Source organism: Natator depressus, chromosome 6 (genome assembly GCF_965152275.1).
Source record: "Natator depressus isolate rNatDep1 chromosome 6, rNatDep2.hap1, whole genome shotgun sequence".
Taxonomy (NCBI): Eukaryota; Metazoa; Chordata; order Testudines; family Cheloniidae; genus Natator; species Natator depressus.
The window spans coordinates 6,122,706-6,181,542 of NC_134239.1; the positions used below are offsets into that span (position 1 = coordinate 6,122,706).

The 58,837-nt window shown below is 46.0% G+C and overlaps 1 protein-coding gene across 1 annotated transcript; it reads left to right on the forward strand.

Moving 5' to 3' along the window:
• Nucleotides 1-28,765: 28,765 nt before the first annotated feature.
• LOC141989283 (interferon-induced very large GTPase 1-like) lies at nt 28,766-55,125 on the forward strand. The gene is given in 5 exon segments (XM_074955732.1): nt 28,766-29,048; nt 43,764-43,891; nt 46,621-46,855; nt 50,395-54,884; nt 54,886-55,125. Coding segments are annotated over 5 exon segments (5,376 nt in total).
• Nucleotides 55,126-58,837: the final 3,712 nt, after the last annotated feature.

The following is a 58,837-nucleotide window of genomic DNA, read 5'->3' on the forward strand; positions in this document are numbered from 1 at the left end:
GCTCCCGTGGCTCAGTCCTAGTGCCTTGGTGAGCCAATGGGCACAGGGTGTGTCATAAATATAAAGGAAAGGGTAAGCATCTTTCTGTATACAGTGCTATAAAATCCCTCCTGGCCAGAGGCAAAACCCTTTCACCTGTAAAGGGTTAAGAAGCTAAGATAACCTCGCTGGCACCTGACCCAAAATGACCAATGAGGGAACAAAATACTTTCAAATCTGGTGGGGTGCTGGGGGCTAATAAAGGGTTCTGTCTGTGTAATGCTTTTGCCGGGGACAAATCAGAAATGCAAGCCTTCCAACTCCTGTTAAGTTAGTAAGTAATCTAGCTAGCAAATGTGTTAGATTTTCTTTTGTTTAATGGCTGGTAAAATAAGCTGTGCTGGAGGGAATGTATATTCCTGTTTTTGTGTCTTTTTGTAACTTAAGGTTTTGCCTAGAGGGATTCTCTATGTTTTGAATCTGATTACCCTGTAAGGTATTTACCATCCTGATTTTACAGAGGTAATTCTTTTACCTTTCCTTTAATTAAAATTCTTCTTTTAAAAACCTAATTAATTTTTCATTCTTCTTAAGAACCAAGGGCTTGGGTCTCTGTTCACCTGTACCAATTGGTGAGGATTATTATTAAGCCTTTGCAGGAAAGGGGGTATAGAGCCTTGGGGGGGGGGGGGTATTTTGAGGGAAGATGTCTCCCAGTGGTCTCTTCCCCTGTTCTTTGTTTAAAATGCTTGGTGGTGGCAGCATACTGTTCAAGGATAAGGCAAAGTTTGTACCTTGGGGAAGTTTTTAACCTAAACTGGTAAAAACAAGCTTAGGGTGTCTTTCATGCAGGTCCCCACATCTGTACCCTAAAGTCCCCACATCTGTACCCTAAAGGGAAGGAACCTTGACATGGTGGCAGTGATCATTTTGAACCAGAAGCACAGCAGGATTTTAAAAGGTTTTGTAAAAGGTGATTGCAGCTGTAGATTCTGTCTCTCTGTCTGGGGGACAGAGCAGCAGGCATAACAAAAGGGGTTTTCTGTAGGCTGAGAACAGCTATCAAAGAAAAAAGGTATCAGGTTACAGCACAGCAAAATTTTACAAGTCAGGGTTTTTGGGTTTTTTGCTTTATTTCTAACTCTCAGGTGTAAAGTGAGTTAAAAACAGAGAGGTTAGGATGACAGAATGCCATGTTCAACAGAAGCTGCAATTAGCCAGATTTGAGGCTGAGGAAAAACAAAACGAACATAAAAGATGGGTCGAACTCAGACAGAGAAAATGGAGGCAAAAGAAAAAGAAATGGAGGCAAAGGAAAAAGAAATGGAGGAGAGGAAAAAAGAAAGGAAGCATGCAGAGGAGGAGAAGGAAAAAGAGAGGAAGCATATACTGGAGATGGAGAAGGCAAAGGCTCGGCAGAATATACCAAATAACCCTAACAATCCTTCCCCAACAATCCACAAATCCTTCCCCAACAATCCATGACACTATGTCCACAGTATAATGAATCCAGTGATATTGCTGATTATTTTCTCACCTTTGAGAGACTGTGCACACTCCATCAAATCCCTGAAGCTCACAAGATGACCAGATCGGCCGCAAAATTGCCTGGAAGAGCTCTGGATATATTCAATAAGATGCCGATTGAGGAGGCTTCGAACTATAATAAATCCAAGGGTTTGGTTTTAAAACAATTTCAAGTTACACCTGAAACTTACAGAGTAAAAGTGAAAGCCCTCAAGAGAGGACCTGGGCTAAATAATGTGGCTTATGTAAACCAGATAACAGATCTGTTTGAGAAATGGCTCAATGGACAGGATGTAACTAGCTTTGGAGGAATACGGGATTTGATAATACAGGAGCAATTCCTGAATATGTCCAAGGATGATAGAAAGCAGTGTTTATGGTGTTAGGATATAGATATTCAGGCCTGTCTGTAAAGGCATGTACTCTAAGAATTTAGGTGTATTCTTATCACTTGGCTAGTTCTAGAAGTATAAAAGAAAGAATCAAAATCACTGTCTGCTGGTGTAAGGGCCCTCTCTTACTGTGACAGTCTGAGGCCCTGTGCTTAGGCTAAGGCCTTTGGCTAAGCAGCAGAGGCAGCCATAAGCTAGGAAGCGACAGGTCACATCCTCACATTCCAAACTAGTTACATTGAAAGAAGGTGCTATTGGGCTGTTAGGAATACAATACTGTCCTGATAATGCCTATCACCTCCAGAGAAAGGGAAGTGCCTAGAAAATGTAAAAAGGAAACAGCATCCTGTCTGGCAAGAACTCACTTATCAATACTGGGATGTGAAATCCTCACTTCTGTATTGTTTTGTCATTATAGTTCCTACTTTGCTATTGTTTGTCTGTATAATCTCTGTCTGGTTCTGTGATTGTTCCTGTCTGCTGTATAATTAATTTTGCTGGGTATAAACTAATTAAGGTGGTGGGATATAATTGGTTACATAATCATGTTACAATATGTTAGGATTGGTTAGTTAAATTTCAGGAAAATGATTGGTTAAGGTATAGCTAAGCAGAACTGAAGTTTTACTATATAATCTGTAGTCAATGAGGAAATGAGGGGTCCTTGGTGAGAGGGGGTGGGTGTGTGTAAAGGGGGAAATGGGAACAGGGAATGGGAGTAAGGAAATTGGAATAATGTTTGGCTAAGGGCAGGAATGGGAACAGGGACACAGGTGTAAGGCTCTGTGGTGTCAGAGCTGGGAAGGAGGATACTAAGGAAGGAAACTGGAATCATGCTTGCTGGAAGTTCACCCCAATAAACATCGAATTGTTTGCACCTTCGGACTTCGGGTATTGTTGCTCTCTGTTCATGCGAGAAGGACCAGGGAAGTGAGTGGGTGAAGGAATAAGCCCCCTAACATATGGGATAAAAAAATGGACTCAGCAGGAAGTCTTGCTTTTTATGCTGATCAATACAAGCAGTCCCAGGCTGCCAGAGAGGCGGGGCAAACCGGAACAAAACGGGTGGAGGGAGGAGAGAGGAACAACCCTGGTCACAGTTGGAGCGGATACCAGAAGAGACACCCTCAGACCACACCCTACTACCGGGGGCAGCCCAAGGCCCCAACTACACCCCAAGGAACACTCCAGACACCTTGTCATCCCACCACACCGTTCTCCAGCAACCTACCTCGCACCAGTGACCAGTCAGCTGGGCAAAGTTTTAAATGTAACAAGCCGGGACATGTAAAGGCCAACTGCCCCAAGAACCCCTGGAAATTACAGTTCATTGCACTGAAATCACACCAGATGTCCTCAGGCCCAGATACCTCCCAGATACCCTCAGAGCGGAGGGAATCTGAGTGTGGGCAGGAAGAAGGTCACAAAATGGAGGGACATGGAGTGTTGGCTATCCATGCTTCCTTAGTGGACCCCAATTTAATCGACCCAGAGGTCCAAGTAATGATTCAACCCTTCAAGTCCAACTCTTTTGACTTGCCTACAGCCAAGTTGTCTGTTCGGTACAAGGGCTGGTCAAGAACATGGACTTTTGCAGTCTATGATAATTATCCCATCCCCATGCTGTTGAGGGAAGACTTGGCCAATCATGTGAAGCTAGCCAAGAAGGTGGGAATGGTCACCCGCAGCCAGGCTAAGCAAGCTGTCACACCTAGCTCTGTTCCGGAGACTTCTACCAGGACCCACTCAAAGATGTTGGAACCGGACCCCATACCAATGTCTGCAACAGCAGTAGTGAATCCAGTCACAGAGACCCAGACAGAGCCAATCCCAGAACTGGAACCGGCAAAAAAACCAGCACCAGAACCACTGCCAGCACTGAATCCAATACTTGCAACCCCAACACCAGAGGGCCCCACCGAACCTGCACTGGCAGCAGCAGATAACCCTACACAAGAGGCTCAGCCAGAGCCTAAACCCCAACATAGTGCACCAGCGAAGAGCGGTTCACAGTCAACTAAAACAGCCCCATCACCTGCATCGCTTCCAGAGGGACCAAGCCCAGGTCCACAATCCAATGAGGAACTGATGTCTCCAGCATCAAGAGAACAGTTCCAGACCGAACAGAAAGCAGATCAAAGCCTCCAGAGAGCTTGGACGGCGGCACGGAGCAACCCACCGCCTCTCAGCTCTTTGAATCAATACAGGTTTGTTGTAAAAAAAGGACTTTTATACAAGCAAACTCTTTCTGGTGGATACGAGGAAAACTGGCATCCTCAGAGACAGTTGGTAGTTCCAACTAAGTACCGGGTAAAGCTATTAAGCTTAGCCCACGATCATCCTAGTGGCCATGCTGAGGTGAACAGAACCAAAAACCATTTGGGAAAGTCGTTCCACTGGGAGGGAATGGGCAAGAATGTTTCTACCTATGTCCGGTCTTGTGAGGTGTGCCAAAGAGTGGGAAAACCCCAAGACCAGGTCAAAGCCCCTCTCCAGCCACTCCCCATCATTGAGCTTCCATTTCAGCAAGTAGCTGTAAATATTCTGGGTCCTTTTCCAAAAAAGACACCCAGAGGAAAGCAGTACATACTGACTTTCATGGATTTTGCCACCCGATGGCCAGAAGCAGTAGCTCTAAGCAACCCCAGGGCTAAAAGTGTGTGCCAGGCACTAGCAGACATTTTTGCCAGGGTAAGTTGGCCCTCCAACATCCTTACAGATGCAGGAACTAATTTCCTGGCAGGAACTATGGAATGCCTTTGGGAAGCTCATGGGGTGAACCACTTGGTTGCCACTCCTTACCACCATCAAACAAATGGCATGGTGGAGAAGTTTAATGAAACTTTGGGGGCCATAATACGTAAATTTGTAAATAAGCACTCCAATAATTGGGACCTAGTGTTGCAGCAGTTGCTCTTTGCCTACAAAGCTGTACCACATCCCAGTTTAGGGTTTTCACCATTTGAACTTGTATATGGCCACGAGGTTAAGGGGCCATTACAGTTGGTAAAGCAGCAATGGGAGGGGTTTATACCTTCTCCAGGAACTAACATTCTGAACTTTGTAACCAACCTACAAAACACCTGCCGAACCTCTTTAGCCCTTGCTAAAGAAAACCTACAGGATGCTCAAAAAGAGCAAAAAGCCTGGTGTGATACACATGCCAGAAAACGTTCCTTCAATGTAGGGGACTAGGTCATGGTCTTGAAGGCACTCTAGGCCCACATAATAAAAGCGTTGTGGGAAGGGGCATTAATGGTCCAAGAGCTCCTGGGAGCTGTTAATTATCTCATAGCATTCCCCACCTCCAACCGAAAGCCTAAGGTGTACCATATTAATTCTCTAAAGCCCTTTTATTCCAAAGAATTAAAGATTTGTCGGTTTACAGCCCAGGGAGGAGATAACGCTGAGTGGCCTAAAGGTGTCTACTACAAAGGAAAAAGTGATGGTAGTGTGGAAAAGGTAAACCTCTCCATGACCCTTGGGCATATACAGTGACAGCAAATCAAGGAGCTGTGCACTAGCTACACGCCGACGTTCTCAGCCACCTCAGGACTGACTGAATGGGCATACCACTCCATTGACACAGGTAATGCTCACCCAATTAGAGCCCAACATTACCGGGTGTCTCCTCAAGCTAAAACTGCTACAGAATGGCAGATCCAGGATATGCTACAAATGGGTGTAATCCGCCCCTCTGGCAGTGCATGGGCATCTCCAGTGGTTCTAGTTCCCAACCCAAATGGGGAAATATGTTTTTGCGTGGACTACCATAAGCTAAATGCGGTAACGCTCCCAAACAACTATCCAATGCCATGAACAGATAAACTATTGAAGAAACTGGGACGGGCCCAGTTCATCCCTATCTTGGACTTAACCAAGGGGTACTGGCAGGTACCGCTAAATAAATCCGCCAAGAAAAGGTCAGCCTTCATCACACATGTCGGGCTGTATGAATTTAATGTGCTCTCTTTCAGGCTGCAGAATGCACCTGCCACCTTCCAAAAACTTGTAGATGGTCTCCTAGAGGAATTGGAAAAATGTGCAGTCGCAGTCCTTGACAATGTGGCCATATTTTTGGAATCCTGGGCAAAACACCTGGAACATCTACAAAAAGTCTTCAAGCGCATAAGGGAGGCAAAACTAACTGTTAAGACTAAAAAGTGTCAAATAGGCCTAAACAGAGTAGCTCACCTTGCACATCAGGTGGGTCAAGAACCTATCAACCCCCTACAAGCCAAAGTGAATGCTATCCAAAAGTGGCCTGTCCCAAAGTAAAAAAAAAAAAAAAAAAAAAAAACGGGTCCAATCCTTCTTAGGCTTGGCCAGATATTACAGGCGATTTGTACCGCAATACAGCCAAATCGCCAATTTCAAGTTACACCTAAAATTTACAAAGTAAAATTTCAAACCCTTAAAAAAAGGCCTGAACTAATGTGGCTTATGTAAACCAAATAACAAATCTGTTTCATAAATGGCTCAACAAACGGGCTGTTACTACCTTTGAAGGAAATGTATATTCCTGTTTTTGTGTCTTTTTGTAACTTAAGGTTTTGCCTAAAGAAATTCTCTGTTTTAAATCCAATTACCCTGTAAGGTATTTACCATCCTAATTTTACAAAGGTGATTCTTTTACCTTTTCTTTAATTAAAATTCTTCTTTTAAAAACCTAATTAATTTTTCATTGTTCTTAAAATCCAAGGCTTTGGGTCTGTGTTCACCTGTACCAATTGGTAAAAATTATTATGAAGCCTTCCCCAGGAAAAGGGGTGTAGGGCTTGGGGAAATATTTTGGGGGCAAATATCTCCAAGTGGTCTCTTTCCCCGTTCTTTGTTTAAAACGCTTCGTGGTGGCAGCAGACTGTTCAAGGACAAGGCAAAGTTTATACCTTGGGAAAGTCTTTTTTTTAACCTAAGCTGGTAAAAATAAGCTTGGGGTCTTTCATGCAGGTCCCTACCTCTGTACCGTAAAGTTCAGAGTAGGGAAGAAACCTTGACAGGGTGTTACTAGTCCCCCACTACCCCTGTCCTCCCCCCTGTCCCGTGGGTCTCCCCTTACCTGCAGAGAGGGAGCCTTCAGCCTCAGGGCTCTCAGACCCCACGGAGGGGCTGCTGGCCCCTCGGGAGAAGGAGGAGCTGCTGGTCCCCGTGCCAGAGTCGCCCAGCTCCTGCTCTGGGCTGGCTGGGGGCTCCTCAGTGGCCAGGCTGGTGGATGGCTCCGGTTGGGCACTGGGGCACGGCTCCTGGCTCCTCTGCTTCCTGTAAAGGAAGCTGCAGAGCCACCTTCCCAGGCTCCCACCCTCTCCTGGGTCCCTCCTACATAGCATCAGCCTGGGCCACCTCCATTTGGGACCAGAAGGGGCCTCAGGGCATGCTAAGGGAGCTGGTGTCTTCCTCCTCCTCCAGAAAGCCAGGGAGCTCCTCCTCCTCGCCTGGCCACTAGCCTCTTCCCCGCCCGCGGGGACAGAGGGGCCGCTCTCCTCCTGGGAAAGCCGGCCGCTGCTCCCTACTGGCTCCGGAGCCACCAGCCCGGCCTTCCTCCTCAGCATCCGCCTCAGTTGCTGCATCCTGGGAATCAGTGGGGAGCAGCCATGAGTCTGGGTTCAAGGCAGCCTCTCATTAATGTGCCTGCCTGTTCCTCCGTCCACCTCCCCTCTGCTGAGGCAATTTCTCCTCACCACACACCCCAGCCCAGAGCACGGGGGCTGCCGTCCACACCCACTTGCAGCAGGTCACAGCACAGGCCACTCCCAACCTTCCCCCTCACCCCTGGGGCCCTGTGACACCAGGGGAGTCTCGTCCTTTCAGAGCAGTGAGGCTCTCTGTTAGTTTGGACAAGAAGCTCCCTCCATCCCAGAAGGCCCCGCTCCCTCCCAGGCCAGGGAAAGAGCAGCACCCGGACAGTCAGCAGCGATATTTTTTTTTTCACAAGGTGCCAATGCTGGGAGGGAGGAGTCACCCTCAGTTCCCACTGATTTCACTGATTGAGGTTGTGGGTGTTCAGCACCTGGCAGGTTCTGCCCTCCCCGAAGACTCTCGACATGGGAAACAATCTCCTGCAAGGGAAGGGCTGGGAGCCCTCTTGCTGGCCCATTCCCACCACACTGGGGATGGCTCTGGAGAACTCCACTCACTTGCTCTAGATGGGAAAGCGCTGGGTGGCAGATACTCACTGAGGCCTAGTCTCTTGCCCTCCTCCTTGATCTCCTGCACCCAGGTGGACTGGAAAGGGTGCTGCCCAATGCCCTGCCAGCAGAGCAGGGAGTAGAAGCCTGGAGATCGAAAGTGGCTGTGAAAACAAGATGATGTTTTATTGCCAGGGGATGGATAAACTCAGCCTAGCAACCGGGGGTTCATAACACTGACCTATGGCCAGCAGCACACCTCCCATCTCCAGGTCTCCTCGTACCTCACGCACATTCCTGAAGATTGACAACACAAGGGCTGTAGGGGAGTGTCCCCAGCCCCAGTGAGGGAAACAGAGGCCTGGGCAGGAGAAGCCACTGCCTCAGGGTCACCGAGGGAGTCAGGGATAGAGCCGGGGATGGAGCCTTTGTCCAGGCTCCCGCACTAACCACTAGAGGAACACTCCCTTCCAGAGCTGGGAAGTGCCAGCGGGACTCGATTCCCAGTCTCCCTGGCTCTGAGTGTGACCTGTTGTCGTGACTGAGGCAGGGGGTTGGGAGTCTGGACTCCTGGCTTTCATTGGTGATTTTCTTCTATTCCCACTCTCCCTGGCCCTGAGTGTGACCTATGGAGGTGGTGGACTCTTCATCCTTAGAGATTTGTAAGGCCCAGCTTGACAAAAAAAAACATCTATTTTAAATTAAGGGCAAAATTTATGACAATCTCTTAAATCATTTAAATAGAAGAGGAAAAAATAACATGAAGTGGAACATGTTCACTGCCTAGTTTTTGAGAGTCACACCACTGACGTGATAGCGAAAGCCCTAGAAGCAAAGTTGGCTGAAATGCTCACCCAGCTTTGGACAGCAATAGCTTCCTTGGAAGGTGCAGAAAATATTGTCTTCTTCTCAGTTTATTCACAGTATTCTTGTCAGCAAGTTAAAGAAGTATGGGCTGGATGAATGTACTATAAGGTGGGTAGAAAGTTGGCTAGATTGTCGGGCTCAACGGGTAGTGATCAATGGCTCCATGTCTAGTTGGCAGCCGGTGTCAAGTGGAGTGCCCCAGGGGTCGGTCCTGGGGCCGGTTTTGTTCAATATCTTCATAAATGATCTGGAGGATGGTGTGGATTGCACTCTTAGCAAATTTGCGGATGATACTAAACTGGGAGGAGTGGTAGATAGGATACAGAGGGACCTGGACAAATTGGAGGATTGGACCAAAAGAAACCTGATGAGGTTCAATAAGGATAAATGCAGGGTCCTGCACTTAGGACGGAAGAACCCAATGCACAGCTACAGACTCGGGACCGAATGGCTAGGCAGCAGTTCTGCGGAAAAGGACCTAGGGGTTACAGTGGACGAGAAGCTGGATATGAGTCAGCAGTGTGCCCTTGTTGCCAAGAAGGCCAATGGCTTTTTGGGATGTATAAGTAGGGGCATAGCGAGCAGATCGAGGGACGTGATCGTTCCCCTCTAGTCGACATTGGTGAGGCCTCATCTGGAGTACTGTGTCCAGTTTTGGGCCCCACACTACAAGAAGGATGTGGATAAATTGGAGAGAGTCCAGCAAAGGGCAACAAAAATGATTAGGGGTCTGGAACACATGACTTATGAGGAGAGGCTGAGGGAACTGGGATTGTTTAGTCTGCAGAAGAGAAGAATGAGGGGGGATTTGATAGCTGCTTTCAACTACCTGAGAGGTGGTTCCAAAGAGGATGGTTCTAGACTATTCTCAGTGGTAGAAGATGACAGGACAAGGAGTAATGGTCTCAAGTTGCAGTGGGGGAGCTTTAGGTTGGATATTAGGAAAAACTTTTTCACTAGGAGGGTGGTGAAACACTGGAATGCGTTACCTAGGGAGGTGGTAGAATCTCCTTCCTTAGAAGTTTTTAAGGTCAGGCTTGACAAAGCCCTGGCTGGGATGATTTAATTGGGGATTGGTCCTGCTTTGAGCAGGGGGTTGGACTAGATGACCTCCTGAGGTCCCTTCCAACCCTGATATTCTATGATTCAAAGAGTTCAGTTCAATGACTCATTCGTTGAAATTCAAGAAAGCCATTGGAAGTTCACAAAACAGGCAAACTTCTTTTCCTCCCTCAATCTATGGATAAAAATTAGGTGTGAGTGGATGGATATACTAGTTCATAAATCTAGAAACACGTGGAAACCAGAACGTATCATTTTAGTTCACTAACCACATTTCAAATTTCCTTTGTTTAAGAAATCAGTTTTAAATGCAAAACATTTTCATTCAACATTTTTTCTTATGCTTCTCTTTCTAGCTCCAGCATGACCTTGGTGTGTGACCAAAGAGAGGTCACTTCTTTTCTCTTTCCCTCTGTATCATGGAGATGGAGAAAATTCTCTAAGTCCTAGCAGGCAAGAGATTTGAGCACGTCAGGCGTGTTAGAGCCCTTGTGCTCTAAAGGACAATGGGTGATTGTTGTTTGGGGCAAGAACCCCAACGGATTTGATACTTGTCCCCCATCCAAAGACAATAACACATCTCTGTATTTTCAATCATGAGTTAGACATTCTCAGCACTCCTCTGTCTCCTGCAGCCCTCAGGTGTGCCTTGGATTATGGAGGCTTGGTTGCTAAGAGGACTGGAAGTTTTTTACTGGCTTCCTGGGTGTCCCTAGCCAGTGAGGGTCTCAGTCTGGCCTCCGAGGCCCACACCCCCCAGACACTGAAGATCAGGATGGACTGATTTCACTTCACGTTTTTTGTCTTTGTATTTTTGAATTATTTTCCTAATGAAAGATTGATTCTCATGAAATTCGTAGAGCTGGCAGACGGCAGAACAAGGAGCAATGATCTCAAGTTGCAGTGTGGAAGGCTTGGATATTAGGAAAAGCTTTTTCACTGGGAGGGTGGGGATGCTTTTGAATCTGCTAGGATAGAGCCCCCCATCTTCTACTTAGAGCCTATATTTTTTCTTACCTTCTACACAGATGACGATTTCTTTCCACACAATCAACACAGTAATGAAACCAATCCCAGAGAATCTCCTCCACGCCAACCGTCTCTTGGTCCTCACTGAGAGACCGTGAGATGGAGGCTTGCTGCAGCAAGGCTACAGGGGTCTCTGAGGTTCCCCCTGCCCCGCATCCCTGTCCTGCCGGGCTGTTGTCAAGGGAGCTCTGTGGGGTCACACCCGCCTCATCATCTTTGCCCAATAGGCTGAGTTCCTGCCAAAGGCCTTTGTGAAGTCACTGCCACACTCACCTTTCCCTTGCAGGCCTGATGTCTGCCCCTGGCCAGCCCGGCTGGATGTTTGAGCTGCACCCTGGATCACCCCACTTGCTCATTATTCATTCTGGGGAACAAGCAGGCCACCCAGTAAAACAGCAGAGTCTATGCCTCATCCCACACTGAGTTTTTCATAGAGGCATCGGTTGTGAAACTATTTGATCTCCTAATCCGGCCTCTATTTCACTGGCTATGACATTTCACACGCTTACCACCATATTCACCCAATTGCTTGTAATTCACAAAAAGGTGCCATGGCATCTTCCAGAATGATAACCAGTTGTGATGTGAGGATACCAGGAAACAGAGAATCCACCCCTTCCCCAGGCCCTACGCTACCAGCATTCCCAGCTATCTTCGAGACACCACCGATATCCTGGGGAAACTACAATCCATCGGTGATCTTCCAGAAAAGGCCATCCTGGCCACTATGGATGTAGAAGCCCTCCACACCAACATTCCACACAAAGATGGACTACAAGCCATCAGGAACAGTATCACCGAGAATGTCATGGCAAACCTGGTGGCTGAACTTTGTGACTTTGTCCTCACCCATAACTATTTCACATTTGGGACAATGTATACCTTCAAATCAGTGGCACTGCCATGGGTATCCGCATGGCCCGACAGTATGCCAACGTTTTTATGGCTGACTTAGAACAACGCTTCCTCAGCTCTCGTCCCCTAATGCCCCTACTCTACTTGCGCTACATTGATGACATCTTCATCATCTGGACCCATGGAAAAGAAGCCCTTGAGGAATTCCACCATGATTTCAACAATTTCCATCCCACCATCAACCTCAGCCTGGACCAGTCACCACAAGAGATCTACTTCCTGGACACTACGGTGCTAATAAGGGATGGTCACATAAACACCATCCTATACCGGAAACCTACTGACCGCTATGCTTACCTACATGCCTCCAGCTTTCATCCAGACCACACCACACGATCCATTGTCTACAGCCAAGCTCTGCGATACAACCGCATTTGCTCCAACCCCTCAGACAGAGACAAACACCTACAAGATCTCTATCAAGCATTCTTACAACTACAATACCCACCTGCTGAAGTGAAGAAACAGATTGACAGAGCCAGAAGAGTACCCAGAAGTTACCTACTACAGGACAGGCCCAACAAAGAAAATAAGAGAACTCCACTAGCCATCACCTTCAGCCCCCAACTAAAACCTCTCCAACGCATCATCAAGGATCTACAACCTATCCTGAAGGATGACCCATCACTCTCACAGATGTTGGGAGACAGGCCAGTCCTTGCTTACAGACAACCCCCCAACCTGAAGCAAATACTCACCAGCAACCACACACCACACCACAGAACCACCAACCCAGGAACCTATCCTTGCAACAAAGCCCGTTGCCAACTGTGTCCCCATATCTATTCAGGGGACACCAACATAGGGCCCAATCACATCAGCCACACTATCAGAGGCTCGTTCACCTGCACATCTACCAATGTGATATGTGCCATCATGTGCCAGCAATGCCCCTCTGCCATGTACATTGGCCAAACTGGACAGTCTCTATGTAAAAGAATAAATGTACACAAATCAGACGTCAAGAATTATAACATTTAAAAACTGGTTGGAGAACACTTCATACTCTTTGGTCACTCGATTACAGACCTAAAAGTGGCAAGTCTTCAACAAAAAAAACTTCAAAAACAGACTCCAATGAGCGACTGCTGAATTGGAATTAATTTGCAAACTGGATACAATTAATTTAGGCTTGAATATAGACTGGGAGTGGATGGGTCATTACACAAAGTAAAACTGTTTCCCCATGTTTATCCCCCTCCCCACCACCCGCTGTTCCTCAGATGGTCTTGTCAACTGCTGGAAATGGCCCACCTTGATTATCACTACAAAAGGTTTTTTCTCCCCCTGCTCTCCTGCTGGTAATAGCTCACCTTACCTGATCACTCTCCTTACAGTGCGTATGGTAACACCCATTGTTTCATGTTCTCTGTGCATATAAATCTCCCCAATGTATTTTCCACTGAATGCATCCAATGAAGTGAGCTGTAGCTCACGAAAGCTTATGCTCAAATAAATGTGTTAGTCTCTAAGGTGCCACAAGTCCTCCTTTTCTGTTTGTTCCAGTGGTTAGTCTCCCTCACTGTCAAAAATGTGTGCCTTACTTCTCATTTGAATTTCTCTGGCTTCAACTGACAGCTGTTGGTTCTTGTTGTGCCTTTCTTGGCGAGATCGAATTAGCCCTGCCCCCTGAAATCCAATCTCCCTGTCCTGCTGGGATCCCTCCAGCCAGGAGAACCCAGTAGGGGCCTCCTAGCTGTTTGTCTGCTGGGCTGGGGATATCAGATGCACCAGAGGCATGCAGAAGTGAGTGCACTGCATCAGCCCGGCGTTGGGCTCAGGGGTTTGGCCTTGGCAACTTCTGCTCCAGCCACGTCTCTGGGTGTCTGGGCTCAGGCCTTCTGACCCCCGGGGCTGCAGCCAAGCCTGGGGTGCTGAGCTCAGGACTTTCATGCCCCTCCCCACTGCTCTCGGCACTCTGGGTGTCTGCCCAGCATCTGCAGCTGGGGCTCAGGGCTTCCCTTGCAGTTCCTTCTGGGGCTCAGGGGTCCATTTTTCTGGACGCCCCCAAATTGGTCCTTGCCTTAATTTGCCAGGGGACAAGTAGGTAGGAGCCCCAAGCTGAGGTGCTCTCAGCAGCAGGGACCCATCCGCACATCTTAGAACCTCCTCTAACTTCAGAAAGATTCTTGGCTGCTGCCCTCAGAGCCCAGGTCTGAAGGCAGCACAGAAGTGAGTGTGGCAATGCTGTGACCCCCCTACAACAACCTCTGAACTCCCCCACTATCCCATTTTGGTTGGGACTCCCAGCAAACGAAATATCATTGAGATGGACATGTTCCAACAAGACAATTCAATTAAGAGTAGGATACCAGGGGAGGAAAAATCACTTTTGTCGTGGTAATGAGGGTGGCCCATTTCAAACAGTTGACCAGAAGGTGTCAGTAAGAGTAGGGGGAAATTAGTATGGGGGAAGTTAGGACTTTTGGCTGCAGAATTTTATTTCATTTTTTTATGAGATTGTGTCTTTTAGGTTTTCTGGCACACAAGCAGAGAAGTTAGAGAAAAACATAAATGATTCTTGCTGGAAGTTTGCAATGTCTCGCTAATTTGTTTCTTAAAACCAGAACAATAACACATAATAACCCAAAAATCAGAGGGAGAGAATGTAAGCTTCTGCCTATAACAGAGAGGCACAATTCACTGCGTACCTGCTGACTGACTGCTGCTACGCCCCCACTGAGCTGCTTAGCATGCAAGTAGGTCCAGGAACCGGGCCCAAAATTTAAAGTCGCAGTATTCAATTTTAACACAACCACAAATACACCAGAGCATCCAAATTTTCTGTTTTACAAGGTCTCTCCTTGTTTTGGAACACTGGTTTCTAAACATGCCATCGGGAATTTGAATCAAATTTCAGCTACTAATTAGCATGTGTGTGGAACAATCACTAGTGTGCATTCGGTGTTATGTTGTAGGTTTCTTTAGGAAATTTGGGGAAACGGGAGCACTGGGAAAGCCTATTCCCCCCCCCCCCCACGCACACACACACTGCACATTTGCTGCCCACTGGGGCTGCCTGAGCAGTAGCATTGTGACATCAGAGATAACCCACCACTCAGCACTCCCTGCCTCCAGCTCCCTGTCACACTTGGGGAGAATGACTAGCCCCCTGGCTGCCATGGCCACAGCTACCTTTGACAACTGATTGCCCCTTCTTACCAGAACATCGTCACAGAAAGGACGTTTGTAATGAAACAGGACCAGATTGAGAGAAGCCGGTAGCCTCCTGCTGGGCTCATTTGGGTTTGTACTGTGGTACGGTACAGTGTTTCTTTTCAAAGAGCAATTGTTTGCTACTTTCCTTAGTAAAGGCTCAGTGAAAATAAGAAGCGAAATTCCTGCTCTTTTACTTGGATTTTGTTTATCTGCTTCTTACACATTGAGGATTAGAGCTTAGAACTTTCACTGATCCTGAACTTGCATAAAATGAGTTTTATTTTAATACAGTTTAATTTAATTACTTTCTCTACTCTGATCAACACAGCACTGAGTGGTGAAAAGGGACCTTCACAAAGATAAGAATGGCAATAAAATATAGACTGAAAACAACAGATGAGTAAGAGCTTCCTTGTTTAAACAGCACATATATAATTGATGTTCTTTCTATTAACAAACGAAGGAAATTAAGAAACCAAAAAGCCTTCATTTAACGCTTCTTAGGTTAGCTTTCATCAATAAATTAAACCATCAAATAATTAGGAAATACAAAGTCAAGGTTTTAAAAAGGATTAAAAGGTTACAAAGTTTAGCATTCTCAGGTTAGCAAATGTCCAAATAAGTGTTGCCCTGGCACCCTTAATTCAGTCCTTTTGTGCCTTTGCCCGATGATGCAGACGTTAATTACATGATCCCATGTTATTTTTTTCCCTCGCGACCCCTACCTTATTCAGTGCACAGAATTCTCTGCTCTGGGGCTGTGTATTGAAGGAGTCTGTTGTCGGCAGGATCCCTGCCTCCTTTCTTGCAGAGTTAATGTTGCATGGGCAATACTCATTCTGGTATTTCCTAACTTGAGAGTACTTGACTTCATAGCCTTTGTCCTAATTTTTATGGCTTACTTTACTGAGGAGACCAACCTTTATGACAAAGGTGGGTTTTCTTTTGTTTTTTGTTTGTTTTTTGGTGATGTATCCATTATTTATCTGTTCAGTACCAATTGTGTGTGCTTTACAAGACAGAAAAAGTAAGGACACTCCCTAATACAAAGACCTTATGATCTAAGGAAGACGGACACATACAAAGAAAGCAGGATATGTAAGGACTACTAATTTCTTTCTTTCTTTCGACGAATAGTCATTTATTATTTATTATTATTATTATTATTATTTATTATTTATTATTAATAAAGAAAGGGTGGTGCATTGGGGAACTTGCATGGTGAGGATGTTCCATGAGGGGAAGCAATCTGAAAACACACAAGAAGTGGAATGGGAAAGAGAAACACATGGTATTGGTGCTAGCTGTGCTGGTAAAGCAGAGGGTGGGAGGTGATGTAGAAAAGGACTAGACTGTTGATGATGGCCTGTCCCTGTAAATAGCCCTGTACTGGGGTGGCTTGTCATTTTAAGGACTTGAGGCCTGAGTTCAGCCAACCCTAGCTGCTAAGAAGGCCCATCTGAACAGGGATCAGCTGATTCTCTTATTGATCAGCAGGAAGCACAAGAGAAAGTGTCTGAGAGAGTTGCAGGAGCTGCAGAGAAAGGAAGGAGTAGCAAGGATGGCTAGAGACAGAGAGTTTGGCAATAACCTTGGAGGAAAGACCCCAAGAGCAGAGACTAAGCCCAGCAGCAAAATTGCCTTATGCTGTTCTTCTCCTTTTGGTTTGTTGTCTCTTGGAAAATAAATAAAACCCGCCTGGAAGGGCCTGCGAGACTGATCTGTTGTGAGTGCAGCTGTAGAGCCCAGAGGAGGGAGAGATGGATGGCAGGGTGCTGCAGATAGACTCGGGCCACAAGGGGATGCTTGGGAGGAGGTCATGAGCAGGGGAGGAGTGGGGTTTGGGAGGAGACTGCTCTACAACAGGGCCAAACGGGAACACTGAATTTGTGCACCCACCAGCTTTCCTAGTGTTTCAAGTTCTGGACTCCAACCTGGTCGGAAGGCGGCTGTTCAGAACCATCCATAAGTCACGTTTAATTGGGCTGCAAAGTTTCACAGGCACAAGGTCATGCTCCCAGAGTTCAAATGAATTGGAAAACCAGCATCATACATTGCAAGTAGCACCCTGGGCTGGCAAACAGGATGGAACATGGCAGGTACCATTGCTGGAGCAGGGATGCTGCACGCCGGGGACCAAGTCATGCTCTCCGCCACACTGTTACAGCCCCTTGGCAATCAGTGATGAGAATGATGTTAAACCTACTCAGGACCATTACACCAGCACAGTGTTGCCACAAAAGAATGCAGGCTGGCCATACCTTGACGTTCCCCTGGATTGCTCCAACCTGCCTCGTGTGACAGGCGCTGGGTCAGGGAGGCAGGGGATGGGTTTCTACATCAGCCACAGAGCCCATATCCCCGCAGTGGCAAAAACTTTTGCACAACTTTTCAAGATAATGCATCTGCATGTGATTATCCCGTGTCCCCAAGAGAAATACGGTCATTTTTAATGAGTCTGTCCGTGCTTGTCTTGATGATCAGAGCTCCAAAGTGCTACAGGGATCCTCTCCCAAAATGATGATTTCAAAGTATAGGATGGAAGTATGTTTATGTTTGCCATAGCAAGAAAGACAGCCTCTCTCAGAAGGTAGGAGTGAACATTATTACTATTACAATAGAACCATCTCCCTTTGTTAGTTACATCAGGAAATAGCTCTTTTCAGGTCACCTTGCCCAAGGCAGAAATTTGCACAAGTCAACTTGTTGATTCTTTGAATCTGAAATGCAGCCATATTTTTCTTTCAGGATAAAATTATAGTCTTGAAGGGGCACTGCTCTCTGGTGAGGACATCAGAAGATGTGGGAACAGAAAGGAGATTGTTCTTAGTCTTTCACATGACTTCTCTCTCGTAGTCCATACCTTGGGTGACTTTCTGAGTGGATTAGTGCAACGTTCTCTACCATGAGTAACTCAGCCCAAGCACAGATACTGCCCAATGCAGCTGTCCACTAAATTGAAGGGGATATTACACTGAGGATGAAATCCTGGGCCATTGAAACCAATGGGAATTTTGCCATAGACTTCAATGAGGCGAAGATTAAATATGTGGGGAGTGATGATTGAGCATTCTCACTGGGGAGTCTTCTAAACCTACAGGTCATTTCCCTGAGTACACACGTCAAAACTCTGAGTGCAGTGCAGCTCTGTCTCTGACTGCAGTGTGGAGGTTTGATTGTGATGAGCACGGCATGTTGGAATACATGTTCATTAACACTTTGTCTCTGCTCAGCACAGGAGTGATGTTCTACAGTGTCTACAGCGGCTGAGTCCAATGAAAATAAACCATTTCCGTGAATCATATGGGCTTTCTGTGACATGATCAGCTCAGATGCTTTACGGAACATTATGTAGAATGTCTGGCCTCTGGTTCAGAGTCTTTCTTTAGAAGGAATTTGGTCTGCAGGGGCATTTGGATTCACTTGTCTTTTTATGAAACACTGAATAAACACACAGAAATTGTCAGATTGGATGGGACTTGAGCTCCATCTAGTGCAGTGTCTTGTCTCTGATAGTGGCTAGTATCAGAGGTTTCAAAAGAAGGTTTAATAACCTTCAATAGGCAGATGTGGAATAATCAGCCCTTCCCCCCATCTCGCCCTGATCTCTAATAATTAGAGATTTGTTTAAGCTCTGAAGCATGATGTTTAGTATCCCTTAAGCATCTGCATCCATACACTTTGCCACATAAAGCTGTCAAATCCCTCCAGTTTCTCTGTATTTCCACTTAACAGCGCTGCTACAATCTACAGATATTTCCCAACTTCTCAGCTCACCCACAATACAAGCTCAAACCAGCAAGGTACTGGGCACGCTCCCCCCAGTCCAAAGAAACATATAAGCACATGCTTAACTTTAAGCAATTTTAAGAATGTAAGAAGCCCCATTGAAATCAACATGCTTAAAATTCTGGGTGCTCCACTACAGGAGGAAAGATGGAGATAGATTGGAGACAATCCACAGGAGAGCCATAAAAATGATGAAAGGTTTAGAAGCGGAAGGGGATGGACTAGATGCCTTCTTCAGGCCCTACATTTCTATGATTTTATGAAAAGATAATGCTGCTGCTTAAATGTTCTGCTGGACTGAGGCAAGATCCATGCAGGATCAAGCCCTTAATGACCTATCGTTCTTTGCTTGGATACATTTGATGAAAGAAGTCAAGTCCTTCTTCCTTGGTACCTTCTGTAGAACTGCACATTAACCAAGCTGACTTTGAAGTTCAATAATCATTTTATTTGTAATATTTGTCTGAATGCCGACTGACTGGCATGCTATTTGGCCAAAACCAAAGAGTGGGTAAAGAAATAAATGACGTGTGTATGTACGGTATCTGTATGAATATGTACACACACACCTTCTTGATCTTTCGCCACAGAAAACAGAACCCACATACATATCTGCTGATCACACTAGACGTTCTCTACCTTTTACATTGACAGGGTGCTATGAATGAAAGTGAAGCCATCCACATAATTTTACAAACTGGAATGAGCTAAATGCAATTAACGATTATATGATTTGGCAATCACTACTGTGACACGGGCTGAGGAAAGAGGTGCATTGAGGATATTGACATACGATGAAACAGGTTTACAGGCAGTTTGATCCCAACCCACTAATCATAATAGAATATTATTATTCTTATCTCTATAAAGACAGGTTAAAAGCTAAATCTATTCAGAGAATATTTTCTTATCATTATAAATACATGTTTCTAAAAATATGTTCACTATTGTTAATTTTCTCAGAAATATTCACCCCTGGCTACACGCTTTTAGTCTAATCATCAGAAGTATATGTGTGGTAATTTTTCAGCAGCTAAAGAACAAGAAGCTTCAGGATTTAGTCAGCATGGCTGTAGTGTCCAGAAGGGATACATTTGGAAGTTCCATTTTTGAACTATTTCCTCAATGAATGTATGTGCATCCTATGTACTGCCTGGCAGCCAATGATTTAAAAACATGGAATGTGTATTTCAGTGGGGGAAACTGTCACCCAATAACCGGAGAGTGTGATGCAAACTGTGCGCTCCTCCTACCCATGTTATTGTTCCCAGGTATAATGGAGATCCACGGATCCTACTACTGTCTAAGGCCCCAGTTCCTCAAACTTGCACATATTCCTGAATTTTATTCATGTAAGGCATTCCACTGAGTCTGTGAGTCTACACTTGTCATAAATAGAAAGGGAAGGGTAACCACCTTTCTGTATATAGAACTATAAAATCCCTCCTGGCCAGAGGCAAAACCCTTTCACCTGTCAAGGGTTAAGAAGCTAGGATAACCTCGCTGGCACCTGACCAAAATGACCAATGAGGAGAAAAGATACTTTCAAAGCTGGAGGGGTGGGGGAACAAAGGGTCTGTCTGTCTGTGTGATGCTTTTGCCGGGACCAGGTCAGGAATGCTCTTCAGAACTTCTGTTAAGTTAGTAAGTAATCTAGCTAGAAATGCATTAGATTTCCTTTTGGCAAATGGCTGGTAAAATAGGCTGTGCTGAATGGAATGTACGTTCCTGTTTTTGTGTCTTTTTGTAACTTAAGGTTTTGCCTAGAGGGATTCTCTATGTTTTGAATCTGATTACCCTGTAAGGTATTTACCATCCTGATTTTACAGAGGTGATTCTTTAACTTTTTCTTTAATTAAAATTCTTCTTTTAAGAACCAGATTGCTTTTTCATTGTTCTTAAGATCCAAGGGTTTGGGTCTGTGTTCACCTATGCAAATTGGTGAGGATTTTTAATCAAGCCTTCCCCAGGAAAGGGGGTGTAGGGCTTGGGGGGATTTCTGGGGGAAAGACTTTCCAAGTGGTCTCTTTCCCTGTTATTTTTGTTGGACGCTTGGTGGTGGCAGCAAGAAGGTCCAGGGACAAAAGGTAAAATAGTTTGTACCTTGGGGAAGTTTTAAGCTATGCTGGTAAAAATAAGCTTAGGGGGTTTTTCGTGCAGGTCCCCACATCTGTACCCTAGAGTTCAGAGTGGGGTAGGAACCTTGACATTGCCGAAAGCTTATGCCCAAATAAATTTGTTAGTCTCTAAGGTGCCACAAGGACTTCTCATTGTTTTCACATCATGGAGTCTGGCTGGCAGGAGAAGGGTGCAGTTGTTTTCTGCTTCCCTCATAACTTTTGGGAGGTAAGTTCTCCAAGAGAGAGAGTTCTTACCACAGCTTCCCCTTTGACATCTCCTCTGCTGTCAATTGCATTGAAGGAACAGGGCTCCACTCAGAATGGAGTTGGGAAGACGGGGGCTGGGATGAAGGGGGAGGCAGAAACAGGGCCAAAACACTCAATACAGGGAGGAGATAATGTACAGCTGAGGGCCCAGCATCTGCAGGAGGAGAAACTGTTGGGCCCACCATCTGGGAGAGACGCAGCCCTTCACACGTAGGGGAAATGCAGGGAACAGGGTGTAAGGGTGTTGCCACCTTAGCTGAGTGAATCCAGACGCTAGAAGGATTTTCAAAAGTACCAAAGCACCTATAAGTCTGTCATTTCAATGGGTGTGAGCTGCCCGGTTGATTCTGAAAAATCCACTAGGTGCCTAAACACCTTTACAAATCTGGCCCTTCCTCTGAGTAAAGCTTGGATATTATGAAGATTCTCAAGTAAATCTGGTAATTAACTTTCAAGTTGTAATTGGTTGGAAATGAGCCTTGAAAACATGCCCCACCCACATACACACATTGCTTCTGAATGAGAGAGAGAAAGAAAAAGAGAAGGAGTCCGGACAGGGAAGGACCCTTTCCTCATTTACAACAATTTAATTGCCTTTGCTTCACTACAGTCTTGGGCCAGCTCTAAATTACACTTGCTTCTGTATAAACTATGTCCCTCAGGGGTGTGAAAAATCCACACCCCTGAGCAACATAGTTATACCAACTTCAATGCCCCACTTCCACGTAGACATTGTTATGGTGGCAGGAGAGCTTCTCCCAATGACATAGCTACCGCCTCTCACAGAGGCGGAGTTACTAAGCAGACAGGAGAGCTCTCTCCCGACAGCTGAAAGCATCTTCATCCGAAGCACTACAGCAGCGCAGGTGTTTGTAGCGTAACCCCAACCTTAATCAGTGCCAGGGACTTCCCCTGATTTCTGCCAGCAATTGTGATTCCCAGAAACCATCTTGGAGAGACTAAAATAAAAAGTGAGAGAACAGTGTCAGTGGTGCCCACAGTCAAACAAGTCAGTGGCAGAACCAGGATTAGGACCAAGGAATTTGAACTTCTAGTTATCCATTGGCTAGCAACTAGACCCCACTCCCCTCCCAGAGCCAAAAATAGAACCCAGGAGTCATGACTCCCATTCTCCACGACTGTTCTAAATCCCCTCTCAAAGCTGGGAATAGGACCCACCAGGCCGAACTCCCGGCCAGCCTGCTCTAACCACTAGACCCCACTCCTTTCCCAGAGTCAGGAATACAACCAGGAGTTCTGACTCCTACTTCCTCCTGCTGTCGTCACTAGGTATTACTTCCCTCCCAAAACTGGAAATAGAACCCACGAGCCCTGACTCCCAGTCAACACTGCTCTAACCACTGGACTCCATTCCCCAAGAGTCCCATCCCCTGCCCCTGTTCTAATCCATGAGACAAAGCGAGAAGTGTAAGCAATCTCAGTAGAAGAAGGCTGAGTGAATTCTGCGCAGTACATCACATCATCCTATCACTGTAAGTTTGCAGAAGAAAAGCTGCCACCTCCCGAATGAGAATCATCACCATCTAAATATGTAGTGAGCGACTTAAGGCACAATTAAAAGTGAATCTGTGAGCAAGCTGGTACTTTAAAAGCATAAGTGACCTGGGGATAGGCTGGGTGGAACGGGAATGACTTGACTGGATCTAGGTCTGGGTGAATACATAAAAAACACACTGTTGTATTCCAGGTGAACATGAAAAAAACAAGAATAATGACTTTCCAGGTAAAGTCCCAAAACAATCAAAATAGAGTAACATGGTATTAGAAAGACATGGAGATTGAATATACCCTGCATTATACATACAGGACCTCGTGATAAACACATCAGGAAGTTTCAGATTGTCTATCAAAACACTGCAAGAGAAAGCTCTACAGGATTTCTACTCCATAAATAAAATATAAATAGATATAGCTCCTCGACAAAACTGCTGCTAAAACTATTTGAGAGCAACATCCAACCCATTCTGCTACATGGGAGTGAGATCTGGGCCCCAAATTTAAGAACTGATTGCACTGACTACAATAAAACCCTGATAGAAATCCTCCACCGGCAATTCTATGCATGGGAACTTCAGCACCACCAGCTGCGGAGCAGAGCTGAGCCAATGCTCTGTTAAATCAACGGTCAGAAAAGAATGACCAAACCCAAGATGTGCTCAGAATGCTAGACCAGCAACTAAAAGACCAACACATCAGTCACTGGAAAAAGAAATCAAAAATAGCAACGAGCTGGACTGCTACAGAACCCTGCAGAGACTGGTCACCTGATCAGCTGCTTCACTACAGTGACATGGGCAGAACTAAGGCAGATTGTCTCCAATCACAGAATCAGTGACCACAAACTAGAGGTCAGAATTAGGAGGCATAAAGCAGTCTAAGTCCAGACTGTGCATCCAGTGTGACAGAAGAGAGAGACTGAGACAAGAGACACTTTCTGCTCCAGTGTCCAAAATAGGAGGGAGTGCAGGAAAACATTTCCTCAAATGATCAGAAAACCTAAAGGACAGTTCATTGAAACGTAACAGAGAAAAATTTGTGCCTGGCCCTGTGGGAAAGGAGGGAGATGGCAGAACACTACGGAAAAACCTGCCATGAGCTCAGGGACAGAGGAATGACAAATGGACACAGATGGTCAAACCCCCTATGTAATCCTATCCTGGGCACGTAGTGCCCCCTTGGACAGGCACACGAGGGATCTATCTTTTTCTTACACATTGGTAACATTTCTGTAGCTTGGCCTCCCAATAAAATCTCATTGACCTGTATTGTTATGACAGAGATGTGAGTGGCCCGCCATTAGGATGCCACCCTAGTAGTGCTCATGCTCTCTCAGGTGATTGACTCCAGTCACCCAAATAAGAGGCCTCTTCCTCCCTGACAGGGGGGGAGGCTGTCCCCTTGATAGCAGCCCTATCCCCATAAACGAGCATGCTGTGCCCCTGATTTTGGACTCATCCACCTGAATTTGGGCCCCGTCACAGGAATGGGGGCCCTCCCCACCACTCTTGAATGAGGCTGACAGCAGGAGGACGGTCACAGGGGAAGCAGCTGGGTAAGGATTGCCTGGCTGTCTGGCAGGACAGACTGAATGGTGGGAAAGCAGGAAGTGGCTGCACTCTTCTACCTGCACTGCTTTGAGATGAAAGACGGCCTGACACTGCACTGGACTCTGGCTGTGCCATGAAACTGAGCTCAAATAATTTGCACCCTAAGCTGGGCACACTCATGGTGCTGGGCATCAGGCCAAGTGCCAGTTAGGATGTGGGTTTTGTTTGCTGACACTGCAGCTGTGTGGTTTCTGATAATTGCAACGGAAAGGCTGTGACCCAGCTTTCCTGAAATGGTTTTACTTTCAGATTCCTATTGACTCTTTAGTTTTACAGCACAAGGCAAACCAAGCTGAACAGACACCTCTTTCGGAGCTGTGATCACTTTCGCTTCCAACAAAAAAGAGTAAGTACTATTAGCTATTTAAAAAGATTTGAAAACTTCAAATACAAATCTGTGGGCCAAATCCTGAGTTCTCAGGAGGGGCTTGGGAATGCTCCTCTGGGATCTGGGTGCAGAGGAGACTCTGCGACATAAGTTTCCATTTCCTTTATGGGGACATTATGGGGTGAGCCACCTTTGCAAAATCATCTCTGAACCCCAAGGAGGTGGGGTCGGGAATTGCAGCTCCCCCACCTTTGACAACCAGCAGTAAGTCCACCCCCAAAGTGAACACAGCCTGAAGCAGCATTAACTTTCACAGGAGCCGTCTCACATCCCCTTTGATTTTAATACAACGTCAGCAATCCTAAAAAATGAGGATAGGGCTTAATAGGGGGGGTGAAATTCCATCATTCATAACTGAAATCTACAGAGACAGAGGGAGGTGGATTGCTCAAGGAAGGGACCCTCTGCACGCAGATCTCCCCATTCCCACTTCGAAACGGAACAGCTGCCTCAGCAGCCTTGTCCCCGCTCCCATCAGGAGATGGGCATGGAAAGCCGAGGGGCAAGGCAGCACAACGCTTATCATCCCCCTACGTAAATCTGAGCAAACAGCCCCAGCCTTTATCCCGCACAGTGGGGACCTCCCTTTACAGTGAGATTTCCAGGACAGTTCCCTGTGGGAAATTCTCTAACAGCACTGGTTTACGGTCGCCCCATTGCCTGGGACCTGCAAGGACAGGAGACCTGGACACAGGGTAGGGCACAGACTCCACACAGTCTTCCTTAGTCTTCTGTGAAGGGGGCCCCAAGGGAGTTTTCCCTTGAGAGGGAACAATCTGGGCTAAGAGCCTGCTGCACCGTCTTCTTTTTACTCTCACTGTCCCTCTAGCAATGTCAGGGCCAGAGCACGGATAGCCTAGCCTAGGGTTAGCGTCAGGCACAGGCCAGAAACCAATTACCAGGAATCAGGATTAAGAGACAAACCAGCAGGCAGCTAATATTCAGGGCTAATCAGAGTACCAGGAGGTCAGGATCAGAAGGCAGGAACAGGCAAACACTAAACCAGCTGTATGAAGCCCAGTTGTACAGACAACTTCCTCTTTCCTCCTCCGGCTTAAATAGGGGCTGCAGCCCAATCAGGAGTCTTGGTGCTCTGCCAGTCACAGTGTAGGGGCGGGGCTTGTGCTCAAGTTCCGCTTCAAATAAACCCCAATGCCAGCTGCTAATTGAGGAGTGGGGTGTGTGTGTGTGATGGGTTGGACTCCCCCTTTCATGGTGCCACCAGATGTGTTGGGGTCCCACTGATGTGCTTATCCCACCAGCCTGGATTCCCCTTACTCAGTGCTGCTGTGTGAAAATTGCCCCCTCCCTCAGTGTGGAGGAAGATATGCACAGCTCTTTGCCCCCCTCGCCCATAGTAAATTGCACAAACTGGGTTTTAGAAAACAAAACAAGTTTACTAACTACAAAGGATTAATTTTAAGTGATGATAAGGGATAGCAAACAGAACAAAGCAGATCACTGAGCAAAACATGCACCCTAAACTTAATTCACTAAAGAAACTGGTTACAAATAGTTTTTTTTATCCTAAATGTTGTATTAGGCAGGTTGGAGAGTTTCTGCAACTTAAGAGTTCCAGGTATTTCTCTTCACAGGCAAGACCCCTGTCTCAGATTAGGTCTGAGTCCTCTGTCCCCAGAACAGTCTTAGGTGTTTACAGCAGTCATCCTGGGTGGGGATACAGTGAAGAACTGGCAACCCTGATTAACTCACTCTCCAGTCTTAAATAGGACTGACATATGGTGGGAATTTTTTTGTTTCCCTGTTTGATTCCCCCCACCCCCTTCAGTGGAAAAGTACCAGCTCAAGATGGTTTCCTGTACAAGGGGACATGATCACATGACCTTGCAATGTCAAAGCATCCATGAGACAAGGTTTATTTGTAATGTCCACAGGAAGGAAATTGAGGCAGGTGGGAGCTCAGCATCTTCAAAGACTTATTGTTCTTCTTAATGGCCCATCCAGGCTGATTGCCAACTGTCTGGTGGGCGTTCCTCAAGTACACACACAGTTGGAATTGTTACATAGTAAATATTCCTAACCTCAGATATAGAAATGATACATGCATACAAATTGGATAACCACATTCAGTAAATCATACCCTTTCCAATGATACCTCACATCACCCATCTTGCATAAAACATCTTAGTTATGCCATATTCATATCATAACAATATTTCTATGAAGACTATGAGGTGTAGCCTCACAATGTGGAGCCCTCCATGGACCCAGGTTCAAGACCCGTGGGGCCTGATAGGCAGTCAATAAGTAGTGTGATAATTGTATCTGAAATTCCCAAGTGCAATCCAGAGCAGTGAAGAATGGTCATCTCTTACCCTGTAACCCTGAGTGCCTTACACTGCCTTGCTACTGGGGCTCGCTGCCTGGAATGCCTGCAACAAGCATGTATCCTAAGTCTATGTATTAGACAGCTCTGTTCCAACACTTCGGAGCCAGGAGCCTTCCTGCAATACCACTGGCTTCCATGGGTCTCCCCCAGCCTTAGTTAACAACTGCTAAAGTGAGTCCACACTCTCCCCAGCCCTGAATTTCCCCAAAAAACATTGTTCCAGGACAGGGCTGGACTTTTCAGAACACATCAGAGATATAATATGTCCATTGCTTTTGTAAGAAGACAAATATTCCATAATTTGCTACTTTAATTGGAGTTATTAAACAGTTCAGTTTAGACACAGCACTGGACTAGTTAAGATTGAAAATAAACAATTACAAGAAAATTACCTGGCAGAGCAGGGTGGGGACTTTGGGGAAGGGGGTGGAATTGGGGCGGGGTGAGGGTGATGCAGGGGCTGGGCCGTGGGAGGGGGGGCTCAAGCACCCACGGGGCAGAGGGGAAGTTGGCGCCTATGCCTCTTTAAGGCCTGGTCTACACTGGGGTGGGGGGGGGAGCGAGCTACTTCAGCTACGAAAATAGCATAGTTGAAGTCGACAAACTTAGAGTTACTTACCACGGTGTCTTCACTGCAGTAGATCGACTGCTGATGCTCCCCTGTCGACTCCACCTATGTTTCTCGCTGCGGTGAAGTACTGGAGTTGACGGGAGAGCGCTCGGCGGTCGATTTATCGCATCTTCACTAGACGCGATAAATCGACCCCCGCTGGATCGATCGCTCTGGAGGTAAGTGTAGACATGCCCTAAGTCTCATGTTATCCCTTATATAAACCCGAGCAAACATCTTATCATTAGACAGGATCTCCCTAGGCTGGGACAGAGAGCGGAAGGTAAGTGCCCTTTTGTAGTTCAATAAAATCTGGAAACTTCTTAGAATACAAATCTCTGGGCCAATCCTGCGCACCTTACTTTTACTCAGCCCTTACTTAGGCTTCAGCTGGGAGTTTACCTGAGGTAAGGCATGAGTTAATAAAGATGGGATGTTGGCACCAAGTCAGATAAAGACGTGCATGAATTTAATAGAAATGTCAATCATAAATATGCCAGGAGGGTATTTCACTCTACTTACAAATGGGATTGCTGCTAATCTAATCTCTGCCTTTCATATTTACTTCCTCAGGGTCCAAAATATTAGAGACAAGAATCCTGGTAATTACTACAATAGACATGCTGGTATCTAACTAGCAAAACAGCTAACGCCTCATTTCCTGCCCTGGGAAGGAAAAGACGAGTAAAAGGAGGACCTTTGAAACAGCGGGCCAGGAAGGTGTGAGTGATCCAGAACGGCAGTTCAATTTTGGCAGCATTATTGGAGTTGGCCCTCTCTCAACCCCATGGGAACTAACACCCAGTTTGTATGAACCCAGTGAATTGCTATAGCTAATTTCCAGTAGTTATTACAGAACCATTCCACTTTCAACAGGAAACAGGGGAGACTGGTGGGTCTGTTTCTCAAATTGTTTAAATGGCCAATGTCATGATCACGGACAAGGCACTTTCCTAGAGCGTTACTCATTAAACTGAAGCTGTCTCTAGCAGCTTCACAAATCCTGTGTCTTCTGTCTCTTAAAAGCAAATCACTGCGGATCCTGTGATTCAGTGATAATGGCCACTGGTGACAAATACAGGATTCTATGCACCAAACGCAAAGAGCTGATACAACTTATTCAAAGAGACCCTGATAACATCTTGGATGAGTTACTTGCCCTGTCCATCATCACAGAGGAGGAGTACAACAGCTTCAATCAAAAAGAGGACATCGTGATCAAAATCAGGAAGTTGTTAATTCACATACAGAAAAAAGGGGAGTCAACCTGCCAGCAATTTCTGGAGTGTTTAGAAATCCTCTTTCCTGGCACCAATCAGAATTTACAACCTTCTGGCCATGGTAGGTCGAATCTCTTTCTATTCTATTTTTCATTAAAAAAAAGGTAATAGCCATAACACTGAGAGAGAGACAGCATATTTCCCAACTATAACAAAATTTTGCATTATATACGTACATGAATGAACATAAGAATGGCCATACTGGGTCAGACCAAAGATCCTGTCTACTGACAGTGGCCAGTGCCAGGTGCCCCAGAGGGAATGAACAGAACAAGTAATCATCAAGTGATCCATCCCCTGTCATTCATTCCCAGCCTCTGGCAAACAGAGGCTAGGGACACCATCCCTGCCATCCTGGCTAATCGCCATTGATGGACCTATCCTCCCATGAATTTATCTAGTTCTTTTTTGAACCCTGTTATGGTCTTGGCCTTCACAACATCCTCTGGCAAGGAGTTCCACAGGTTGACTGTGCGTTGTGTGAAGAAATACTTCCTTTTATTTGTTTTAAACCTGCTGCCTATTCATTTCATTTGGTGACCCCTAGTTCTTGTGTTATGAGAAGTAGTAAACAACACTTCCTTGTCTACTTTCTCTACACCAGTCCTGATTTTATAGGCCTCAATCATATCTCCCCTTAGCCATCTCTTTTCCAAGCTGAAAAGTCCCAGTCTTAAGCTCTCCTCATAGGGAAGCTGTTCCATACCCCTAATCATTTTTGTTGCCCTTTTCTGAATCTTTTCCAATTCTAATATATATTTTTGAGATGGGGCGACCACATCTGCACGCAGTATTCAAGATGTGGGTGTACCATGGATTTATATAGAGGCAACATGATATTTCTGTCCTGTTATCTGTCCCTTTCTTAATGATTCCCAACATTCTGTTTGCTTTTTTGACTGCCGCTGCACATTGAGTGGATGTTTTCAGAGAACTATCCACAGTGACTCCAAGATCTCTTCCTTGAGTGGTAACAGCTAATTTAGAACCCATCATTTTATAGGTGTAGTTGGGATTATGCTTTCCAATGTGCATTACTTTGCGTTTATCAATATTAAACGTCATCTACCATTTTGTTACCCAGTCACCCAGTTTTGAGAGATCCTTTTGTAGCGCTTCGCAGTCTGCCTGGGTCTTGACTATCCTTAGTAATTTTGTATCATTTGCAAATTTTGCCACCTCACTGTTTATCCCTTTTTCCAGATCATTTATGAATATGTTGAATAGTACAGGCCCCTGCGGGACACCACTATTTACCTCTTTCCATTCTGAAAACTGACCATTTATACCTACCTTTTGTTTCCTATCTTTTAACCAGTTACCAATCCATGAGAGCACCTTCCCTTTTATCCTGTGGCAGCTTACTTTGCTTAAGAGCCTTTGATGAGTGACCTTGTCAAAGGCTTTCCGAAAATCTAAGTACACAATATCCATTGGATCCCCTTTGCCCACATGATTGTTGACCCCCCCTCAAAGAATTCTAGTAGATTGGTGAGGCATGATTTCCCTTTACTAAAACCATGTTGACTCTTCCCCAACAAATTATGTTCATCTATATATCTGACAGTATTTTTCTTTATTATAGTTTCAACCAGTTTACCCGGTACTGAACTCAGGCTTACAGGCCTGCAATGGCAGGGATCACCTCTGGAACCCTTTTTAAAAATTGGCATCACATTAGCTATCCTCCAGTCATCTGATACAGAAGCTGATTTAAATGATAGGTTACAGACTACAGTTAGTAGTTCTTAAATTTCACATTTGAGTTCCTTCAGAACTCTTGGGTGAATACCATCTGGTCCCGGTGACTTATTGCTGTTTAATTTATCAATTGGTTCCAAAACCTCCTCTAATGATACCTCAATCTGGGACAGTTCCTCAGATCTGTCACCTAAAAAGAATGGCTCAGGTTCGGGAATCTCCCTCACATCCTCAGCCATGAAGACCAATGCAAAGAATTCATGTAGTTTCTCCGCAATGGCCTTATCGTCCTTCAGTGCTCCTTTAGCATCTCGATCGTCCAGTGGCCCCACTGGTTGGCTAACTGTTCCTCAAATTCTTTTTTGGCCTCCCTAATTGTATTTTTACCCTTCATTTGCCAGTGTTTATGCTTCTCTCCATTTTCCTCACTAGGATTTAACTTCCATTTTTTAAAGGATGCCTTTTTGCCTCTCACTGCTTCTTTTACTTTGTGGTTTAGCCAAGGTGGCTCTTTTTTGGTTCTCTTACTATGTTTTTTAATTTGGGGTATACATTCAAGTTGAACCTCTACGATGATGTCTTTAAAAGGTTTCCATGCAGCTTGCAGAGATTTCACTTTTGGCACGGTACCCTTTAATTTCTGTTTAACTAACTTCTTCATTTTTGTGTAGTTCCCCTTTCTGAAATTAAATACTACGCTGTTGGGCTGCTGTGGTGTTTTTTCTGCCACAGGGATATTAAATTTAATTATATTGTGGTCACTATTACCAAGCGGTCCAGCTATATTCACCTCTTGGACCAGATCCTGTGCTCCACTTAGGACTAAATCAAGAATTGCCTCTCCTCTTGTGGGTTCCAGGACCAGCTGCTCCAAGAAGCAGTCATTTAAGGTGTCAAGAAACTTTATCTCTGCATCCCGTCCTGAGGCGACATGTACCCAGTCAATATAGGGATAATTGAAATCCCCCATTATTATTGAGTTTTTTATTGTAATAGCCTCTCTAATCTCCCTGAGCATTTCACAGTCACTATCACCATCCTGGTCAGGTGGTCGGTAATATATTACCGCTATATACCTACCACTATATTCTTATTATGAGAGCATGGAATTTCTATCCATAGAGATTCTATGGCACAGTTTGATTCATTTATGGGTTTTACTTCATTTGATTCTACTCTTTCTTTCACATATAGTGCCACTCCTTCCAAAATATTTTGTACCCTGGTGTTACTGTATCCCATTGATTATCCTCATTCCACCAAGTTTCTGTGATGCCTATTATATTAATATCCTTATTCACCCATTTTATTATTTAGACTTCTAGCACTGGTATATAAGCACTTTAAAAACTTGTCTCCTTTGAGCTGTCAGCCATTACACAATATAATTGAATGGGACTCTTTCATTTGACTGTTTCTGATCAGATCCTGCCTGTATTTTATCATTTTCCATCCTCTCGTCCTTAAGAGGACATAGAGAGTCTTAATTAATAGATCTTCTCTATTAATAGATCCTCCCCTAAGGGATGTCCGAACCACATGCTCCTCCACACTTGTCGGCCTTCCACCAGCCCTGAGTTTAAAAACTGCTCCATGACCTTTTTAAATTTAAGTGCCAGCAATCTGGTTCCATTTTGGTTTAGGTGGAGCCCATCCTTCCTCTACAGGTTCCCCCTTTCCCAAAAGTTTCCCCAGTTCCTAATAAATCTAAACCCCTCCTCCCTACACCATTGTCTCATCCACACATTGAGACCTTGCAGCTCTGCCTATCTAACTGGCCCTGCACATGGAACTGGAAGCGTCTCAGAGAATGCTAACATGGAGGTCCTGGACTTGAGCTTTGCAAACAGGGACTGCTAACAGGGAGTTTCGAGAGGGAGTTTGGAAGGGGAGTGGGAAGGGGGCGAGGTACACTTGCCATTCTTTAAAACCTTTAAACTAAACTTTAATCAAAACTTCTTGTTTTAAACAAAAACCCTATCATGAACCTAGGTAGCTGTAGGAGAGACTGCAGGCAGAAGCCCAGCACCAGATTGGGGGCTATCCAGTTTATTGCACTCAGTGAAGCATGTATGATTACCTGCCCTGTGGGTGGGTGGCATATGTGTGCATTTGGTGCAAGGAGCTTCTGGCCCTCAGAGACCGCGTACGGGCTTTGGAGGCCAGGGTGACAGAACTGGAGGAGCTAAGGGAGGCAGAGAGGTCTGTTGAGGAGGCTTTCAAGGACACTGTAGATTTGTCCCACCTCCGGTCAGACAGCCCCAGCGCTGTTAAGGAGGATGGAAGGCCCAGAGAAGGAGAGCAGTCAACGGGAACAGAGGGAAACCTTCCCATAGTTGGGACCCTCCTTCCAGATGATGTTGGGGTAGCCTCTTGCACTGAGGTTACCTCTCCAGGGGAGGGAACTGCAGTCATTAGGAAAAGGCAGGTGTTAGTAATGGGAGATTTGATCATTAGAAACATAGATAGCTGGGTTTGCGATGACCGGGAGAACCGTATGGTGACTTGCCTGCCTGGTGCGAAGGTTGCGGATCTCTCGAGGCATCTAGATAGACTTATGTGTAGTGCTGGGGAGGAGCCGGTGGTCGTGGTACATGTAGGTACCAATGACATAGGGAAGGGTAGGAGAGATGTCCTGGAGGCCAAATTTAGGCTGCTAGGAAAGAGACTGAAATCCAGGACCTCTATGGTGGCATTCTCCGAAATGCTGCTTGTTCCATGCTCAGGGCCAGGTAGGCAGGCAGAGCTGCAGGGTCTCAATGCGTGGATGAGACGATGGTGTAGAGAGGAGGGGTTTAGATTTATTAGGAACTGGGGAAACTTTTGGGCTAAGGGGAGCCTATACAGGAAGGGTGGGCTCCACCTAAACCAGAGTGGATCCAGGCTGCTGGCACTTCACATTAAAAAAGTTGCAGAGCAGTTTTTAAACAAAGAGATGGTGGTGGGGGGGGGGGGGGAAGCTGATGGCTGCAGAGGCACACGTGGATCAGACAGAGAGTTCTCTTCGAGGAGAGTCTATTGAGAGACATTCTCTAGGTTTTAGTCAGGAGAAGAGGATGGAAGAGGATAAAGTATGGGCCAGTTCAGACGAGAAACATTCACATAAAAAAGGATCTGACACATCAGGAAAGGTCAGACAAATAAACAGTGACAAATGTTTAAAGTGCTTGTACACAAATGCTAGAAGTCTAAATAATAAGATGGGTGAACCAGAGTGCCTCGTGTTAAAGGAGAATATTGGTATAATAGGCATCACAGAAACCTGGTGGAGTGAGGACAATCAATGGGACACAATCATTCCGGGGTACAAAATATATCGGGAGGACAGAACAGGTCATGCGGGGGGATGGGGGGGAGTGGCACTATACATAAAAGAAAATGTAGAATTAAATGAAATAAAAATCTTAGATTAATCCACATGTTCAATAGAATCTTTACGGATAGTAATTCCAGGCTCTAATAAGAATATAACAGTAGGGATCTATTATCTACCACCTGACCAGGACAGTGATAGTGATGATGAAATGCTAATGGAGATTAGAGAGGCTATCAAAATAAAGAACTCAATAATAGAGGGGGATTTCAATTATCCCCATGTTGACTGGGTACATGTCACCTCAGGATGAAATGCAGAGACACAATTTCTCGATACTTTAAATGACTGCTTCTTGGAGCAGCTGGTACAGGAACCCACAAGGGGAGAGGCAACTCTCGATCTAGTCCTGAGTGGAGCGCAGGATCTGGTCCAAGCGGTAACTATAACAGGACCGCTTGGAAATAGTGACCATAATATAATAGCATTTAATATTCCTGTGGTGGGAAGAACAGCTCAACAGCCCACCACTGTGGCATTTAATTTCAGAAAGGGGAACTATGCAAAAATGAGGAGGTTAGTTAAACAGAAATAAAAAGGCACAGTGACTAGGGTGAAATCCCTGCAAGCTGCATGGACACTTTCAAAGACACCATAATAGAGGCTCAACTTAAATGTATACCCCCAATTAAACAACACAGTAAAAGAACCACCGTAGCTTAACAACCATGTAGAAGAAGCAGTGAGAGATAAAAAGGCATCTTTTAAAAAGTGGAAGTCAAATCCTAGTGAGGTAAATAGAAAGGAGCATAAACACTGCCAAATTAAGTGTAAAAATGTAATAAGAAAAGCCAAAAAGGAGTTTGAAGAACAGCTAGCCAAAAACTCAAAAGTTAATAACAAAATGTTTTTTAAGTACATCAGAAGCAGGAAGCCTGCTAAAAAACCAGTGGGGCCCCTGGACTATCGAGATACAAAAGGAACACTTAAGGACGATAAAGTCATTGCAGAGAAACAAAATGAATTCTTTGCTTCAGTCTTCACGGCTGAGGATGTTAGGGAGATTCCCAAACCTGAGCCGTCCTTTGTAGGTGACAAATCTGAGGAATTGCCACAGATTGAAGTGTAACTAGAGGAGGTTTTGGAATTAATTGATAAACTGAACAATAACTAGTCACCGGGACCAGATGGTATTCACCCAAGTGTTCTGAAAGAACTCAAATGTGAAATTACGGAACTATTAACTATGGTTTGTAACCTGTCCTTTAAATCAGCTTCTCTACCCAATGACTGGAAGACAGGTAATGTAACACCAATATTTAAAAAGGGCTCTAGAGGTGATCCTGGCAATTACAGACCCAGTAAGTCTAACATCAGTACCGGGCAAATTAGTTGACACAATAGTAAAGAATAAAATTGTCAGACACCTAGAAGAACATAAATTGTTGGGCAGAAGTCAACATGGTTTCTGTAAAGGGAGATCATGTCTTACTAATCTATTTGACAGGTTTCAGAGTAGCAGCCGTGTTAGTCTGTATTTGCAAAAAGAAAAGGAGTCCTTGTGGCACCTTAGAGACTAGCCAATTTATTTGAGCATAAGTTCTTTGAAGGGGTCAACAAACATGTGGACAAGGGGGATCCAGTGGACGCAGTGTACTTAGATTTCCAGAAAGCCTTTGACAAGGTCCCTCACCAAAGGCTCTTAAGTTGTCACTGGATAAGAGGGAAGATCCTTTCATGGACTGAGAACTGGTTAAAAGACCGGGAACAAAGTGTAGGAATAAATAGTAAATTTTCAGAATGGAGAGGGGTAACTAGTGGTGTTCCCCAAGGGTCAGTCTTAGGACCAATCCTATTCAACTTATTCATAAATGATCTGGAGAAAGGGGTAAAAACAGTGAGGTGGCAAAGTTTGCAGATGAGACTAAACTGCTCAAGATAGTTAAGACCAAAGCAGACCGTGAAGAACTTCAAAAAGATCTCACAAAACTAAGTGATTGGGCAACAAAATGGCAAATGAAATGTAATGTGGATAAATGGAAAGTAATGCACATTGGAAAAAATAACTCCAACTATACATACAATATGATGGGGGCTAATTTAGCTACAACTAATCAGGAGAAAGATCTTGGAGTCATCGTGGATAGTTCTCTGAAGATGTCCATGCAGTGTGCAGCGGCAGTCAAAAAAGCAAACGGGATGTTTGGAATCATTAAAAAAGGGATAGAGAATAAGACGGAGACTATCTTATTGACCTTACATAAATCCATGGTATGCCCACATCTTGAATACTGCATACAGATGTGGTCCCCTCCTCTCAAAAAAGATATACTGTGTGGTAAACCCAGGACAAACCGCTCCAAAGGGCGGGGTAGTAATTAGTCCCAGGGGATTAAAAGGCCCCTCCCTATCCACTGAGGAGAGCTAACCAGGGGGCAATAAGGTTCAGCTGGAAAAGGGGTTGCTAGGGAACCAATTAGGTTCAGCTGACTCCAACTAGTTGGGACCTTTTTAAACCCTCCCCGGGGTGGAAAGAGAGGGAGAGTGAGGGGAACAGGGAAGTTGCCAGTAGGCTGTTTGCAGCAAGACACCAGACCTTCCCAGTAGGGAGGCTGCACTCGCTCCCCAGAAGGGAAAGGAAACAAGCACAAGGGACCGACTGAGGAGAGGAGTAGCAGGACCCTGTGCCACCTATAAGGATTTGCCTTGCCCCAAACCTAAGTCTCCAAGTCTAAAAAGGACTGAGCCTGCTGAGGTGAACAAGGTATTTTGCCACAACTGGCGTTAGGAAAGGTTCAGAGAAGGGCAACTAAAATGATAAGGGGTTTGGAATGGGTCCCCTATGAGGAGAGACTAAAGGGGCTAGGACTTTTCAGCTTGGAAAAGAGGAGACTAAGGGGGGATATGATAGAGGTCTATAAAATCATGAGTGGTGTGGAGAAAGTGAATAAGGGGAAGTTATTTACTTGTTCCCACAGGGGCCACCAAATGAAATTAATGGGCAGCAGGTTTAAAACAAATAAAAGGAAGTTCTTCACACAGTGCACAGCCAACCTGTGGAACTCCTTGCCTGAGGAGGTTGTGAAGGCTAGGACTATAACAGCGTTTAAAAGAGAACTGGATAAACACATGGAGGTTAAGTCCATTAATGGCTATTAGCCAGGATGGGTAAGGAATGGTGTCCCAAGCCTCCCTCTGTCAGAGGGTGGAGATGGATGGCAGGAGAGAGATCACTGATCATTACCTGTTAGGTTCACTCCCTCTGGGGCACCTGGCATTGGCCACTGTCGGTAGACAGGATACTGGGCTGCATGGACCTTTGGTCTTACTCAGTATGGCCATTCTTATGATTTCAATCTCTTACCTAGCAGCCTAAATTTGGCCTTCAGGACCTCTCTCCTATCCTTCCCTATGTCATTGGTACCTATATGTACCATGACCACCGGCTCCTCCCCAGCACTACACATACGTCTATCTAGATGTCTTGTGAATGAAATGTTATGTCTGAACATTTAAATTCACTGCTGCAGTGGTTCTCCAGCTGTGGTCCAGATAATACTTGCTGGTGATCCATTTGTATGGTTTTACTCAATATTTCATTGCTTTTGTGGTTTTGATGTGGGTGGCGTTTGTCCTTATCAACCTTAACTGTTTTGAATGATTCTCTTTACATTTGAAAATCAGGAAAAAAATGGAGACATAGAGAGTACATAGAGACTAGTTCTAAAGCATCCCCTTCCCCAAGTCTCACCCAAATACCCTCACCATTCCTGCTGCAAGTCCAGCTCTGACAACCCACGTGTGGTTTGTGAGATTTGTTCTTTCAACTGGCAAACCATCTGTGATTTGCCAGCCAGTGCTGCTGTCAGAGGAGCACAGGAGGTGGAAGCCATGTTCCTCAGAGCTACTCAGGTGCAACCTTCCCCTCCATGCCACCTGTGATATTTGGAGGGTACTGGTTTTTGCACATCTCTCAGCCGTCCATCTCTGATGGCAGAGTTCTTTGTGGCCTTTATCTTCACTGCAAGAGTTAGCTAGACTTCGTATACTCAAGTTACTGCACTTGAGCTAGCCTAGCTCTAGTGAGAGCAACCACACTTCAAAACAACACTGGAGTAACACAGAACGATTTGAGTAGCAGAGCGATTGGATTAGGTGCTGCTGAGAGGTAACACTGGATTATTAGCTGGAGCTTCAGCGGCATGCACACACACGCACAAGGTAGCTAACCTGAGTTTAATCTACACTTAACTACAGCTAGAGATTCTTGTTTGTGGACAAGAGTCTAGTTGGGGTAACACGCAAGTTATTACTTAAACTAACTGTGCTGTGAAGACACACCCTGAGAACTGCACATCTTTGACTGACCAGCAGCCCAGCTGCGTTCTTTGGAACAGGACCTAGATGGCTCCAAATGATTTTATATATCAGTTTTCACTGACTGCTGCTCCTTCTACCCATCATTAATTGGCTGATTACTTGTAAGCATCCTACACAGAGCAAAAGTATTAAAAAATGGTAAAAATGCCTGATTCTACATAGACTCATAGAATTTTAAGTCTCAAAGGGACCATTATGATCATCTAGTCTGACCTCCTGCACATTGTGGGCCATAGAACCACACCCACCCCTTCCTGTAATAGACCCAGAACCTCTGGCTGAGTTACTGAAATCCTCAAATCTTGATTTGAAGACTTCAGACCAGCAAGTGACTCCAAGCTGCGGAGGAAGCAAAAAAAAAAAAAAAAAAAAAGGCCAGTTTCTCTCCCAATCTGACCTGGGGAGGAAGTCCTTCCCAGCCCCAAATAAGGCAGTCAGTTAGACCCTGGGCATGTGGGTGAGATCCAGCAGCCAAACACCTGGGAAACAAATCACTATAATAACACAGAGCCCTTCCCATCTAGTGTCCCATCTCCAGTCATTGGAGATATTTGCTAATAGCAGTCGTGGCTGACCATATGCCATTGTTGGCAACCTCATCCTATTATCCCCTCCATAAACTTATCAAGTTCAATCTTGAACAAGGTTAGTTTTTTTGCCCCCACTACTCTCCTTGGAAGACTGTTCCAGAACTTCACTCCTCTGATAGTTAGAAACCTTCATCTAATTTCAAGCCTAAACTTATTGATATAAACTGGCTATCCATTTGTTCTTGTGCCAACGTTAGGACTTGACTTAAAATAACTCCTCTCCCTCCCTGGTGTTTAGCCCTCTGATTCATTTATAGAGAGCTGTTATATCTCCCCTCAGCCTTCATTCTGTTAGATTAAACAAGCCAAGCTCCTTAAGACTCCTCTCCTAAGGTAGGTTCTCCAGTCCTCTGATCATCCCAGTAGCCCTTCTCTGCGCCTCTTCCAATATGAATTTGTCTTTCTTAAACACAGGAGGCCAGAACTGCACCCAGTATTCCAGATGAGGTCTCACCAGTGCCTTGTATAATGGCAGTAACACTTCCCTGTCTCGACTGGAAATATCTCGCCTGATGCAAGGTCAGTTCTGGGCGCCACATTTCAGGAAAGAAATGTCCACATGTTTGTTGACCCCTTCAAAGAACTTATGCTCAAAGATTTCAGGAAAGATGTGGACAAATTAGAAAGAGTCCAAAAAGCAATGAAAATGATTAAAGATCTAGAAAACATGACCTGTGAGGGAAGACAGGGGTTTGTTTAGTCTGGAAAAGAGAAGACTGAGAGGGGACATGACAACAGTTTTCAAGTACATAAAAGGTTGTTACAAGGAGGAGGGAGAAAAATTGTTCTCCTTAACCTCTGAGGATAGGACAAGGAGCAATGGGATTAAATTGCAGCAAGGGAGGTTTAGGCTGGACATTAGGGGAAAACTTCCTAACTGTCAGGGTGGTTAGGCACTGGAATAAATTGCCCAGGGAGGTTGTGGAATCTCCATCCTTGGAGATTTTAAAGAGCAGGTTAGACAAACACCTGCCAGGGATAGTCTAGATCAGTGTTCTCAACCAGGGGCTGCAGAGCCCTTTCAGGGGGCTGCAGAGCCCCGGGGCTGAAACCTGGCACAGCGAGCACCAGTGCTGAAGCCGGGAGCGGCGCAGGGCTGAAGCCAGCAGCCCTCACCCACACCCCAAGCCAGGGGGGCTGAAGCTGGGAGCCCCAACACCTGCCCCCTGAAGCTGGGAGTTGCACTGGGAGCCCTCCTGCCACTACACAGCCCATAGCTACCCCTTCCCTGCACCCTGAGCTACCCCCTTCCTGTACACAGCCCTTAGCTATCCCCTCCCTGCACCTGGAGCGATCCCCTGCCTGCACACAGCCCAAAGCTACCCCTTCCCTGCACCCTGAGCTACCCCCTTCCCATACACAGCCCTTTAGCTATCCCCTCCTTGCACCCTGAGCTATTCCCTCACTTCACACAGCCCCTAGCTACTCCCCTGCCTGCACCTTGAAATGTTTTAAAACTTTTTGAACTGAGTCCCCCCTTTGAGTTATATTTTTTTTATTGCATCCCCCCACTACCCAGACAGCTGGGTGGCCTCCTAAGTGAGTCAGGGGGTGGAGGGGGCACGCTGTCCCTGGACCCTGCTGTGCAGAGCTGGCTTGATCCCTGCCAGCCCTTGCCACCCCGAAATAGAAGTAAATATATGCCTATGCCCAAGGATGTCCCCCAGCCCAGAGCCCTGCACTCCCTGCCTCCTGCGCCGAGCCCTGGTGTTTTTATAGGATGTTGAAGGGGGCCTCAGCAAGAAAAAGGTTGAGAACCCCTGGTCTAGATAATACTTAGTCCTGCCGTGAGTGCAGGGGACTGGACTAGACGACCTCTCGAGGTCCCTTCCAGTCCTATGATTCTATGCATCCTAGGATTCCATTAGCCTTTTTCAAGGCCATATCATATTGGTGGCTCATAGTCATCCCGTGATCAATCCATACACCCAAGTCTTTCTCCTCCTCTGTCACTTTCAATGGATATGTCCCCTTCTTATAGCAAAAATTCTTGTTGTTAGTCCCTAAGTATATTACCTTGCACTTTTCACTATTAGATTTCATCCCATTTCTATCACTCCCGTTTTCAAGGTCATCCAGATCTTGTATGATATTCCAGTCCTCCTCCGTATTGGCAATACCTCCCAACTGTGTGTCTTCTGCAAATTTAATTAGCACACTCCTACTTTTCGTGCCAAGTTCATTAATGAAAATGTTAAATAAGATTGGTCCCAAGACCAATCCCTGAGCAACTCCACTAGTAAACTCCCTGCAGCCTGACAGTTCACCTTCCAGTACAATCCATTGTAGTCTCCCCTTTAACTGGTTCCTTACCTACCTTTCAATTTTCATATTAATCCCCATCTTTTCCAATTGAACTAATAACTTCCCATGTGGAACTGTATCAAATGCCTAACTGAAATTCAGGCAGACTAGATCTACTGCATTTCTTTTGTCTAGAAAATCTGTTATCTTCTGGCATAGTCTTTCTTTTGCAAACCATGTTGTATTTTATCCCAATTACTGTTTGCCTCTATGTCTTTAACTATTCTTTCTTTCAAAATTTCTTCTAAGACCTTGCATACAGCTGAGGTTAAAATAAGAGGCCTGGATCACTTTTTTCTCTTTTCTTAAATATAGGTACTATATTTGCAATTCTCCAGTCATAGGGAAAATTGTTCCAGTGAGAATCTAGCAGCATAATTTTTCCCATGTGGAGGACAATCAGTGGATTATATTGGAATTGGAAAAGGTTCAGAAAAGGGCAACAAAAACTATTAGGGGTATGGAACAACTTCCTTATGTGGAGAGATTAATAAGACTGGGACTTTTCAGCTTGGAAAAGAGATGGCTAAGGGGAGATATGATTGAGGTCTATAAAATCAGGACTGGTGTAGAGAAAGTAGACAAGGAAGTGTTGTTTACTACTTCTCATAACACAAGAACTAGGGGTCACCAAATGAAATTAATAGGCAGAAGGTTTAAAACAAAGAAAAGGAAGTATTTCTTCACACATTGCACAGTCAACCTGTGGAACTCCTTGCCAGAGGATGTTGTGAAGGCCAAGACCATAATAGGGTTCAAAAAAGAACTAGATAAATTCATGGAGGATAGGTCCATCAATGGCTATTAGCCAGGATGGGCAGGGAGGGTGTCCCTAGGCTGTCTTTGGCAGAAGCTGGGAATGACCGACAGGGGATGGATCACTTGATGATTACCTGGTCTGTTCATTCCATCTGGGGCACCTGGCACTGGCCACTGTCAGAAGACAGGATACTGGGCTAGATGGACCTTTGGTCTGGCCCAGTATGGCCGTTCTTATGGATTCTTTCCTGTTCCGATTAGGATCCACTTCAGCCTCAGGTCCACATCCCATATCTTAGCTCCTGTCAGACAGCACAGCCTTCTGTTCTCTGGATCAGCTCCGGTGACAGGCCTGTCTTCTTAGTAGGATGTTCCCGGTCACATAGACCTCTCTCTTCCTGGTGTTGGTTCAATTCTCCAGCCTTCCCCCTTGTGATCCCTCTGGCTGCAAGTCTCCCTGCCTTCTGTTCTCACTTGCAATCTTTGGCAAGTCTTCCTCTCTCCTCCTGGGGCTCTGAACTCTGGCTACCTCCATTGACTCTTCTCCTCTTCTTGTGGGTGACTAGCTACTCTTCTCTTCTTCCTTGCCCATCCATTTTCTGTTACTGCCTGCCTCTCCCCTTTATCCAGCTCAGCAAACCTGTTCCTCGGCTCTATTTCTTGTTCGCTAGCTGGTCTTTTCCTCTGCCTTGTTTTCATAGTCACATGCTTCCACTGGCCACTCTCCTCATTTAGCAGCCTACATTCACAGCTCTTCAATTTAGCTTGCATTGAGTCTTGACTTTTCTCTTCAGCTTCCTCTCACCTTCCTTCCATCCTCTGCTCAAATCCTCTTTGAAACTCAACCATGGCTTCTAAAAGCATCTCCAAACCTCTGATCCGCTCTTCAATCAAATCTAGCAGGCATAAAAAGGAAGCAGCTTTCAGGTACCCTCCGCAGAATGACATAAATCCTGCAGCTTCCACATCACTCATCTTCATTGTCTCGTCCATTTCTTGGGTCCCTACCGTGGCTGCTTCTGTAGCTGTCATAGCCTTCCCTCCTCAGCACCTGTCAAAAACAACAACAACACACACACACCCCTTCCCGCAAACTCCCCTTACAAGCTCCCTCTCAAACTTCCCTGTTGTCAGCTCTGTTTTTTGGCTTTGTGTTGCTGCTCATGTGCCGCTGGCTGCTTGGCTGCCTTTATAGGGTCCCTAATCAGGGATGCCTGGCCCCCTAATCAGGGCTCAGCTTTCATCAAAGGCTCTGCTTCTCTCACAACACACTGCCTGCTACCAGACTGCAAACTGAAAAAACATCCCCCTCTATTGCTAAAACCAGTTGCCCTGTATTGGTGCTGATCTATGGTTTTAATTTTCCTAGTAGAGACAAGGCCCAAGGGAAGATTTAACCAGCAGCAAATGCATTTGTTACAAAGATGAGGTTAGCATCTAGCAACATTTCAAACAGAGAAACAAAACGAAAGCATCACTAAGACCCAAAACAGCCAGGAACAGGTGGGGATTTTTCTGGCAGGGAGACTTGAAGACGCCTAGTATTTTTGCATACTGTCTGTTCTCCAAGTGTTTATCCAGTCCTAATTTTCTATGACCCAGGTGATGGGGCTCCAACCTTCCCCCTAGGAAGATGATTCCACGGCTTCATAGGTCTCACTGTCAGGAAGTTTTTCTGGATATTGAGCCTAATCTTTTCTTTCATTAAATTTCATCCTGTTTCTCCTAGCTGTTTCCCAGGGCTCTAAGGGAGACACCAGAGAAGAGCTGGAGGAGAGGACAGAAGGTGAGCCACCAGGGGAATGGCGAAGGGAAAAGGGAGGAGCAGCAGCACTCACCAATGGATGGAGAAAAGAGGCAGGATGAGAGGATGGGCTGTGGAAATAAGACATGATGTCATAAATATAAAGGGAAGGGTAACCACCTTTCTGTTTATAGTGCTATAAAATCCCTCCTGGCCAGAGGTAAAACCCTTTCACCTATATAGGGTTAAGAAGCCAGGATAACCTCACTGGCACCTGACCAAATGACCAATGAGGAGACAAGATACTTTCAAAGCTGGAGGGGGGAGGAACAAAGGGTCTGTCTGTCTGTGTAATGCTTTTGCTGGGAACAGAACAGGAATGGAGTCTTAGAACTTGTTAGTAATTTAGCTAGAAATGCGTTAGATTTCCTTTTGTTTAAATGGCTGGTAAATAAGCTGTGCTGAATGGCATGTATAGTCCTGTTTTGGTGTCTTTTTGTAACTAAAGGTTTTGCCTAGAGGGATTCTCTATGTTTTGAATCTGATTACCCTGTAAGGTATTTACCATCCTGATTTTACAGAGGTGATTCTTTTACTTTTTCTTTCATTAAAATTCTTCTTTTAAGATCCTGATTGCTTTTTCATTGTTCTTAAGATCCAAGGGTTTGGGTCTGTGGTCACCTATGCAAATTGGTGAGGATTTTTACCAAACCTTCCCCAGAAAGTGGGGTGCAAGGGTTGGGAGGATTTTGGGGGGAAAGATGTGTCCAAACTACTTTTTCTCAGGAACCCAGATAAAGTTTGGTGGTGGCAGTGGAAGTCTAAGGGCAAAAGGGTAAAATAGTTTATACCTTGGGGAAGTTTTAACCTAAGCTGGTAAAAGTAAGCTTAGGAGGTTTTCATGCAGGTCCCCACATCTATACCCTAGAGTTCAGAATGGGGAAGGAACCTTGACACACCCACTCCAACTCCCTGGTTTAGATAAACCAAAAACAAGTTTATTAACCACAAAAGATAAATTTTAAGTGAGTATAAGGGATAGCAAACAGATCAAAGCAGATTACCTAGCAAATAAACTAAACACACAAACTAAACTTCTTATACTAAATATACTGGATATGAATTAGCAGATTCTCACCCTAAGAGATGATACAAGCAGGCTGAAGATTCTTAAGGGGCAAGCTGCACTTGCTTTACATCTTAGAACCCCCCAGGTGTTTCCTTCACAGGCTAGAAATCCCTTTAGCCTGGGTCCTGCGCTTCCCCCAGTTCAGTCTTTGTTCTTGCGTGTTTCCAAGACTCTTCTTGGGTGGGGAGTGAAGAACCCTTATGATGTCACTCCCCATCTTATATAGCTTTTTCATATGGCAGGACAGTGGCGGATTTAGAGTTAGTGGAGCCCTGTGCTCAGCTTCATTTTTGGGCCCCCCCCTTGGGACCCAGCCAAGAAAAAGAACATTCTCTCTTATCTCCCCCCCCGCCCGGCCCCGCTGTTCATTCTTTTGTTCTTCATTGTCCTCCTATAAGAAATAGGAAGAAAATGAAAATAAAGTGAGGTACCTTGATTGTTTTTGTAGTCTAACTTATTTTTCCACAGACCACTTGAAAATTGCTGAGGGTCTCAATGGATCACTTAATGATCTTTCCAAATATTGTTTGTACCATTAGCTAACTATTGTAAAGTGCTTTGGATAAGAGTGCTTATTAAAAAAAATGTAAAAAAAGTTGGGGTGCAGGGTCTGTCCAGGAGTTAGGATGTGGGAGGAGGCTCAGAGCTGGGGCAAGGGGTTGGGGTGTTGAGCGCTTACTTGGGGCAGCTCCTGTTTGGTGCAAGGGGTGCAGGTGGGGATGTGGGGTGGGGGTGAAGGAGCTCCTGTTTGGTGAGAGTGGGATGTGGGGAGGTGCAGGAGTCAGGGCTGGGGTTGTGTGAGGGGGTGCGGGAGTCAGGGAGGGCAGGGGGCTGGGCAGTGTGTGAGGGGGTGCGGGAGTCAGGGAGGGCGGCAGGGGGCTGGGCAGTGTGTGAGGGGATGCGGGAGTCAGGGAGGGCGGCGGGGGCTGGGCGGTGTGTGAAGGGGTGCTGGAGTCAGGGAGGGTGGCAGGGGGCTCCCTGTGTGTGAAGGGGGTGAATAAATTGGGGCTGGGGTTGTGGGGCTGGGGGCGTATGTGTAGAGGGAGTGCAAGGGCCCCACCTCTGCTCCGTCCTGCCCAGATTCCACCCCTTCACCAAGTCCCTGCTCCCAAGTGCGCTACAGCCCTGCTCCTCCCCCTCCCTCCTGGAGCATCCTGAGCGCTGGCAAACAGCTGTTTGGAGGCAGGGGAAGTGCTGGGAGGGTGGGGGAGGAGAGGGGATGTGGCGCGCTCGGGGAGGGGGGAGATTGGCTGCCAGTGGGGGCGGGTGAAGCCTGCAGCAGGAGCCAGCAGGATCAAGCTTCTGCCCCTGCAGCTGCCCAGCCCTGGGGCCCCCTGTTGTTGGGGGGTTCCTGTGCCAGGGCACCCTGTGTTTTATGGTAAATCCTCCTCTGGGCGAGGGGCAAGAGCACAGCAGGGCATGGGCAGGGAGGATTGGTCCCCAGCTGGAGCAAGGCAGGGGCAGGGGGGCAAAAGCACAGCGGGGCAGGAGCTAGGGTTGCTCCCTGGAGCAAGGGAGGGACCAGGGGTAAACCGCAAGCACAGCAGAGCTGGGGAGGGGGTAAACAGGATCCCACCCACACACCTACCCACATAGAGCGGGTACCTACTTTCTCCCTGGTCCTAGCCCCCCACCCTTCCTCTGCTGCAGAGCAGCTGAGCGGCAAGCAGGGACTCCATCCCCTCCACTCCACTCCGGGCGGTTGGTTGACAGCCCCTGGCTTTGGGGTTCCTGAGCCCAGGGGAGCCTGAAGCGGCAGACTGTCCATCACCGGCAACCCGGAGGAGCGGCAAGGCATGTGGTGGGGAGACGAAAGGAGCCCTCAGCCGGACAGCTGAGAGGAGGAGCGATGGGCGGGAGCAGGGGGAGGAGAAGTCCAGGGTCCAGGTCGTCCGGGGAAGGGGCTGGAGAGGAGATCCAGCACTGCGGCTGCTGGGCTGTAGCGGAGGTGGAGTGCCGGGCCCGGGGGGGCCCCTGCTGTGCACGGGCCCAGTGCCATGGTGCCTTTGGCACCATTATAAATCCAGTACTGCCCCCCACCAGTGACAGCAGTCTGCCTGCCGCTGTGTTCCTAGTGCCGGGCAGAACAGGAGCATTCCAATGATTTGTTCTTTGTTCCCCAAAGAGAGCAGCACACTCAGCTGTCAGATACTTCTCAGAGCTTTGAAAGGGGAGGGACACATGCCTGCAGGGCAGCAGAAATCAAAACACTGAACAGAGCGATCAGAACTGGCATTGTGGGATACTGGCGGAAGCCAGTTCTGTCCACAAAACAAACAGCAGTGTCTACGCTGGCTCTTTGTCAACAATAAAGGGAGGGGGAAAGAAAAAACTCTCTCTTAGGGTGGACATTTTTTGTTGCCGAAACCAGACGTTTTTCCCAGCAAAAGTCGCATTGCAGTGTGAACGCTCTCACTGTTTTGTCGCCAAAAGGCAGTTTTTGGCGACAAAACTTAGTAGGGTAGACAAGGCCTGAGCCTTGCTGGGGTGAAGTATCACGGAACTGTTGCAGCTGGAGGAGACTCCTAGAGGTGGAGGTGGGTTCGATTCCCCCCAGTGCTGCTGGGAGCGCGCCAGCCAGGGGCTCCTAGCTGCAAGTCACAGTCAGTAGAGGATTAACACATGGGCCCATGGGGCCCATGCCCAGAGGCCCTGGCCAATTTGAAAAATGGGTGTCCTGAGCCTTGGAAGGAGCCACAGGGTGGAAGCCCTGAGCCCCAGCAGGAGCTGCAGATGGGACAGCAGCCCCAAGCCTGGGGATTCTCAGCTAGACATTGCCCCACCTTTCTAGCCTGTGGAGTCTGATCTGGTAGCATTCTCAGAGCATGCCTGCTGGCTCAAGCCTTGCACAAAAGACAGCCCAGGGCAACCAGACTGGTGATCTTTTGAGCTGGATGGAATATGCATCCCCCAGAATACTCAATAGGGCAATCGCCTGTGATGTGGGAGGCCCCTTTTCAAAAACCCAGTCTGGCTGATTTCAAGGAGGGACTTGAACTTGGATCTCCCACACTCCAGCAGGCTTTTGGCTATAATGGGGTGGGGTCTCTCAGTGGATGACCTAGTTTAGGAGCCTAACTTCAGGAGAGGGTTTACAGCTGAGAATCCTGAGCAGATATAGGCATCTCTCTCTGGCCCAGAGTTAAGTATCTAATTACCTTTGAGGGGCAGGGCTTAGGTCCCACCCTTTTCATCAGTATTTCATTTTGGTTCCTGGCTCAGCATGCTGACTTCTGTGAATCCCATTTCTAGGTGTCTACTCTCCCCATGCATTATATAGGGAGCCTGGGATCCTAGCTCGGGACTGAGGAGTCCAGTGGGCAGCAGGGCGCTTAAAAATTATGTGTTGCAATGCTGAGTGTTGCAACGCCTAAAGTCCCTTTGTGGATAACATGCATTGAACAGTGAATTACCATTCCCCACACACATACACATCTATTGGGGTTGGTCCTGCTTTGAGCAGGGGGTTGGACTAGATGACCTCCTGAGGTCTCTTCCAACCCTAATCGTCTATGATTTAGCCCCCCCACTGTCTGTAGTTGGATGGCCATCAGAGATACACAATTAAGGAGACTCTGCTACTGCAGAACACAAATCCCCCGCATACTTACAGAGCTGAGGCTCTCCACTGACACTCCTCTGACTAACTGCATCTTAACATGACTCTGAAGTTTCAGACCTAGCAAGGAGTAACAGTGAGTGCAAAGACCAGCAAACTAAAAACCAGAATCCAACAATAAAATATAATGCCATGTAACACCTTCTCTAAAAAAACAGATACAAATCAAGTTAATTTCTGGCCTCACAAATGACCCATCTGCCTTGAGAGAGAACCCAGTTAACAATGTGAGAACCTCTCTACAATTTTACCCCTTCTCCTTGCACCCCTGTCCCCACATTTGCTTCCTGATTGGATTGATGTCCCAATAAAATCACCTAACCAACTAATCAATTTGGGGCTTTTCCTCTCCTTCAATAAATACATTTTGCTCCTCTCAGTAGCTCCTAATGCTGTAACTCCTATCATTGCTCCTAGTGAAAATGAGCAGACAGTTACCACTCGGCTTTCTCACGCCCTACTCCCACCTGGGAAAAATAAAGAGCTGAGAAATCCATGTGCCCTGCTCCCCACCTCCCTGTCACAGGCCTCCCTGCCACTCTTTTCACTGCTCACTCACCTCACTGTGTCATGGGCCTACTGCTTCCTGGTCACAGGTCCCTACCAGGAAAGTGACACCTTGGACGATAGCTCATTCACTCTACCTCGTCTTCCTGCGATTTGGGCCCCGCATGCTGCTCCTGAGGTGGGATGGAGCTTTGCACGGGGGCTGTACCTGCACTCACACTCTAGGATTACTCTGATTCTGTGCCAAGAGGATTGAAAAGGCAGCATGTATGCATGTTCTGACCTCAGCAACGCTCTATACTTTCAGTGGAGAGAGGAGCTCTTTTAGGGCCTGTCTACACTGGAGCTCGAAGTGCAATTTCCAGCTTGGGCAGACATACCCGCGCTAGCTTTGATCAAGCGAGCACACTAAAGGTAGATGCTAGCTGTGGTGGTGTGGGCTAGCTTCCTGAGCACGTACATAGGATCTCAGATGGGATTGTACGCGGGCATCCCACGACCCCGCCACTGTGGCTACACTTGTATTTTTATCACACTAGATCAAACAAAGCTAGCATGCCTATGTCTATTCCAGCTTGAAATTACACCTCCAGCTCCAGTCTGCATGTACCAATAAGGGATGAGGGCACCAGTCCCACCAGCCCCTCCCTCCAGAGACAGCCCTCTACCGTGATGCTGTAAAGAAGGTGGGGGGAGCACTGCCAGACTCTCCTTCCGCCCCTTCCCGACCCCCCACTGTTCCCTCATATGGCTGCTGGAGAGAAGGGAGAAAAGAAGAGTATATGCTGTAAAGCAGTGGTTCTCAACCAGGGGTCTGGGGCCCCCTAGGGGGCCTTGAGCAGGTTTCAGGGGGGCCTCCAAGCAGGGCCAGCATTGGACTCGCTGGGGCCCAGGGCAGAAAGCTGAAGCCCCACCGCATGGGGCTGAAGCCCAGCTCCCTGAGCCCTGCCACCCGGGGCTGAAGCTGGAGCCTGAGCAATGTAACTTCGTGGGGGTCCCTGTGGTGTGGGGCCCCAGGCAATTGCCCTGCTTGCTACCCCCTAATGCTGCCCCCAGCTTTTATATGCAGAAAACCAGTTATTGTGGCAGAGGTGGGCTGTGGTGTTTTTATAGCATGTTGAGGAGGGCCTCAGAAAGAAAAAGGTTGAGAAGCCTTGCTGTAAAGGTTAGTTAAAGAAATAGAAGAGGGGGATTAGTTTATTAGCTTTAACTCCATTAGCCCCTAATTACTAGCCACCAATGGAATTTTCCTTTTAAATTATTAAGATTTTACATCATTAATTCCATCTCTAAAAATGTTCTGTCTGGGAATATCTAACTTCCGAAAGTCGTGAGAATCCTATTTCCATTTTGTTTTACAGAGAAAAATAAAGCTTTTCAAGGACTCCTTTCTCAGCTAAACCTGCAGGAATACCAAAGCACAAAACTCAGGCTGCAGCATGTCCTGGAAATTGGCTCAGAAAGTATAGAAAACTGGACTCCTCAGATGTTAGGGGATTTACCGTGGCATTTCCTGAGGAAACTAATGACTCTGAATGGGACAGCCAGAAACACAAGCCTTGTGCATAGAGCATATGATGATGAAGGAGGCAGTGAGGAGGCACAGATTGCAGGTGGAGATGTTTTTAGTTTTAGTGACACTGACATCAGAGAGTCTCTACATCCCCTCGATGTTCTCTGTGCCGTTCTGCTTTGCTCCGACAGTTTCCTACAGCAGGAGATCCTGTCCAAAATGTCCATGTGCCAGTTTGCCCTCCCTCTGCTGCTACCTCCCATCAACACCCCCAAGTGCACCCTACTGCTGTGGGCCATGAGGGACATTGTGAGGAAGTGGAGGCCGCACTCCCTGGCACAGAGCAGAGGGTTCAGAGAGGAGAGCCTGGTGCTCACAGCAATGCCAACCATTTCCTTTGTGCGGATTGGGAACTGCAGCTTCTCCAAGTCCAAACTCCTCAATGAGGTTCTCAGCCCCTCCCAGCAGCACCACGATTTCTTTATCCATCGGGACATGGACTCTGGGAATGTCCCTCGGGAAATCGCAGATGGGCTGGTTGAGATTTCCTGGTATTTCCCTGCTGGGAGGGAGAATTCAGATCTTTTCCCAGAACCCGTTGCAGCTACAAATCTGCGTGGAGACATTGAATCTCACTGGCTGCAGTTCAGCTTTTTAACAGTGGTCTCCTCAGCAGTGTTCATAGTTACTGAGAGCATCAGTGAGAGACAATACACGCTGTTATCATCCCTGCAGGGATCAGCCACTAAATACTACTTCATCCTCAACTGCAAGAATGGAAATCCCAAGGAAACATTGGGATTCCTTAATAAGTTGGCTCCAGTGCTGAATCTGAGCAAATCGCAACTGCTGAAGAAAGACAGCACCACAAATAATGCAGGATTTGTTCAAAAACTGAAATATACAATAAAAAGCATAACAAGTTCACCTCCCGAGAGAATGAATTTGGAAGCCATGGCTGTGACTGCACGTGAACTAGGAATCCAGGTAGATGAGGACCGTAAGGAATGCCAGAGTGCAAGCAAGCGGGCGAGAGAAATCACTGTGGAAATAAAAGATGTGGCAAAGTACAAGAGGGAAATGCTGAGACTGCAGGGGGATCTCTGGGAAAAATTGGCTAAAGTGGAAAAAGAACTGTGCAGAATGAGAAGGCAAGGGGAGACTGCCACTGAAGACTATAAATGTCAACTGAGAGAGGAACTGTTGGAATTACGTAGACAGCAGAATCAATGTGACCTTACTGATGGATTGATTAAATTTATTAATGGAATAGAACAATTGCCTTTAATGGAGAAACATTACTTCCTGAAATGGATGAAGTTTAGCCTGGATCACATTGCTCGAGATAATCTTTTTAAACTACGGGATCAATATAAAGGGGAAAGTAAAATGGCAGAAGATGACCCACAAGCACTAACTATGCTGGATAAATTAATATCTACCACTTCCTTAGGGGTTGAGCATTTCATGCGTGAGTTGGGGCAGTTCTATGAAGCTGAATGCTCAATGGTTAAAGAAGGAGACAAGGCAGAATGCCAAAGACATTTCATCCATCTCCCAGGCATAGCAGCTGACCTGATGCTGGAAGGGTTTCCTATGGAACTGTTAGATGGAGATTCATCCAACATCCCACTGCATTGGGTGACAGATGTTCTGACTGAGCTCCATGCCAAGCTGGGGGAAAGGTCCAGAATGGTGGTTCTGACGGTGCTGGGAGTACAGAGCACTGGGAAATCCACCCTCCTCAACACCATGTTCGGCCTGCAGTTTGCAGTGAGCAGTGGCCGATGTACGCGGGGAGCCTTCATGATGCTCATTAAAGTGGCAGAGAACTTTCAGCAGGAACTGGGCTGTGACTTCATCCTGGTGATAGACACAGAAGGCTTGAAAGCCCCTGAACTGGCCCTGCTGGAGGATAGTTATCAACATGACAATGAGCTGGCCACACTGGTGATTGGGTTAAGTGACATAACCATCGTTAACATGGCCATGGAGAATGCCACTGAAATGAAGGATATTCTGCAAATTGCGGTCCATGCCTTTCTCAGAATGGAGGAAATAGGGCAAAAAGCCAACTGCCAATTTGTGCATCAGAATGTCAGTGATGTGTCTGCGCGTGAGCAAAACATGAGGGACAGGAAGCACCTCCTAGAGCAGCTGAATGAAATGACCAAAGCTGCAGCTAGGATGGAAAAACAATGTAAAAAAGTGAAATTTTCATGTATTATGGACTATGATGCAGAGAAACACAACTGGTACATCCCTGGGCTGTGGCATGGAGTCCCTCCCATGGCTCCAGTGAACATGGGATACAGTGAGAGGGTGTGTGAGCTAAAGAAATACCTGCTTGATTTTATAAAGAAACAGCCACGTAATAGAGCCCCTAAGGACATTCCCCAGTTTGTCAAATGGGTGGAGAGCCTGTGGAATGCTGTAAAACACGAGAACTTCATCTTCAGTTTCAGAAACAGCCTTGTAGCTGAAGCCTATAACCAGCTGTCTATGAAGTATTCCGAGTGGGAGTGGCATTTCCGCAAAGAGATACATCTCTGGGTATCTGAAAAGGAAACTGTCATTCAGAATCAGACATCAGAGAAACTACAGGCTAGTGCCTTATCCATGTTGAAAAATGAGGCACAGGAAAAACTGCAGCACGAGAAACAAAAAGTTTTGGATAATTTACAAGATTATTTTGAAAGTGGAGTTTCGAATCTGCACCTGATAGAAAAGTACAGAGAAGATTTTATCAGGAGTGCAAACAGCCTCAAAAACGAACTTGAGAGCTACTCCGAGCACAAGTGCGAGGTAGCAATTCGAATTCGAAAAGGCCAGCACAAGACAGAAAACATCCAGACCTCATACATGCAGATAATTGAAGGGAAAGTTGACAGGGTCTTGGATGAATGTAGGAATAAAAAACATAAACTAGAGCATGAGGAACTGAAATCAGAATTTGAAAACATGTGGAGAGAAACACTGTCAGAGTTGAAGTTCAGCAGCTTACAGAAACGTGAAGTTTATCGAGAGATGGAGTCCCAGTTGAGAAAGGACCTGGCAAATCGAGGGAGTGCCGTCAGGCAGAAGCTACAGGATTTAGGTAGTTTGTTGTTTCATGGAATTAACAATTTCAGAATGAAAAACAAGTACATAGATACAGCATGGATCAAAACTATGAAACAACTCTTGTCCACAGGGGAATGTGAAACAACTGTTCACACAGAAGAACTTGCTAAATCCTTAATAGAAGAGGGTAAAAGATACTCGGAAGAAAAGGTAAATTCCAAAGTGGACTACGATGAAATCCATTGCAGAGAACTGCTGAACATGATCAATGAGAGGCTCCAACAGGAGGATGTTAAAAAACTCGGCACTACTGCTTGCTTTGAAGTTGACCTGAAAATTCATATTTTGGGGGAGGCGGCTTGGAGATTTCAGAAGATGCATGAAGATTTTATCCAACAAAATGATCCTCAGTGTCGTCTAGAGAAGCTGAAACTTCAGTATTTCTCCACCTTCACTGACCTGTATTTGGAAAAAGATGAGAACCAAACAAGGGCCAGGGATTTCTGTTATCAGTGTCTCAAACCTGCCTTGGTGGATTATATCAACAAAAGGCTAGGAATAGAGATAGTAGATGACATTCTCAACAAGGCAGAGTCCATTGAATATGGCAGCCGGACCTTTTTCCAGTTCACTGTACAGAAAAAGCTTCTGGAGGAGATGAACTTTGATAACTATGTGAAATATATGAAAAACTATGAAGAATTTGTCAAAACCTGGATTCAGAGATGGATGATGGATCATTACAGGGAGACTAAGCATCTGGGAGAGTTGGAGAAAAAGATTCTATCTACAATAGTAAAGAAAGTGAGGGAAGTTCTGGAAAGCTCCAAAAATGAAAAAAATACCACAGTCTTAGCATTTTTAAACAACTTTTGTGAAGCGCTGCAGCAGGACCTAGTCATTTCCAAGGACAACTTACTTGGGATACAGTTTAAAAACACAGCAAAAACAGGCCAGTTTTGTGCTAATATTCAAACTTTTCTTCTGGATCTGGAACAAGAAATCTTACTCCAATTTGGTGGTTTGGATATTCAGGCCAAACTCTCCAATCTGTCATTAAAACCCCAGGATGAGATCTTCAAGCAAGTGTTTGGCTGTGGGAAGCAGTGTCCATTTTGTAAAGTCCCCTGTGAAGCAGGAGGCAGTGACCACAAGGAGCATTTTGCATCTGTGCATCGGCCACAAGGATTATGCGGTTACAGGTATCTTGATACACAAAAACTTGTCTATGATATATGCTCATCTGAAGTGGTTTCTGAGAACTCATTCCGAAATTTCAGACACAAAAGGGAAACGTCATCCCTACAAAGATTATCGCATCTATTACCCAGACTGGCGCATTCAGCCAGATCCCAGCATTGAGGCTTCTGATTACTGGAAGTTTATTTTTCAGAAGTTCAATCACCAGTTAGCTAACAGTTATAATGCTAACCCAGCAGATCTCCCAAGAGACTGGGGAAAAATAACTGAAACTCGGGCACAGGAAGGCCTAAAAGAAGTCTTTAACATGAAATAAAAACATGGTGAGAGCCTGTTGAAATGGAATATACATATGTTTAAATATTTGAAACTTTCCTTAATTTTAAAAAATGGCATATTACAAAATATTCTGTATTGTATTTTTTAAGTCTCAGAACCTCATGTTCACTTCACAGCTTCTAAGTCGAGCTGACAGGTTTCTGATTTTTCATGTCACATGACAACTTATGATACAATGTACAGAGTGACTGCTATACAATTACTGCTAGGAACATAAGAACGGCCACACTTGACCAGAGCAGAGTGGACCATTTAGTCTACTATCCTGTCTCCGAGAGTGGGCAATACCAGATACTCCATAAGAAGATTCAAGGAACCCTGAATGGACAGTTGTGGAACAACAGAAATTTCTTCCTAACAAATTATTAGATTTCAAGGGAGGCCAGCAGCAACCACAATAATCATCTGCTAGTCTGGCTTTCAGCATAACACCTGGCCAGAGAATTCCGTCCAATAATTCCTGCTGCGGAAGAAATTATTCATCCGTAATTGGTAAGAAGCAGCTCGTTATCAAACCAAGTAATTTGTGGTTGAACTAAGAAGAGCAGATATTTTAGAAGGAAACCCCAAATAATGATGAATTTACCAATGCACTGTTCCAGATCAGTTACTCTGACTGTAAAAGCTGAATTTTATTTTCAATTAAAAATAAATTTAACTTCAATTTCCAGACATTGGATCTTGTTCTACATTTGTTTGCTAAAAGAAAAGGAGGACTTGTGGCACCTTAGAGACTAACCAATTTATTTGAGGAGAAGCTTTCGTGAGCTACAGCTCACTTCATCAGATTATGCTCAAATAAATTGGTTAGTCTCTAAGGTGCCACAAGTACTCCTTTTCTTTTTGCAAATACAGACTAACACGGCTGTTACTCTGAAACCTGTCATTTGTTTCCTAGACTCAAGAGGCCTCTACTATCTGTTATTTTCTTCTTTAGTAGTTATAGATCATGATCAACCTTCTCTTTTGTTAAGTAAATGCATTGAGCTCCAAGTCTCTTGGTATAAAGCAGGTTTTTTCAAACCTTGAATCATTCTTGCAGATCTTTTCTGAAACCTCTCCAATTTTCCAACACACTTTTTTTAAACGATAGACACCAGAACTGGACACAATGTCCCAGTAATGGTCTCACCATTGGCATATACAGAAGTAATATCTCCCTAATCCTCCTTGATACTTCTTTGTTTTTACATCTCAGCATAGGCGCCAACCCCCCTCTGCCCCCCGCCCCCACTCCATCCCTTCCCTGAGGCCTCATCCCTGCCCTGCCTCTTCCCACCCCTGTCCCGCCCCCATCCCACTGCCTTCCCCAAAGTTCCCGCCTCAACTCCCATGGCGTCAGCACCTTATGCATCCAGGATCATGTTAGACCTTCCCCAGACCCCAAGTTCAGCCACTTACTGTCTTAGAGTGTGTCACAGACTGATAGCAAGTTAAGGGACTGGGATGTGAAAATGGAATAAAAATTGGGGAAAAGATACTTTTTATCTGTTATGGAATGTTGGGTTGGCCATAGTTCCCACAGTCAATAGAAGGTCTCTTTTGAGTTGCTGGAACAGTCCCCAAGGGATGCAGCTAAACCTTAGCCCCAGAAGGAAGATTTTCTACAGTTAAAGAGGAAATAAGAGGATTAAATAAAAGAAAAATAGAGACATTGATTGAAATGTGTAGAGATAAAAAATAATCAATAATAGCATTTCTGGCCCAAACTCTCTGCAGTCACCCCAGCCCAGGACCCCCGCTGCTCTCCCTGCCCATGTCCCCTTTCTCAACTGCTGGCCTGAGAAGGTGGCTGGATGGGGAAGTGGCTCCCTCTAGTGTCCTCAAGGCAACACCCCTCCCTCTTCCCATCCTCTCTGGCTATTGCGATCTCTGTCCCTGATATTTTAGTAAAAAGAAAAGGAGGACTTGTGGCACCTTAGAGACTAACACATTTATTTGAGCATAAGCTTTCGTGAGCTTCATGCATCCGATGAAGTGAGCTGTAGCTCACGAAAGCTTATGCTCAAATAAATTTGTTAGTCTCTAAGGTGCCACAAGTCCTCCTTTTCTTTTTGCGAATATAGACTAACACGGCTGCTACTCTGAAACCTGATATTTTAGTGTCACTCTCTTTTCTGTGTCTTTCCCCAGGGGCCACCCCTCGTGCTCATCTGCACCAAATAGCCCCTGCCATTGCACAAGCCAGTAATCATCTTTCCCTGGAGCCTCACCACAATTCCCCTTCCCAAAAAACAGAATCATTGGCAAATCCCCATATGCTCCTTGGCCCCATTCTCCTGGGTGGTTAATAAATACCCTGGACAGCACTTAGTGCCTTGTGGACACCCTGACTCCCTGCAGTGAATGAGCCCCTGCCTGAACCCATGGAGGACACCCCAGCTCTCACCCTGAGCTCCTGCAGCACCAGAGCAGAGCTGTCCCTACAGAGTAATTGAGACCCTGCGGGGTTGGGACTCAGTCCTCCCCACCCTGAGCCTTGCTCCCCTTTATCCCAGTCTCTTCTACTCTGAGGGACTTCCCTGGTCAGTAGCATGAGTGTTACTGGGACACAGATGGGGGTGTGTGACCCAGGGACTTCTTGGTGCCAACTGGCAGAGGACACAGGGGTGCATTAGGATTTCAGGGATCCCCTGGGCCTGATATCTACATACTAGTTCACCAAAGAGTATCATACCACATCTCTACTGAAAGCCTGTGTCACACTGGTCATCTTAATCATTGCAAAATGTATGTACAGATAACATGTAAGGAGTTATGTATATAGACTGAAAATCATGTTCTTAAGGTTTATGACTTGGGACTGGTGAGAAAAGGTGAAAAACAGGTTTCTTTCAGACAAGAGATGTTTATCGGTTTATCTGCATGTTCGCTGAGTACTGTATGGTTCACAATGGGCACCCATTTACAGTCTGAGCAAAATGTTAATCAAGTGCTCGCAGAGTGTCCTGGACAGGAAAAGACAAGCAGCGGGAATTATCCTCCAAGCGCACACAATGGAGTTTTAGACGAGAACTGTAGATAAAGAGACAAACTCTGAATCTTCCCACTGAGGAGACAAGAGGACTGCGTGCTTGTCTCATGAATAGAAGATCACAGCCACACCTGGCTGGAAGGATTTGGGGCAAGCTTTTGCTCTTATGACAGGACAATGTCCTATTAATCAAGTTGAGGGTCGACTATGCATGTCATGATTTTATTTTATATGTAACCCTTTGTTTCTAATATTTCTACTTCTTATCATTTGAATCCCTGTGTTAAATAAACATACTTGCTTTCTGTGTGAACAAGTCTGAGTGCGGAGTATTCAATGGAGCTGTGTAGTGTGGTGTAACTGATAAGATGCAGTTTGGGAACACCAGGTCTGGTGGTTCAGGGGCTGGACACTCCAGAGAGATGCTCGAGGGTTGGTGTGTGCTTATCACTCATCTATACCAAGAGAGCAAGACCTGCAGAGGCCTAGAGGGGAGTGCTTGTGTTGGGGAGTGACCCCCTGGCATGCACCGACAAGGCTTCCTCACCCGGAGGGCAGGTGGTAGCGAAGTGACTCACAGCCCTGGGTATCCCTGGGAGGCATCACAGGGGAAGGGAATAGGACTGACCTAAACTCTCTGGTCTATTGCCACCTCCAGTGGCTGCAATGTCCCCCCACCCTGGAGCAGGTAGCAATCCAGTCCTTTCATGGATGC